We start from the raw sequence: 72,089 nt of genomic DNA, 5'->3' as shown, positions 1-72,089 counted from the left end.
AGTACAATGTATAAAGTATATTAAGAATAAATAGAATTTTAAGTAATTGGAGATAATTTTTAAATTATGCAGGTAATTAATTAATTACCGGGTAACAGGACATTACCCAGTTAATTAATAAGTGGATAAAAATTTATAAAATATACTCATCTAAAATGTGGAAAAAAGCCACCATGACAAAAAATGACTCATTAGTCATTATTCCATGTGGTTATGTAAGAGCTCATTGGATATATAACAATATAAGACTTGTAATTAGGATAAGAGATTGATAACTCATTCCAAACTCTCTGCCCGGCGACTCAAAGCATCGACCACCACATTGGCCTTCCGGGATGGTACAAAATGGTGATATCATAATCCTTAAGCAGACTCTAACCACCTCCACTGATGCAAGTTAAGATCCTTCTGCTTGAACAGATGCTGCAAACTCCAATGATCGGTGTAGATCTCACAAGGGACACCGTAAAAATAGTGCCTCCAAATTTTCAAGGCATGAACAATTGCTGCTAACTCAAGGTTGCGGACAAGATAGTTCTTCTCAAGCACCTTTAGTTGTCTGGACGCATTGGCAATCAGCTTACGGTCCTGCATCAACATCGCAGCGAGACCAACCCGCGACACATCACAATAAATAGTATAAGACCTCGAACCTGAAGGCAATACCAATACCGGGGTTGTAGTCAAAGCTATCTTGAGCTTCTGAAAGCTCTCCTCACACTCCTCTTTACATCTGAATGGAACACACTTCTAGGTCAGCCTGGTCATAGGTGCTGCAATAGATGAGAATGCCTCAACAAACCGACGGTAATACCCCGCCAAACCAAGAAAACTCCAGATCTCCGTAGCTGAGGACGGTCTGGTCCAACTCTGCACTTCCTCCACCTTCTTCGGATCCAATTTGATCCCATCACTCGATACTATATGACCCAAGAATGCCACTGAGTCTAGCCAAAACTCACGCTTCAAATTTTTTGCATATAACTTCCTTTCCCTCAAAGTTTGGAGCACAACCCTCAGGTGCTGCTCATGATCCTCCCGAGTCCGGGAATACACCAGAATGTTATCAATGAATACGCTAATGAAAGAGTGAAGATAGGGCAGGAACACACTATGCATCAGGTGCATAAAAGCTGTTGGGGCATTAGTTAATCCAAATGACATCACAAGGAACTCGTAGTGGCCATACCGAGTCCTGAAAGTAGTCTTCGGGATATCTAGCTCCCGAATTTTCAACATATGATAGCCTGAACGCAAGTCAATCTTGGAGAACACCCTGACACCCTGTAATTGATCAAATAGGTTATCAATACGAGGCAATGGATACCTGTTTTTCACTGTAACTCTGTTCAACTAGCGATAATCAATGCACATACGCACAGAACCATCCTTCTTCTTCACAAACAAGACCGGAGCACCCCAAGGTGACACACTGGGCCGGATATGCCCTTATCAAGCAACTCCTATAATTGCTCCTTCAACTCCTTCAACTTAGGAGGAGCCATACGGTATGCAGGAATATAGATGGGCTGGGTGCCCGACAACAAATCAATGCCAAAGTCAATATCTCTGTCGGGAAGCATGCCCCGAAGATCAGCTGGAAACACATCTGGAAAGTCCCTCACTACTGGAACTGATACAACTATAGGGGTATCAATATTGACATCTCTCACATAAGCTAGATATGCGTCACACCCTTTCTTAACCATTCGTTGAGCTTTATGAAATGAAATAACTCTGCTGGAAGTGTAATCTAAGGTACCCTTCCACTCTAATCGCGGTAAACCTGGCATAGCCAGTGTCACGGTCTTGGCATGACAATCAAGAATAGCATAAAGGGGCGACAACCAGTCCATGCCCAAGATAACATAAAAGTCTACCATGTTGAGGAATAATAAATTGGCTCGGGTCTCAAAACCACTAAGAGCAATCAAACACGACCGATACACGCAGTACATAACAAGAGAATCTCCCATATAAGTAGACACATAAACATGGGAACTCAAAGAATCTCGAGATTTGCCCAAATATGGGACAAAATAAGATGACACATAGGAATAAGTGAAGCCTAGATCGAATAGAACTGACGCATCTCTATGACAGACAGGGACAATACCTATAATGACAAAATCGGAAGCAATTGCCTCAGTATGAGCCGGAAGAGCATAATATCTGGTCTGGCCTCCCCCTCTAGGGCAACCTCGACCTCCCCGACCTCCACCTCGAGCTGACTAAGCAGGTGCAGTGGTAGTTGGTGCTATAACCATAGCCTAAGGATCCGGTGGAGCACGCTATGGCTGAGAAGTCTATGGAGGTTCACCCCTCCTAAGTCTAGGGCAATCCCTCACCATATGGCCAGTGCCACCACAATCAAAACAATCTCTGGGAGGGCGTGGTTACTGTGGCTGGCTCGGGCCAGGTCTGCTTGACTGACCACTGGAAACACCCCGTGTAGGAGGCACACTAGATGCTAGCGGTGTATAATAAGCCTCCTGGGCTATGCTAATTCTGATATAACCCTACCATGGCGAGCTGTTGGGGCACGAACACCACCATATGTGCCAGACTCTCAAGACCTCTTGGCCTCCCTCTCCTATCTGTTCCGAGCAAGCATTCCCTCCAATCTCCTAGTAATACTCACAACCTACTGATAAGAAATATCAATCTCCAACTCCCCGGCCATGCTAATCCTGATACTGGGGTGGAGTCCCTCAATAAATAGACAAACCCTCTCTCGAACTGTGGAAACAAAGGGTAGTGCATGTTGGGACAAATCACTAAAGCGAACTGCATACTCTGACACAGTCATAGTATCCTGGTGCAACTGCTCATACTCCGCGCGCCATGCATCTCTAAGGCTCTGATGGACATACTCTCTCAAAAATATGTCCAAGAACTGAGTCCATATAAGTGAAGCTACCTCAGTCGGACTACTAAACTCATAAGCACGCCACCACTGATGGGCTGCTCCTCTAAGCTGGAATGTAGTAAAAGAGACTCCACTCGACTCCGCTACACCCATGGTGCGGAGGATATGGTGACATCTCCTCCAGAAAACCCTGATCATCATATATTGCCAATCCGCTGAAGGTAGGAGGGTGGTAATTCTTGAACCTTTCCACTTTGAGTTGCTCCACCTCAGAAGCTGTTGTACTAGCCTCGGGTCGGACTGGAGCTACCGGCTGTATCAGTATAATCTCTAGAACCTGGTTGAATGGAGCCCGCGGCTCTGGGGTACGGTGGAGTCTATGTTCCTCCCCTGGCCTGAGATGTGGCAGGACCAAGTGGAATCAATCCAGCCTAAGCTAAGGTGCTGAACATGCTAAAAAACTGGGCTAAAGTCTCTTGGAGGCTGGTGAAACAACAGGTACCTCAGGTGTCTACCCTCCAACTGGAGCTACTAGGGGCTCCTCTGTAGCAGATCGTGCGGGTGCTCTGGTTGCACTGCATGGACATCCCCGGCCTCTACCCCAGCCACGGCCCCGACCTTTGGCGGCTCTAGTAGGGGACACAAGTGTCTGGTCATCAGATCCTCCAGTACGAGTCCTCACTATCTATGAGAAAGAATGGAATACAGAAGTTTAGAATTTTGATGTCAACAAATTTTGCATGACAAGTAGTCAAAGAAGTATAAGTTTTCCTAACAGTTTCATAGCCTCCAAAAGATAAGTATAGACGTCTCCGTACCAATCCGGGAGACTCTAATAAACCGGCTTATGACTCACAACACCTATGAACCTATAGCTCTGATACCAACTTGTCACGACCCAATCTTCCCTCCGTGAGAGGTCGCGATGACTCCTAGTCTCTACGACTAGGTAATCCTAAAATAATTGCGGAATAACAACGAAAAATGAGAACATAAATCTAACCACTAGCATCACAATAATGAAACAAATGATAGAAGTGTTGCTCGGCATATACAAAAGCAAATCTCAAAAATACATACAGAATTTTCCCAAGAACCGGAACATTATAAGTCACAAGCTTCTAATAATTTACTAACTATTCTATACATCAGTATTTAGAAGTGGTAGAAGAAGAAGTACACAAAAGATATAGGGGGACTTCTAGGTCTGCGGACGCGGTAGATGTACCTTGAAGTCTCCGTAATAGCAGCAGGTGCACTACTAATAGTGAGGCTGGAATGATGTACCTGGATCTGCACATGAAAACCTGTACAGAAAAGTAACATGAGTACTCCATAATGGTACCCAGTAAGTGTAGAGCCTAACCTCGGTCTAGTAGTGACGAGGTCAGGTCAGGCCCACTAGTTTATAATAAATAAAGCAGGAAAATGTACAATATAATAAAAGACTATAATGAAACAAAGGAAAACACAACAATGATAGCAATACAATACACAGGGATAAACAGCAGGGGATCTCCTGAGATACCATCTCGTAGTCCCAAAATAAATGTGCAAAGAGATCTCCCGAGGTACTGCCTCGTAGTCTCAAAAGTAAATATATAGGGAGAACACTAAGGGATCACCTCGTAGTCTCATAGTAAATGTGCAAGGAGAATTCCCGTGGTACCACCTCATAGTCTCAAAAGTAAATGTGTAGGGGGATCTCCCGGGATACCGTCCCGTAGTCCCAAAGAAAATATACAGCTCAAACAAAATGAAGATAACAGTTACAACAAGAAAACCGACAATTTAGACTAAGTACATGTCAATAAGGAAGAAGGATCCACTAAACATGCTGCAAAGAATTCGGATAAACAATTATGACACGTAGACATGCTATTCTAGGCTAACAAGATAACTACAGATGCTAGTATACTTAGATAAGATGAAAACATGCTATTGCTCAGTGAAAATCAGGTTTTTCAATAATAGCCCGTGTACGTACTCATCACATCGCGTACACGGCGCTCACATATCATAACAACACCAAATCCTAAGGGGATTTCCCTCACACAAGGTTAGGCAAGCCACTTACCTCGAACCAAACTTAAATCAATCCGTAACAATGCTTTTTCCACGAATATCCGACTCTGAATGGCCAAATCTAGCTAAAATCAATTACATATCATAAATACAACTATAAGAAACTAATCTAGTCAATGAAATAAAAGCTAAAGCAAAAAATTAGGAAATCACCCTAAAAAGTCTCCCAGGGCCCACGTCTCGAAATCGGGTAAAAGTTACAAAATATGAACACACATTCACTCACGAGTTCACTCGTACCAAAATTATCCAAATCCGAAGTCGAAATCTCAATCAAAACCCAAAATCTTAGTTAAAGAACTTCTTCCCAGTTTCCTAAATTTTCAACCCAAATCCGAAAAATGATGAAATCAACCATAGATTAGTGGAATATAACCATAAAGGAGTAAAGAATAGTTACCCAAAAGCTTTCTCTAAAAATCCCTCAAATAATCGCCCAATCCATGCTCTCAAAGTCCCAAAATTGAAAATGGGATAAAACCCTCGAACTTGGCCCTTTTCTGCCTAGCGATTTCGCACCTGCAGGCTCTTAGTCTCATTTGTGATGCTGCACCTGCAGAATTTCCATAACAGGTGCAGATTCCACTTATGGCCAGGGATTTTGCTTCGGCGGACCAGGGACCGCACCTACAATCCCGCTTCTGCGGAGACCCTTTCGTTTATGCGATCCCAAGCCTCTCCGCTTCTATGCTCAAGCTTCCGCATCTGTGGTTGCGCAGATGCGGCTCCCTTCTTGCACCTGCGCCCACAGACCAATCTTCTCCATCCACACGTGCGTCCATTGGCTCGCTTCTGTGAGCTCGCACCTGTAATCAATCTTGCGCAGGTGCAATTACACTAGGTGCAACAACTTTAGCCATTCTCCAAAACCAATTTTGCTCTGTTAACTATACGGAATCCACCCGAGGCCCCCAGGCCCTCACCCAAATACACCAATAAGTCCTAAAACACCATACGAACTTAATCTAGCCCTTAATCACTATGACAACCCAAAGGGGTATCACCGTAGTTCTTCCTTGTTCCACGCTTTCGAGGCCTTGAAAACCTCACTTTTAGTTGCCTCGATTTGCGTGCGCAGTTCGGGCGCATAGCCGGAAAGTTTTTATGTTAGAATATGTGAATTTTGTGAAAACAATTTGATGGATTTTGATATTAATATGCATAATATTGACTTCGGTCAACATTTTGGGTAAACGGACCCGGACCTGTGATTCCACGGTTCCGGAGGGTCCGTAGAAAAATATGGGACTTGGGCGTATGCCCGGAATTAAATTCCGAGGTCCCAAGCCCAAGGAATGAATTTTTGTGTGAAATTGTTTTCTAAAATTAATTAAGGAAAATGAAGAAGAAAATTGATCAGAAAACTGTGGTATCAGGCTCGTATTTTGGTTCTGACGCCCGGTACGAGTCTTAAATATGTTTTAAGCACTATCTGTAAAGTTTGGCTAAAAATGGACGTCATATGACGTGTTTCGAACATAAAATGGGGAATTTGAGTTTTTATGAAAGTTGAAAGAAAATCATGTATAATGAGGCTTGATCCTATGTATATGATGTTATTTTGGCGATTTGATCGCACGAGTAAGTCCGTAAAGTGTTTTCGAGATCATATGAATGTTTGGTTTGGAGCCTCGAGGGCTCAGGTGAGTTTTGAGTAGGGCCCGGGAGGTCTTAGACTTAGAAAAATATACAGGTTCAGATGTTGCAGGCCCAGCGCGGCCGCGGCCATTTTCGCGCGGTCCGCGCTGGCAGCCACGCCGTCGCGGTGCTTTTCTGTGCGGTCCGCGTGGTGGGGTTCAGAGGGTCGACCAGCGCGGCCGCGCACCAAATTAGTGCGGTCCGCGCTGGGTGGGTTCAGAGAGAGCCCACTTCTCCCCTCCCTCGGCGCGGTCGCGGCGCATTTCTGTGCGGTCCGCGCCAGCCCCCAGAAAAATGTATAAATTCGGGATTTTTAGTCATTTTTCCACTTTTCAAAAACCCAAAACCTAAAAGGCGATTTTCCAAACAACTTTTCTTCTTCAAAACGATTGGTGAGTGATTCTAACTCATTTTCTTCACTTCTTAACATCTTTTAACATGATTTCAACTTCAAAACAAAGATTTTCATGGGGGAAATTGAGTGTTTTGGGTAGAACCTAGGTTTTCTACAAATTGAGGAGTTGGACCTCAATTTGAGGTCTGATTTCAAAACAAATCATATATTTGGACTCGTGGGAGAATGGGTAACCGGGTTTTGGTCCGAACCTCGAGTTTTGACCACGTGGGTCCGGGGGTGTTTTTGACCATTTTGGGAAAAACCTTGTAAAATTTATTTTCATGCATGGGGAGTGATTCATTTAGTAATTATTAATGTGATTAAGTAACTTATGACTAGATTCGAGCGGATTGGTGGTGGAATCAAGAGGTAAAGCTATACTAGAAGCGTGAGTTGAGTTTGGAGCATTCGAGGTAAGTGTTTGTTCTAACTTTGGCTTGAGGGATTAGGATTTGGATGTTATTTGCTACGTGTTAACTGTGGAGTACGGTGTATAGGCATGGTGACGGTTATCTATGCACCGGAGTCTAGCATGACCGTGAGTCGTAGTTGCTTTTAAATTCGAAAGATGTGAAACAGTTGAGCTAATTACTTGCTAATATAATTATGAAGTGATAGTTGAGAAGCAGATGAGTTAAAGAAGGAAGTGTGGTATTTTTCCCTTGCCGGGACCTATTGTTGATTTGTTCTCCCTTGCCGGGATGTTTAATCTTGTTGTATATTCCCTTTCCCCGATTGGTTGTGACTGATGATTGGGTGAGGAAGAGCGATTATGCACGAAGGGTCTTTCCGTGCCATGTTTTGATAATTATGCACGAAGGGTCTTTCCGTGCCATGTCTCTAATTATTTGAGCACGAAGGGTCATTCCGTGCCTTGATGTGAGAGTTATGTGAGGAAAAGCACGAAGGGTGATGCCGTGCACTATATTTGACAGTTTTGGTGAGAATTGAGAGTAAAAGCACGAAGGTTGGTGCCGTGCAGTTGTTGATTCACTTGCTCTCTTTCATAGATGTTAATTATTCAGTTTCCATCTCTCTGTTCGTTGGTCTTATATCTAAATTGTTACACCCCACAGCATGTCCCCTCCCTATTATCTATTTAAATTCTGTATAACTTTCTGTTGTTGCACATATATCTGTACAGGTTAATTGTGGTAGGTCCGTTCTAGCCTCGTCACTACCTCGCCGGGGTTAGGCCAGTCACTTACCAGCACATGGGGTCAGTTGTGCTGATGCTACACTTTTGTGCCCTTTTTGTGCACAGATTCGGGAGTAGCTTACGGACCGCAGTAGCAGTAGATTGGGAGCGTGCCTTCAGTCCAGAGACTCCTAGGTAGTTCGCTGGCGTGCGTGGGCCCTGAGTCTCATCTATTTCATTTCTGTTTGTTTTCATTGTATCGAAGCAGACTCCTTATGTATTTTCTTTCAAACTCTTATTTGTAGTATCTTATAGTAGTCCGTGAGTATTGTGACACTAAATCTTGGGTAGAGGATGATGTTAATTTTTCCGCATTTTCGTTCATTTAATATTAAATTAAGACTTCCGCTTGAATTTATTGTTTTTATTATTATCTTGTTGAAAATTAGTTGAAAAGGTATGTTAAGGTTGACTTGCCTAGCTCCGACAGTAGGCGCCATCACGACTCCCGATGATGGGGAATTCAGGTCGTGACAATCACATCAAACAACGCTAAAATCACGAATCTCCCTCCAATTCAAACTTAAAGACTTGAAACTTCAAACTTCTATAACCGATGCCGAAACCAATCAAACCACGTCCGATTGACCCCAAATTTTGCAAACAAGTCATATTCAATATTACGGACCTACTCCAACTTTTGGAATCAGAAACCGACCCCGATATCAAAATGTCCACTACCGGTCAAAATTTTTAAAAATTTGACTTTCGCCATTTCAAGCCTAAATAAGCCATAGACCTCCAAAACACAAACCAGACACGCCCCTAAGTCCAAAATTACCCAACGGAGCTAACGGAACTGACGAAACTCCATTCCGGAATCGACTTCACATAGTTCCGATTAATGTCAAAATCCTAAGGTTTAAGCTTCCGTTTAGGGACTAAGTGTCCCAAAACACTCCAAAACCAAATACAAGAGCTCCCTGCAAGTCACATAAGCAGGAAGAGATGCGGGGGAAGCAGTAAATAGGGGATCTGGGCTATAACTCTCAAAACGACCGGCCAAGTCATTATAAATGGCCGTGAGGACGACAGGTCATCTTGCCACACAATACCCGAAACCTCCTCGGATGGACCACCAGCTCCGACATCAGCATCAATTAAGGGCACGCTCTCTACGGCTTCCATTGATAGCGGAACTTCAGACGGAAGATTTTCATCATCTTCAAGTACAGCGGTGGCCGGCTCGTGATCATTTCTTGTAGAATCTATGGCTCGGTTTGTCCCATCGCCGACATCTACCGACCTTCTTTTACAAGGAACCAAATCCTCCTCGCTCGGTGATGACTCCTCATCTATTAAATGAATCAAGGGAGAGGCAGGAGTGTCTGGTATTGAGGCCGTCTATTATCGAGTCGATCTAGCCAAAACAGGAGGCTAAATGGAAGTGGATGTCCGGGCAGGACTGGCCACAATCACAACAGGGGTAGACTCCGTTATAGTGTTCCTCTAGCGAAGCGCGGGAGCAGGGGCCCTCGGCCTCCTCGAGGATCCCCGGGCTAATATCAAAAAAGAGAAGAAAGAAAGAAGATTAAGAGGTCAGTCCCTACAAAACAATAAGAAGCAATCAACCAGAAGGCCATGAAAATAAAGATTCAAAATGGGTAAACTCACTTGTCACAGAAGGCGCAGGCCCGGACTTCTTGAGAAAGGTCGGCCATTCATGAATCCCCACTATATGAGGGAGGACTCGGCTAACCCAATCGTGAATATCTTCGACTAAAGGAGGGGGTGCGGTCTCGGCTACACAGAGAGAAGACAAAATGTCAATACAATTGAAATTAGCTGAATCAACGCATAATACAAAAGAAAATAGAGAGAAAGGGGGAGAGAGATGCTTACGGGCGTAGTTCTAAACCTCAGGGAACCTGCTTGCATTGATCACCACATCGTCAGTTTTGACATAGAAATGATTGACCCATAACTGGCGGTTTGCCTTGTTGTCCATCTTCACCACTAGACATTTGCTGCCCTAGTGGCGAAGATGTTGCACTGTCCCCTATGAAAGCTAGGGGGAAGAGGTGCATTAGGTGGCAAAGCGTCACCTCGACCCTAGATAACTCCGCATATGTCAGGATCATTCGGATGAGTTTGTAGATTTATGGAGAAAGTTGGGCCGGGCAGACATGGTAATTGTGGCAGAACTCCTCAGCCAAGGGAAGGATAGGAAAAGAATAACCGACATGGAAAGGGCACGCATAGAAAGCGTAGTACCTGAAATCCTCAAAAAGAGCCAAGAAAGTTGCGGTCCGCATCACCCAGTTCAAGTCATCAAACTGGGTTAAACCCACAAAGCTTGAATCAGTGTTTGCAACCACCAATTCTAAATTAAATCATAAAATCAACCCAAATAACAAACACCCATAGTCAATCTAACCCTAGATGGCAACACCCATCAATTACCCACACTAGGGTTGAGCCACAACCCTAGCTAATGGGTTTAGCTACACATAATTAAAGAAGAAACTGAAGAAATAGATGAAGAACTACACATATTAATTAATTACTAAGAAGAAACTACAATAATCTATTGTTAATAGGAAGCAAATATGCCAAAAATGGCTACAACACCAAGCACAGCTGTTCTTCTGTTCTCAGATCTGGCCGCCTAATCGTTTAGAACGGGTATAGGCTTGTAGCATTGGTTCTTGAAAGAAAAAGGTTTAAGGCTCAAAAGGGTTAACTAGGGATTATTTCATTGGAAGGCTATGAAATTGTTCAACTTAGCATTTGGATCAAGGAGAGCCTATAATCATTTCTCAAGTCAAATTTCACCTAGGATTTCGCCTCAACAGACATTCAGGGCAAGTTCTAGACCATTGGCTCGGGACTTGGACTCAAATTTCAATTCCTCACCACACACGCTAGGGATTTGCTAAAGACATCAAGTCGAGGGCCCACAACGACTTTAGTTATGATTTAAACACACAATAGTCCAAAAAGACCACATGATGATCGTTTGGTCAACGCAAGAGTCTCAAAGCCACGACTTTCACCATCCTGAACACAACATTATGTCTTAGACCATGGGATGGCTAGGCAGTAAATACAACTCCACTACTAGCTCCATGTGGTAATTCAATCCCGGGCCTCTAATCGGGTAAAAGCTATTGCAATCCGCTCTTCCTACCATAGTGTAGTCGAGTCGGCAGCGATTAACTTTTTAGCGCCGTTGCCGGGGATTTCACTTCTTCACAAGGGGTTAGAGAGACACATTGCCACTCTTTCTTATACAATTCAAAATATTTCTCCTTTTTCTACTTTCTCCACACCTTTTTCACTTTTGTTTTCCTTGAATCCCTTTTTATTCTTGTTCACATGGGACTTTCTTTTTGTCCTTTTTCTTTTTCTTGCTTTTTCATTGCCTTCTTTTCTTTATTTTGTACCTTACTACTTTGCTTCCTTTCTTGTCTCTCCCCCAAACTTAGATTTTTGTCATTACTCAAGGGAAGATTTGGGTGCCGAGAGAGGGTAATCATTTAGAACAGGTATAGGCTTGTAGCATTGGTTCTTGAAAGAAAAAGGTTTAAGGCTCAAAAGGGTTAACTAGAGATTATTTCATTGGAAGGCTATGAAATTGTTCAACTTAGCATTTGGATCAAGGAGAGCCTATAATCATTTCTTAAGTCAAATTTCAGTACCCAGGGTGGTGTATTTGCACCACGTCACGCCCTACTGGAATTAGGTCTATACAGGCAGGAATCTTGAATTTATCCCTAAATTCGGCAAGGCCCACCTCTTTCATCAATGACTACGATATCTCATGGTCGTCCTCAAGCATTTTTGAAAAGTCAGATCTAGCCTTCTCACTACGTGGGACTATTTCCTCCACCATAGGAAAGCTCTCATCCTCAGCAATAATCGCAACCCCATCGTCATGGGGAGGCATACGCACTGCCAAGGGAACAGGGTCAGGTACCCTCCCCCCTCCAGAACTGGAAGATACGTTAACCATCTTTGTTTATGTATAAAGAAGATATAAGAACAGAATAATCAAGAGTAGCAGAAGCCACCAGAATCAGGAAAAGCAAAAATACGGAAGTAAGATCAAGAGGGAAAGAACTCTGAATGAAGAAAAAAAAAGAAGGTATGGAGATTCAATATTTAGATTACAAAGAATAAGGCAAAGGATTTTGTATCCCTATTTATAAGAATTCAGGCACCAATATCAAGAAAGCAAACCGTCGTTACCCAGCTCAAATATCGAAGAGGCATAGGCATAGGAAACAACGCAAAGTATCGGGAAAAGGCATAATAATGATGCATGATGACATGATGTCACTCTGAATCGACATGACCCTAGGTTGCAGCGCACGGAAGTCCACGTTGCCACCTCGTTTGAAATGCTACTACTCGACCTGCTCGCCTAAACTTCTCAACCATAACTAACAGAGTCCACTTATCGAGGTCGTCCAGGGTCGACCTCAATAAGCGGAGGGACTAACTGTATAGGTCAAAATCTTCCCCAAGGGAATTTAGCATAAAGTGGCATTATGAAAAATGATGTGGCCGAGGTCGACTAGTAAATAGTGGGGCTCGTAGTCGGGCAGTCAATAATTGTCGAGGTAAAGTATGAAGAACGGAGCACTAACGGCTTGTTTTTGTAATAGGATATTTGAGAGAATATTCTCTGCACTTGTACTATTAGGGTTGATTGGGGATATGTCTCATATAAATAGAAAAAGAGATAAGGGGATGGGGCATGTAATATTCATTTGATAAAAACACTTTTTGAGAAGAAGACTCTCTCTAGAAAAGATACAAACACTACCTTTTTACTAAGATTCTACCATCCATTATTCCATACTTTGCCATCAGATCCGAGAATACTTCCAATACTCTAGGATTTGTCTATCATTCATCACTATCAGAAAGAAGAATCATCCACCTCATTTAATATTGGGTGAATCATTCTCCTTATTTACACTAATATTATTTATTGCTATTTATTGCTTGATGTTCCTCTATTACTGCTCAAGTCTTTTGGAATATTAAATGTGCACTATATTTAATTCCCCACCAGTAATATCTTATATTACCTGTGTTAACTAGTTCTAAATCTAGAAATATTATCATTAACTAGGTTTAACCTCTCATTACACAAAATTAATTAGTTTAACTGAAGGTTTACTATCACGACCCAAAGTCAACCATCGTGATGGCGCCTATCCTTGGAACTAGGCCAGCCTCAACTCAACCACCCAACACAATAAAATAACCTTAAAATAATGATGGAAGCAGTTAACATAAAAGAAACCTTTTAAAACATAATAAATCCCAAAATGCGTTACAATCCAACCCAAAACTAGGGTGTCACTGAGTACATGAGCGTCTACTCGAAATATAATCTACTACAGTGTCTAAAGGAAACAACTGAAAATCATCAAATGATAAAGAAGGAGAGTCATGACCCTCGAACGCTGTGCAACTACCTTGATAGTCTCCAAACTCTAGGGCCTCAATCAGCAAGCGCCGCCATGAATAGAGTCGCCTGGATCTGCACACGAAATGCGGGGATTAACATGAGTACACTAACTTAGTAAGTAACAAGTCCAAATATTGGACTAAAAGGTAGTGATGAACTCAACCGCAATAGATATAATAGAAGTAAATGTGCAGAAATGTAGGCATGCTTTCAAGTTAAGTAGACAACTCAAAGCAATAAAGTAAATGCAGATCTGAAATGTAAGGTAAATGACTCAACTATCTCTACATGCCAATGCACATAATGTATGAAATGCACCATGTGCTCCCACTCTAAAGTTCTCAACCACTCGGTATTGTATATGGCCACCTGGCCTAGGGAAGATCCATCCCGGAACATATACAATACAGACTATAAGTCACCAGTACCAAGGAAAAAGGGCAATCCAATCCGGTGGAGAAGATCCATCTCCAGGTATCAAGTACTTCAGACAAGATATATGTCTAGGGAAATCTATCCCTCAATAATATCATCCGCGCTCACTAGTGGCACGTTACAGACTTCGGAGGGGCTCCTACAGCCCAAGCGCAATCATAATCATCAATATAACTGTTACGGCGTGCAGCCCGATCCCATAATTGTCACTCATAAACAGGCTCTCGGCCTCACTCAGTCATCAATCTCTCCAGTCTCACCCACGGGCTCACAATGTCATAAAAGCAAACCCAAAACAATGATATGATGAATCAATAAATATCTGAGACTGAGATACGATATAAAAATGCACGAACATGACTGAGTACAAAATATCAATGGAAATAGTGAGATGACAGCAATAAACGACCACTAAGGGTCCCAACAATACCGGTACGTCAAGCCCTAAACCTGGGGGGCGAGATCGGCACCCGGTGCCTCACCTAACCTTGCGTACCAACTTATGACTAAGGGACTCTAAACATAAAATGTCATACTTAGGCCGACAAGGCCGTCATAACTACTACAGCTGACAAACCAACAAAATATACAAACAAGGCCTACAAGCCCAACATACTGCACTAACTAACAAGATATGTCTACAAGCCTCTACTGATGGATGTACTATGATCGGAACAGGGCCCCAACCTACCCATAACACATATACATATACACATAAGATGTACACAAAACTCTAGACCCGGCAACTCCGAAGGACATGAAGCTTACCGATCAGGCTAAACTCGGGCAACACCTACTGAGGAGGTCTACCCGTCTGTCTGTCTGAACCTACACGCATGAAATGCAGCGCCCCCAAAAAAGGAACGTCAGTACGAAATAATGTACCGAGTATGTAAGGCAATAAAATAACTGAAAGCTGAAACTGAACTGATAATATGATAACTGAAAGTAACTGGGAGTCAAAGATGATCTGGAGATATACTTACCTGCTGATACTGACTCAACTCTCTCAATATAGTAAGTAAAATAAATTCTCGACCCTATAAGGCTCGGAACGTGTAATCTCTCCACCGTAGTAGGCTCGCTCATAAGCGCTCGGCCATACTAGGCTCTATATCTTGACGATTCTGGGCTCGCTCACAAGAACTCTCCCACGGTAGGCTCGGTCTATAACTTACCATCTAATCACAGGTTGCCCAATAGGGGCCTGCCCATCGATTAGATCTCGATGGTGTTGAAAAATTTGTAATAATATATATATATATATACACACACACACACACACACACACACACCCTCTACTCTCTTGACGGGAAGAAGACAATACTTAACTGAATATAAAGTTCCAATAAAGAGGAATACTGTAACTTATGAAACTAGGATAATGTACATAAGTTCAATAATACGAACTTCTCTTTATGCCTCGTTATCAAACTCACGTAGTTACGGGATCATGCCAAATTAAAGGAAAGGTTTAGCCTTAACATACCTTATCACCATCTTTCCAATAACCAAGTTGAACTTTCCTCTTCGCACCTTAATCTACAACAACGATAATAATACTATCATTAAGTTACGAAAGGTACAACTATCGCACAACGAGCGATAAGCTTATTTTCTCTAAAACGGGCAGCATTTCTCCTATAATCCTTACTTCCTCCAAATTTGAGATAACACCAAAAACACAAGAACACAACAATATCAACATATATACATTATTTTCCAACCTTATATACACCACAAAATACTACAAAACAACCCAACACACCCCAATCTCTTCATACACAAAACGACCATCGTAGTAGTGTCAAACAGCCCGAAAATGTTACGACGAACGACCAGCCCTCCACCCTGCATTTATGTGGTGTTTATCCACACCCTTCCTCCTCCAAAATTCCATAAAACAGTAATAAAACACGTAGCCCAACAGCAACACAAAACATTCCATAAAATAGTCTGCTACAAGTGAATAACTCGAACTCACGGCTTCCGATCACCGTCCCGTGAGTTCTTACAACTACAGAACGACTTACAATGAATTGAAAACAGAAAAAATGGATGAAAAAGAGCAGTAAACTTACCTTATTTGTTGGATAACTCATCTTCTATCTTGGTTCTTCAAACTCTAGGCTATACCTCCAATTAGAACATGAAAGGAAGAGAAAATCAATTAGGGTTTGTGGGAAATTTTTTGGAGGAAGTTTCCAAGGGTTTAGGTCTGATTATTTGTCATATATAATGAGGGTTATATTGCAGTAGATAAGATCTTAAATGGGTTCTTTGGCTAACTCGAAATAGCCTCTTTTGGGCTCTCATTTAACCAAGTAGGTTACACACCTACTTGTCACCTAGCAGCCTGTGCAGTCTCGCAAAAATGCATATATCTCTATACTCCAATATCGTATTGACAAACGGTTTAATGTGTTAGAAAATAGACTCATAGAGATCAATTTGATGGGTGGAACAAACCATAACTCTAAGTATATTGGGAGAAAACCGCAGTTACATTTGACCCAAATTTTCAGTAAAACTTATGAATGCAACTTGTGATGATTTTCGTCGACTTTTGTTCCACAACTCGCTTGACTTATAAACATAACACACGACTATCCTACTACTAACATAACTCATAACATAACCTTCTTATCATGTTAAAAACCCTAGCTCATACCAAAAGTACATGTTATAACATTCCAAACTTGTCGACTTTCGACGAAACATTGTTTTCTTCAATTCCTTAGCTTCTAAACCTTCCAACCCTCTTTGTAATTGTTGTTGATGATCTTCAATATATGTAACATTCGGGATACCATGATAAATTACTATATATACGTCCAAAGATGATCTTATTTTTTTGCCTTACATTAGTTTACTTACGACACACTTTTACGTATGAAAATATGGGGTGCAACATCTTTCCCGTCTTAGGAACATTCGTCCTCGAATTTTTGCTCTTAGAGACTTGGGAAAATTTTTGCCAGAGTCTCCTCCGTACACTAGACTAAAACCAACCTGCACATAGCCAGAAAACATACTATGCATGTCACACATGGCCAATGTCTATAAATAGCAACACTTTGCCTCACACAACCGTAAATCATAAATATTGAAAGTCAAAAATAAGAGCTTACCTGATGACCTACTAGCCTGAATAGAGATGTATTGTAGCCTGAATTGAGCTTACCTTATTTGTTGGATAACTCAGCTTCTATCTTGATTTTTCAAACTCTAGGTTATACCTCCAATTAGAACTTGAAAGGGAGAGATAATCAATTAGGGTTTGTGGGTAATTTTTGGGAGGAAGTTTGCAGAGGTTTAGGTCTGGTTATTTGTGATATATAATGAGGGTTATAATGTAGGATATAAACTCTTAAATGAGCTTTTTGGCTAACTCGAAATAGCCTCTTTTGGGATCTCATTTAGCCAAGTAGGTGACACACCTACTTGTCACCTAGCAGCCTGCGCAGTCTCGGTAAAATGCATATATCTCTATACTCCAATATCGTATTGGCAAAAGGTTTAATGTGTTAGAAAATAGACTCATAGAGATAAATTTTATGGGTGTAACAAACCATAACTCTAAGTATATTGGTAGAAAACCACAGTTACATTTGACCCAAATTTTCAGTAAAACTTATGAATGCAACTTGTGATGACTTTCGTCGACTTTTGTTCCACAACTCGCTTGACTTAGAAATATAACACACGACTATCATCCTACTAACATAACTCATAACATAACCTCCTTATCATGTTAATAACCCTAGCTCACCCCAAAAGTACATGTTATAACATTCCAAACTTGTCGACTTTCGACGAAACATTGTTTTCTTCAATTCCTTAGCTTCTAAACCTTACAACCCTCTTTGTACTTGTTGTTCATGATCTTCAATATGTGTAACATCCGAGATACCACGATAAATTACTTTATATACTTCCAAAGATGATCTCATTTTTGGTCTTACATTAGTTTACTTACGACACACTTTTACATATGAAAATATGGGGTGTAACATCTTTCCCGCCTTAGGAACATTCGGCCTCGAATTATTGCTCTTAGAGACTTGGAAAAATTTTCGCTAGAGTCTCCTCCGTACACTAGACTAAAACCAACCTGCACATTGCCAGAAAACATACTATGCATGCCACACATGGCCAATGTCTATAAATAGCAACACTTTGCCTCACATGACCGTAAATCATAAATACTGAAAGTCAAAAATAAGAGCTTACCTGATGACCTACTAGCCTGAATAGAGCTGTGCTGTAGCATCCCATCTCGAGCCATATCTTCAGTTTGAAATAGGTGGGGGTATTTAGACTTCATTTCTTCCTCCACTTCCCACGTCATCTCTTCCACATTCTTGCTTCTCCATAAAACCTTCACGGAGGCTACCTTCTTATTTTGTAGCGTGCGCATTTGTCGGTCTAGGATGGCAACTGGAATTTACTCGTATGACAAGTCCTTCGTAATCTATACATCATCGGTGGGCACCACTCGGGTAGGATCTCCAATGCATTTCCGTAGCATAGATACATGAAAAACCGGATGGAAAAAATCCAATTCTGAGGGTAATTCTAACTCATATGCTGCTTGACCCACTCTCCGAATGATCCTATAAGGCCCAATATACCGTGGGCTAATCTTGCCTTTCTTGCCAAACCTCATCACACCCTTCATAGGTGGTACCTTTAAGAATACCCAATCATTAACCCCGAACTCTAAGTCTTGTTGCCGCATGTCAGAATATGACTTTTGATGACTCTGAGCTCACTCCCGGATAAGCTTTAATTTCTCTATAGCCTGTTTAACCAGTTCTGGCCCATGTAACCTAGATTCTACAACATCAAACCACCCTATAGGATATCTGCACTTACGCCCATACAAAGCCTCAAACAGAGCCATCTAGATACTGGAGTGGTAACTGTTATTATATGCAAACTCATTAAGAGGTAGATGTTCATCCCAACTTCTTTTACAAAATAACACACATACTCGTTGTCGCGCGCCCCTTTTTCCTCGCAGAGTCTGGGTTTCGACATTCATTGGGAACAACTCATTTCCTTTCGGGAATTGGGTATTTGAATTTGAAGAGTCGCCACCTAACGGATTAAGGTGCGTTAGGGTACCTAAATCAAGTAAGTCATAAACCGGTTTGCATTACCAGAGATTGGGTAAGGGCTCTACCAGTAGCAGAGAGGCCCATGGCATTGGATGTTCAAGCTTTAGCCAGCCAGTTTGTGAGATTAGATATTTTTTAGACGAGTCGGATATTGGCTTGTGTGGTCTCTCGGTCTTCTCTTTATGATTGTATTAGGGAGCGTTAATATGATGACCCCCATCTGCTTGTCCTTAAGGACACGGTCTAGCACGGTGATGCAAAGGAGGTCACTATTGGGATTGATGGTGCATTGAGGATTCAAGGCAGGCTATATGTGCCTAATGTGGTTAGTTTGTGTGAGTTGATTCTCCATAAGGCTCATAGTTCATCGTACTCCATTCATCTGGGTGTTGCAAAGATGTATTAGGACTTGAGGCAGCATTATTGGTGGAGTATGTGGCTCGGTGTCGAAATTTCCAGCAGGTGAAGTATGAGCATCAACGACCAGGTGGGTTGCTTCAGAAGTTAGAGATTTCGGAATGGAAATGGGAGCTGATCACTATGGATTTTGTTGTTGGACTCCCACAGACTCAGAAGAAGTTTGATGCAGTTTGGGTGATTGTGGATAGGCTGACCAAGTCAGCTCATTTCATTCTTGTGATGACTGCATATTCTTCCGAACAGTTGGCCGAGTTTATATCCGCGATATTGTCAAGCTTCATGGTGTACCGATATTTATCATCTCTGACTAGGGTACGTAGTTTACATCACGATTCTGAAGGGTCGTACAGCATGAGTTAGGTACTCGAGTGGAGCTGAGCACAGTGTTTCACCCTCAAACGGATGGACAGTCTGAGTGCACTATTCAGATACTAGAGTGATAGAGTTTGGAGTTTCTTGGGATCAGTTCTTGCTGCTTGCAGAGTTTGCTTGCAACAATAGTTATCAGTTGAGCATCCAGATGACACCGTATGAGGCCCTGTATGGTGAGCGGTGTCGGTTTCCATTAGGTTGGTTTGAGCCGGGCGAGGCTAGATTATTGGGTACAGACTTAGTTCAGGATGCCTTGAAGAAGGTTAAGGTGATTCAGGATCGACTTTGCATAGCCCAGTCCAGATAGAAGAGTTATACAGACCGGAAGGTTCACGATGTAGCATTCATGGTTGGAGAGTGGGTCTTGCTACGGGTTTTGCCTATGAAGGGCGTTATGAGGTTCAAAAAGAAGGGAAAGCTCAGCCCAATGTGTATTGGCCCCTTTGAGGTGTTGTGGCAAGTTGGGGAGGTTGCTTATGAGCTTGCCTTACCTTCCAGCCTAGCAGGAGTTCATTTGGTATTTCATGTTTCTATGCTCTTGAAGTATCACGACGATCGGTCTCTGTGTTGGATTTCAGCTCAGTCCAGTTGGACAAGGATCTATCCTATGTTGAGGATCCAGTGGCTATTGTGGACAGGCAGGTTCGAAAGTTGAGGTCAAAGAACATTGCATCAGTGAAGGTTCAGTGGAGGGGTCAGCCGGTCGAGGAGGCAACTTGGGAGACCCAGCAGGATATGCGCAACCGTTATCCTCATCATTTCACCACTTTTAGGTATGTCTCTATACTCGTTTGAGGATGAACATTTGTTTTAATAGGGGAGGATGTAACGAACCAGCTGGTCGTTTTGAGAGTTATAGCCTCGATCCCCTGTTTATTGCTTCCCCCATATCTCTTCCTGCTTATGTGACTTGCTGGGATGTTTTTTATTTGGTTTTGGTGTGTTTTGGGACACTTAGTCCCTAAATGGAAGCTTAAGCCTTAGTGTTTTAACTGTAGTCGGAACTATGTGAAGACAACTCTAGAATGGAGTTTTGTCGGTTCCGTTAGCCCCGTTAGGTGAATTTGGACTTAGGGCTAGGCCAGTGCATACTGATAGAATCTGAGCCAAGGCCTCCTGAGGACCCGGAATCACAATGGGCACAGCTGGTGCGTGAGCTGGTGCTGCTGGAGCATCCATAACTGGGACCTGATCCTAAACTGGGGCGGCTGGTGGATCTGCAGGTGCTGCCCTAGCTGCTGTGCGGGCCACACCCCTGCCCCTACCATGACCGCATCATCAGCCTCTGGTGGCCACAGCTAGTGGTACTGGTGGTCGTCCATCCTGACCGGTAGCACGTGTCATCACCATCTAGTGAGAGAATAGATAACAAAAGTTTAGTACTCTGATCAACAAATTCGCACGACAAGAATTTCAAGAATACGAAGTTTTTCCTAAGGGTTTTGCAGCCTCTCGAGGATAAATATAGATGTCTCTATACCGATCCGCGAGACTCTACTAAACCTGCTCATGACTCGTGAGACCTATGTAATCTAGGCTCTGATACCAACTTGTCACGACCCTAAACTCGAACCCGGTCATGATGGTGCCTCTCGTGGAGACAAGGCCAGCCGACACACATACCCAATTCATTTTAAGCAATTAAAATAATACAAATTAAGTCTTTACCATAATAATAATCCCAAAATAAAAGTGAATAATACAATTTGCGAAATAGACATAGCCCGACATCAGAGTGTCACCAGTCATGAGCATCTACTAACCGATTAAAATAAGAAGAGTCTACATAGTCTATTACAGAACTAGAACAAGAGAAAACAAGATAGGAGGAGAACCACTGGGCTGTGAACGCCGAGCAGCTACCTAGTAAGTCTCCGAACCACTTGAGCTGGAAGGAATCAATAGTCGCTAGAGGGACCTGAAGCGCCTGAATCTGCACACAGGGTGCAGGGAGTAAACTGAGTACTCCAACTCAGTGAGTAATAACAATAAATGAAGACTGAGCTAGAAATCACGTAAAAACATAACAACATGCTATACAGAGGCAGAGTAAAACTAGTAAAATGCAATAAAACAGTGAAATCTCATAAAAATACCTTAGTTTAATTTAAGCTTCTTTAAAATACCTTTTTAACAGTTAAACAAGTAAATGACAGGCCGCTAGAAAAGATAAACACATAAAAATCGCCCCTCGGGCACAATACCAATAGAATCACGTGGCGTACAATCTCAGGCCCTCGGCCTCATAATCATAATCAGTGTATCACTGCTGCGGCGTACAGCCCGACCCAAAGTAACCTCACAACACAAGCCCTAGGCCTTACTCAGTCAGAATTTCATAAGCCACTCGAGCAACAGTAAAACATGATGCTCAGCCTAAAATATCATTTAATGAGTTAAAATAGAGTAAACATGGTTGAGTTATGGAAACAGTAGAATAAAGCATGACTGAGTACAAGTATAACGTCAAAACAATGAGGAAATAGCAGTAAAAATCCTCTAAGGGTCCAAATTGCTGGCATGAGGCCCAAATTCAGCCCAAACCATGATGATAGCAAATAGTTTTCAATCAAATACGCGGTAAAACAGTCATTCGGGATAGACTAAGTCACAATCCCCAACGGTGCACGACCCCACAATCGTCATCTAGCATGTGTGTCACCTTAATATAGCACAACGATGTGTAATCTGGGGTTTCATACCCTTAGGACAATATTTACAATCATTACTCACCTCAATCCGGTCCAAACTCTAGCCTGTGATGCCTTTGACCCTTGAATCGGCCTTAACTCGCGTCGAATCTATCCAAAATCAGAATCACGACGTCAAAATATGCTAAGGGAACGAAGCTCATGCGAAAGTAATTAATGTACAACATAAATCCCGAAATTAACCGAAACCCGACCCCCGGGACCACGTCTCAGAATTCGATAAAAGTTACATCAATAGATTCCTTATCTCCCCACGAGTTCATACATATCAAAAGTCCCAAAATCCGACCACAAATGGCCCCTCAAATCCTCAAGTCAAGGTTTCCAATACCAAGCCCTAGTTTCCCAATTTTCAACCCTTAAATTTCCATAATTACAGCTCTAATCCATGAAATAATACCATAGAAACGAGTTTTAGGTTCAACAATCTTACCTCAACGAAGCTCCCTCGAATTCCCTCTTCAAAATCTCCCAAAAAGCTCCAAAACCAACTTAGAAATGGTAGAATAACCCAAAAAATTCGCGAAGGAAATAATTTATACCTTCTGGCCTAGGCTTTTCGCATCTGCGGACCATATCTTGCTCCTGCGCAACCGCTTCTGCGGTCCGAGCACCGCTTCTGCGGTCATCACTTAAGTGGCCAAAAATCGCATCTGCGATGCACTGCCGCACCTGCGCTATCGCAGGTGTGCTCCCCTTACCGCTTCTGCGGTTCCAGCTGGTCCTTCTCTTGACCGCATCTGTGACTCCCTCTACGCTTCTACGAGCCCGCACCTGCGGTCCCCTAGACGCAGGTGCGGTTATGACAGCAGACTACAACTTCAGCTGTCATTTCCAATTTCCATTCTTTCCATCAACCACCCGAAATCACCCTGAGGCCCCCGGGACCTCAACCAAAAGCACAAACAAGTCACATACCACCATACAAACTTATACCAATCTTCAAAATAGTTCAAACAACATCAAATCAACTAAAACACATCGGATTCAAGCCTAAGTTTCCAAAATCTTCCAAATTACGCTTTTGATCAAAAAGTCTATCAAACAACGTCCGAATGACCTAAAATTTTGCACACACATCCCAAATAATACGACGGACCTACTGCAACTCCCGAAATTCCATTCCGACCCCTATATCAAAATCTCACCTATCAACCGGAAAACGCCAAAATTCCAATTTCGCCAATTCAAGCCTAAATCTACTCCGAACCTCCAAAACTCATTCTGATCACGCTCCTAAGTCTAAAATCACCTCCCGAAGCTATCCGGGCCATCAGAAATCATATTCGAGCCCTCTAACACATAAGTCAACATCCGATTGACTTTTTCAATTTAAGTTTTCCTCAAAAAGAGACTAAGTGTCTCAAACCTTACCAAAACCTCTCCTGTCACGACCCTAAACCCGGGCCCGATCGTGATGGCGCCTCTCGTAATAATAAGTAGCAGATAATATCATAAATATGCGGAAGGACTAACCAACACAGCCCGATACAGGGGTGTCACTAGTCATGAGCAACTATAAAACCTAATACAAGTCTGAAAAGTTTACAAACTATTACAAATGTCTGATAAGAGATAGAAATGGTAAAGAGGGAGAAACACGGGACTGCGAACGTCAACAGCTACCTCGTGGACTCTGATATATGCCGGGAGCTCTCAACTCGCACTGGCAGGATCCACAACGCCTGAATCTGCACACGGGGTACAGGGAATAAAGTGAGTACTCCAACTCAGTAAGTAACAAATGTAAATAAAGACTGAAAGAAAGAAATCACATAAAGCACAAAGCATTCTATAATGAAGCAGTAAAACCATTTAAAAATCAGTGAATCAGTGAATCAGTGAAAGATAGGCAAAAATCCTTTATAGCAAATGTAATTTCATGAAAAGTCTTTTTCAACAATTAAGTAGGTAATGGACAGTTAATTAAGAAAATAAACACATAAAGGTTCGCCCCTCGGGCACAGTATCCACAACTCCGCCCCTCGGGCAATATCTCAGAACAATACAAGCCCCTCAGGCTCAATCTCACATCACAATGGGTACCCGCGCTCACTGGGGGTGTATAGACTCCTGGAGGGGCCCCTTACGGCCCAAGCGCAATATCAAGTCACCTCGTAGCGTCATCACTAGGCCCTCGGCCTCATATCAATCAAGTCACATCGTGACGTACATATCTCAGGCCCTCGGCCTCATAATCAGTATCAAATGTTTTCTCACAACATAGACCATCGGCCTTACTCAATCAAAAATCCTCACAAGCTACTCGGGCAATAGTAAAACAATGTTTCTCAGCCCAAACATCATTTAAAATATCATTTAAGTATTAAAACTGAGTAAACATAGTTGAGTATGAAAACGGTGGAAAATAACATGACTAAGTTCAAGTATAAAGTCAAAACAGCGATCAATAAAAATCCCCGAAGGGTTTCAAATAGTTAGCACGAAGCCCAAATATGGCATTCAGCCCAAATAATGATGATAGCAAATAGATTTCAGTCAAATACGCGGTAAAACCATCACTTGGGACGCACCAAGTAACAATCCCCAATAGTGCACGACCCCACGCTCATCATCAAGTGTGTGCCTCACCTCAATATAGCACTACGATGTGCAATCCGAGGTTTCAAACCCTCGGAACATCATTTACAATCATTACTCACCTCGAACCGGTCAAAGCTCTAGCTCGCGATGCCTTTGCCCCTCGAATCGGCCTCCACTCGCATCGAATCTATCCAAAATCAGAACGAGGACGTCATAATATGCTAAGAGAATGAAGCTCAAGCAAAACTAATCAAAATATAACAAAAATCCCGAAATTACCAAAACCCGACCCACGGGACCACGTCTCGGAATTCAATAATTTTTATATCAATAGATTCCTTATCTCCCCACGAGTTTATACATATCTAAAGTTCTGAAATCCGACCTCAAATGGTCCACCAAATCCTCAATCAAGGGCCTAAGTTCCCAAGCCCTAGTTTCCCCAATTTTAGCCCTTAAATTCCCTTAATCATAGCTCTAATCTGTAAAATAATAGCATAAGAACGAGTTTTAGGTCCAAATTCCTTACCTCAATGAAGTTCCCTTGAAATTTCTCTTTCAAATCGTCCAAAAAGCTCCAAAGCCGAAGTCAAAAAAGGTGAAATAGCTCAAATTTCGCGAAGGCCATAATTTATACTTTCTGCCCAGTCATTTTCGCATATGCGGCCAAATTACCGCTTCTGCGGTACCGCATATGCGGCCAACTATCCGCTTCTATGGTTCCTCACTTAACGGCTAAAACCGCTTCTGCGATCAACCCTCCGCACCTGCGACTTTGCAAGTGCGGTCCCACAACCGCATCTGCGGTCCCTGACAATCCCTCATGATTCAACTTCTGCGGCCACTCTTCCGCTTAAGCGGCGCCGCACCTGCGGTCCCCAACCCGCAGGTGCGAAAATACCAGAAGCAGCAAATTTAGCAGCTACAACAAAGTCCAAACTTCTCCGTCAACCATCCGAAATCACCCCGAGGCCCCCGGGACCTCAACCAAAAGCACAAACATTTCCTAATACCTTATTCAAACTTGTATCAATCTTCAAAACACCTCAAACAATATCAAATCAACCAAAACACCTCGGATTCAAGCCAAACTTTCTAAAATCTTCTCAATTCCGCTTTTGAACAAAAACCCAACCAAACCACATCCGAATGACCTGAAATTTTGCACACACATCCCAAATGACACCCACTTTTAATTATTAGGAATTTGTCCTAATTTTCTTACCTTATTTGGGTTTATTCTTTTACTTGAAGGAATGGTAGAATATTAGCCATAATTGTTTTACTTTTTTTAAACGGAAAGAATAGATTCTCTTCCATATTTGACATATTCCTTTCTTGTATGAAAAGGTTGTGGACCTATATAAATTGAGGATCCTCCATTCACAGAAAAATACAACATAATAGCTCCACAATGTAGTTCTTATGTAACGACCAGGTCGGTCATTTTGAGAGTTATAGCCCTGATCCCCTATTAACTATTTCCCCCGTATCTGTTTCTGCTTATGTGATTTGTCGGGAGGTTTAGTTTTGGTTTTTGGAGTGTTTTGGAACACTTAATCCCTAAAAGGAGGCTTAAGTCTTATGATTTGGACCGTAGTTGGAACTGTGTGAAGACGACCCCGGAAAGAGTTTCGTTGATTCTGGTACTAGTGAACTCGTAAGTGAATGAGTGTTCATATTTTGTGACTTTTACCCGATTCCGAGACGTGGGCCCGGGGAGGCTTTTTGGGCAATTTTCTAATTTCTTGCTTTAGCTTTGATTTCATTAGCTAGATTAGCTTCTTGTAGTTATATTTATGATATGTAATTGATTTTGGATCGATTCGGTCCATTCGGAGCCGGATATTCGTGGGAAAAGCATTGTTACAAATTGATTTGAGCTTGTTCGAGGTAAGTGAATTGCCTAACCTTGTGTAAGGGAACTCCCATTAGGATTTGGTACTGTTTTTGATATGTGAACGTCGTGTACGTGAGGTGACAAGTACGTACAAGGGCTAATTATTGTAAAACCCGATTTCTGCTAAGTAATAACCTATTTTCCTTCTTATTTGAGTTATATCAGCATGTGTTGTATCCTGTTAGCTTAGAATAGCATGTCTACTTGCCTTATATATATATATATATATATACCAGTAGGGCCCTGACTCGATCGAGGTTAGGCTTGGCACTTACTAGGTACCATTATGGTCTACTCATGCCTCTTCTGCACATATTTTTTATGTGCAGATCTAGGTACCTCCTACCAGCCTCGAGTTTAGTTGCGCGGTTGCTGCTTTCAGGAGACTTCAAGGTACATTTGTCCTCGTCCGTAGACCTCAGAGTCCTTCTCTATCCCCTTATGTTAATTCTTCCCTTATTTCTATAGACACTGATGTATAGAACAATTAGAATTTCGTAGAAACTTGTGACTTATGGTGTTCCGGATCTTGGGAGTGTTATATATATTTTGAGAGTTGATTACTGTATAAGCCGAGTGGCATCTCTTTTGCTTATTTAAAAATATCTGCTAATGTTACTTGTTGATTTTCATTTTCTTCATTTCATTTCATTTCCGCAAAGTATTAGGCTTACCTGGTCGTAGAGACTAGGTACCGTCACGACAATTTATAGAGGGAGAATTTGGGTTGTGACAAGTTTGTATCAGAGCTCTAGGTTCATAGGTATCGTGGGTCACAAGACGATTTATTAGAGTCTCGCAGATCGGTACGGAAATGTCTGTACTTATCTTCGGGAGGCTATGAAACTGTTAGGAAAAATTTCACTTCTCTGGATTCCTTGTCTTGCGAAATTTTTGACTCTGAAATTCTAAACTTCTGTCTTTTATTCTCTCACAAATGGTGAGGACATGTGCAACCAAAGATGACCAGGCACCCGCGCCCCTACTAGAGCCGCCAGAGGCCGGGGCGGGGGTAGAGGCCGAGGAAGCCCACACTGTGCAACCAGAGCACCTGCACGAGCTACTATAGAGGAGCCACTAGTAGCTCCAATCGGCGCGCAGGCACCTGAGACGCCTACTACTACACCAACTCTTTAGGAGACCCTTGCCCAGTTCCTGAGCATGTTCAGTACTCTAGCCTAGGCATGGTTTCAGGTTGATCAGATTCCAGAAGTTATACCGATGCCACTGGTAGCCCCAGTTCAGCTCGAGGGTAGGGCAGCAGTTTCAGAGGAGGAGCAGAGTAGGCTCGAGAGGTACAAGAAGTACGATCCTCCTACATTTAGTGGCCTAGCTTCAGAGGATGCTCTGGGATTTCGAGAGGAGTGCTACCGTATCCTCCGTACCTTAGGCATAGCAGAGTCGAGTAGGGTTTCTTTCATTACGTTTTAGCTTAGAGGAGAAACCTATTAGTGGTGGCGTGCTTATGAGTTGGACAGTCCAGCTGAGGCAGCTTCCTTTACATGGACTCAATTCTCGGCTTTTTGAGAGAGTATGTCCCTCAGAGCCTTAGGGACGTATGGCACCACGAGTTAAAGCAGTTGCGCCAAAGGGCTATGAATATTTCAGAGTATGCAGTTCATTTCAATGATTTGGCTCGATATGCATCAGCCTTGGTTTCTACAGTTCGAGGGAGGGTCTAGGGGGTTTATTGAGGGGCTCCATCCCAACATCAGGACTAGCATAGCCCGGGAGTTAGAGATGGATATCTCATATCAGCAGGTTGTGAGTATTGCTAGGAGAGTGGAGGGCATGCTTTCTCGGGAGAGAGAGGAGAGAGAGACCAAGAGGTCTCGAGAGTTTGGCCATTATTCTAGTGCCCGTGCCTCAGCTGTAGTTCGACATGATAGGGGCTATATGAGTCGCCCCGTTCATTCAGCTCTTCTAGCTGCCAGTGGTATTATAGCTCCTCCTAGACCCAAGCCTTATTATGCACTGCCAGTATCTAGCGTGCCTCCTGCATGGGATGCTTTCAGTGGTTAGTCTAGCAGACCTAGCCCGAGTCATCCACAACAGCCACGCCCTCCCAGAGCTTGTTTTGAGTGTTGCGACACTCACCATATTGTGAGGGATTGCCCTAGACTTAGGAGGGGTGTACCTCCATAGACTTCTCAGACACAGCACATGCCATAGGGTCCTCAGGCTATGATTACAGCACCAACTACCACTCCATCTACTCAGCCAGCTCGAGGTGGAGGTTGGGGAGGTAGAGGTCGCCCTAGAGAGGGAGATCAAGCCAGATACTATGCCCTTCCTGCTTGTACAAAGGAAATTGCTTCCGACTCTGTCATTACAGGTATTGTTCCGATTTGTTATAGAGATGCATCGGTTCTATTCGATCTAGAATCCACTTATTCCTATGTGTCATCTTATTTTGCCCCGCATTTGGGCGTATCTCGGGATTCTTTGAGTTCCCCTGTCTATATATCTACTCATGTGGGAGATTCTCTTGTTGTGGACCGCATATATCGGTCATGTTTGATTGTTATTAGTGGTTTTGAGACCAGAGCCGATTTATTATTGCTCAGCATGGTAAACTTTGATGTTATCTTGGGCCTGAACTGGTTTTTGCCCTATTATGCTATTCTTGATTGTCATGCCAAGACTGTGACACTGGCTATGCCAGGATTACCGCGATTAGAGTGGATGGGTACCTTAAATTACACTCCCAGTAGAGTTATTTCATTTCTTAAAGCTCAACGAATGGTTGAGAAAAGGTGTGACGTGTATATAGCTTATGTGAGAGATGTCAGTATTGATACCCCTACAGTTGAGTCAGTCCTAGTAGTGAGGGATTTCCCTGATCTATTTCCAGCTGATCTTCTGGGCATGCCACCCGATAGAAATATTAGTTTTGGCATTTATTTGTTGTCGGGTACTCAGCCTATCTCTATTCCTCCATATCGTATGGCCCCTCCTAAGCTGAAGGAGTTGAAGGAACAGTTACAAGAATTGCTTGATAAGGGCTTCATTCGGCCTAGTGTGTCACCTTGAGGTGCTCCTGTCTTGTTTGTGAAGAAAAAGGATGGTTTATGCGTATGTGCATTGATTATCGCCAGTCGAACAAAGTCATAGTGATGAACCGGTATCCTTTGCCTCGTATTAATGACCTATTTGATCAGTTACAGGGTGCCAGAGTGTTTTCCAAGATTGACTTGCGTTCAGGTTATCAACAATTGAAGATTCGTGAGCCAGATATCCCGAAGACTGCTTTTAGGACTCGGTATGGTCATTACGAGTTCCTTGTGATGTCATTTGGGCTGACCAATGCCCCATCAACATTTATGCATTTGATGCACAATGTATTTCAGCCTCATATTGACTCATTCCTCATCATCTTTATTGATAACATTCTGGTGTACTCCCGGAGTCGGGAGGATCATGAGCAACACCTGAGGATAGTGCTTCAGACCTTAAGAGAAAAGAAGTTATATGCAAAGTTGTCAAAATGTGAGTTCTGGTTAGATTCCGTGGCATTTTTGGGTCACGTAGTGTCGAGTGAAGGGATCAAGGTGAATCCAAAGAAGGTGGAAGTAGTTTAGAATTGGCCTAGACCGTCCTCAGCTACAGAGATCCGGAGCTTCCTTGGTTTGGCGGGGTATTACCGCCGGTTTGTTGAGGGATTCTCATATATTGCAGCGCCTATGACCAGGCTGACCCATAAGTGTGCTCCGTTTAGGTGGATGGAGAAGTGTAAGGAGAGCTTCCAAACGTTTAAGACAGCTTTGACTACAGCCCCAATATTGGTATTGCCTACAGGTTCGGGATCTTATATTGTTTATTGTGATGCGTCGCAGATTGGTCTCAGCGCGGTGTTGATGCAGGACCATAAGGTGATTGCATATGCGTCCAAACAACTGAAGGTGCATGAAAAGAACTATCATGTCCACGACCTTGAGTTAGCAACTATTGTCCATGCCTTGAAAATTTGGAGGCACTATTTGTATAGTGTCCCTTGTGAGATCTACACTGATCACCGGAGTTTGTAGCATCTGTTCAAGTAGAAGGATCTCAACTTGCGTCAGCGAAGATGGTTAGAGCTGCTTAAGGATTATGATATCACTATTTTATACCAACCCAAGAAGGCCAATGTGGTGGCCGATGCCTTGAGTCGCAGTGCGGAGAGTTTGGGGAGCTTAACATATCTACCAGCAGTAGAGAGGCCTTTGGCACTAGATGTTCAGGCCTTAGCCAACCAGTTTGTTAGACTGGATATTTCTGAGCCGAGTCGAGTTTTGACTTGTGTGGTCTCCCAGTCTTCTCTTTATGATTGTATTAGGGAGCGTCAATATGATGACCCCCACATGATTGTCCTTAAGGACAAGGTTTAACACAGTGATGCTAAGGAGGTCACTATTGGAGATGATAGTGCATTGAGGATGCAGGGCAGGCTATATGTGCCCAATATGGACGGATTGCGTGAGTTGATTCTTTAGGAGGCTCGCAGATTGCGGTACTCCATTCATCCGGGTGCTATGAAGATGTATTAGGACTTAAGTCAGCATTATTGGTGGCGTAGAACGAAGAAGGACATAGTGGAATATGTAGCCCGGTGTCTAAATTGCTAGCAGGTGAAGTATGAGCATCAACAGCCGGGAGGATTGCTTCAGAAGTTAGAGATACTGGAGTGGAAATAGGAGCGTATCACTATGGATTTCATTATTTGACTCCCACAGACTAAGCAAAAGTTTGATGAAGTTTGGATGATTATGGATAGACTGACCAAGTCGGCTCATTATATTCCTGTAATGACTACCTATTCTTCTGAGCAACTGGCCCGAGTTTATATTTGCGAGATTGTCAGACTTCATGGTATGCTGGTATCTATCATCTCTGACCGGGGTACACAGTTTACATCACGGTTTTGTAGGCCGTACAATAGGAGTTAAGTATTCGAGTGAAGTTGAGCACAATATTTCACCCTCAAACGGAAGGACAGTCCGAGCGCACTATTCAGATTCTAAAGGATATGCTCCGTGTGTGTGTGATGGAGTTTGGAGGTTCTCAGGATCAGTTCTTGCCCCTTGTGGAGATTGCCTACAATAACAATTATTAGTCCAGCATTCAGATGGCACCGTATGAGGCTTTATATGGTAGGCAGTGTCGGTTCCTAGTGGGTTGGTTCAAACCGGGCGAGGCCATATTATTGGGTACGGATTTAGTTCAGGATGCCTTGGAGAAGGTTAAGGTAATTCAGGATAGACTTCACACAGCCCAGTCCAAACAGAAGAGTTATACAGACCGGAAGGTTTGGGATATGGCATTCATGGTTGGAGAATGGGTCTTGCTCCGGGTTTCGCCTATGAAGGGCGTTATAAGGTTTGGAAAAAAAGGCAAGTTGAGCCCAAGGTTTATTGGTCCTTTTGAGGTGTTATGGCAAGTTGGGGAGGTTGTTTATGAGCTTGCCTTACCTCCCAGCCTAGAAGGAGTTCATCCGGTATTTCATGTTTCGATGCTCCGGAAGTATCACGTCGATCCATCTCATGTGTTGGATTTCAGCTCAGTCTAATTGAACAAGGATCTATATTATGTTGAGGAGCCAGTGGCTATTTTGGACAGGCAGGTTCGAAAGCTGAGGTCAAAGAATATTGCTTCGGTGAAGGTTCTGTAGAGGGGTCAGCCGGTCGAGGAGGCGACTTGGGAGATCGAGCAGGATATGCGTAGCTGTTATCCTCATCTTTTCACCACTTGAGGTATGTCTCTATGCTGATTTGAGGACGAACGACTATTTTAAGAGGGGGAGGATGTAATGACCCGGTCGGTCGTTTTGATAGTTATAACCTCGATCCCCTATTAACTGTCTCCCCCGTATCTCTTTCTGCTTATGTGACTTGCCGGGAGGTTGCGTTTTGATTTTTGGAGTGTTTTGGGACACCTAATCCCTAAATGGAGGCTTAAGTCTTAGGATTTGGACCGTAGTTGGAACTGTGTGAAGACGACTCCGAAATAGAGTTCTATCGATTCCATTAGCTCCTTGGGTAATTTTGGACTTAGGGGCGTGTCTGGATTGTGTTTTGGAGGTCTGTAGCTCATGTCAGCCTGAAATGGCGAAAGTCGAATTTTTGGAGATTTTGACCGGTAGTGGACTTTTTGATATCGGGGTCGGATTCTGATTATGGAAGTTGGAGTAGTTCCGTAATATTGAATATGACTTGTGTGCAAAATTTGAGGTCATTCAAACGTGGTTTGATAGGTTTCGGCATCAGTTGTAGAAATTTGAAGTTTCAAGTTTAAGTTTGAATTGGAGGGTGATTCATGATTTTACCGTTGTTTGGTGTGATTTGAAGGCTCGACTAAGTTCGTATGGTATTTTAGGACTTGTTGGTATGTTTGGTTAAGGTCCCAGAGGCCTTGGGTTGATTTCAGATGGTTAACAGACCTTTTCAACTTAAGAAAAGATAGCGTATTTCTGGTGTTTTTGTTGCAGACATTTCTTCATCGCATTCGCGAGAGAGGTCATGCGATCACATCGAGGGGGCCTTGGTCGATTTCAGATGGTTAACAGACCTTTTCAACTTAAGAAAAGATAGCAGATTTATGGTGTTTTTGTTGCAGACATTTCTAGGAAGCCATCTCAAGTTTGTTCTTCGCATTAGCGTAAAGGAGCCTGCGTTCGCAAATGTATGGTCAGTAGAAGCAACGCGAGCGCGAAGAATGGAACGCGTTCGCATAGAGGAAGTGAGGCAGCTGGACCCCAACCATTTGGTCTACGCGTTCACGTAGAGGGTGTCACATTTGCGAAGGACCAAGAAGTGAAAGGTACGTTTTCGGACTGGTCCCTCGCGTTCCCGAAGGAGGAAATTTGGTCAGTGGAATTTTTGTTATATGCGAACGCGAGAGAGTGGCCGTGTTCACGAAGAAGAGAACACCTAGGAAGATTTAAAAGTTCAAAATATATGGTTTATGTCAATTTTCACCATTTCTCATTGAACGCTCGGAATTAGGCGATTTTTGGAGGGATTTTCACGTAGGCATTTAGGGTAAGTGATTCTTACCTAGTTTTGGTTAATTCCAATGATTATGTCTTTAATGTTACCATTAAATTAGTGATTTGGGGTGAAAATTTTGAGAAAAGTTCTTAGGCCGAATTTTGGGATTTTGATCGAGATTTTGGTATCGGATTTGAGTAATTTTGGTACGACTGAACTCGTGAGTTAATGGATCAATTTTCTAATTTCTTGCTTTAGTTTTGATTTCATTAGCTAGATTAGCTTCTTGTAGTTATATTTATGATATGTAATTGATTTTGAATAGATTCGGGCTATTCAGAGCTGAATATTCGTGGAAAAAGCATTGTTACAGATTGATTTGAACTTGGTTCGAGGTAAGTGACTTGCCTAACCTTGTGGGGGGGAGGGAACTCCCTTTAGGATTTGGTACTATTTTTGATATGTGAGCACTGTGTACGTGAGGTGACGAGTACGTACACGGGCTAATTCCCGATTTATGCTAAGTAATACCTTGTTTTCCTTCTTATTTGAGTTATATCAGCATGTGTTGTATCCTGTTAGCTTAGAATAGCATGTCTACTTGCCTTAATTGTTTATCTGAACTCTGTGTAGCATGCTTAGTGAAATCCATGTTTTTCCTTGATTTGAACTTAGTCTAAACTGTAGGCTTTCTTGCTGTAATTATTTCCGTTGTTTGAGCTGCATATTTACTTTGGGACTACAGAACGGTATTCCGGGAGATCCCCCTGCATATTTACTTTGGAACTACGGAACGATATTCCGGGGGATCTCCCTGTCTTGCATATTTACTTTGGGACTATGGAACAGTATTCTGGGAGATCCCCTGTACATTTATGTTTGGGACTACGAGACGGTATCTCGAGAGATTCTTTGTTGTTATCTCTGTGTATTAAGCTGTTACTTTTCTATGAGTTCATTCTTGTTAAATTCGAGTCTTTATTTTACTGCGATATTTGTGTTCTGCCTTATTATATATATATTAGTAGGGCCCTGACTTGACTTCATCACTACTCGACCGAGGTTAAACTTGGCACTTACTGAGTACCGTTGTAGTGTACTCACGCCTCTTCTGTATATATTTTTCGTGTGCAGATCCAGGTACCTCCTACCAGCCTCGAGTTTAGTTGCGCAATTGCTGCTTTTAGGAGACTTAAGGTACATCTGCCCCCGTCTGCAAACCTCGGAGTCCCCCTCTATCCTCTTATGTTAATTCTTCCCTTATTTCTATAGACACTGATGTATAGAATAATTAAAATTTCATAGAAGCTTGTGACTTACGGTGTTCCGGGTCTTGGGAGTGTTATGTATATTTCGAGAGTTGATTACTGTATATGCCGAGCGGCATATCTTTTGCTTATTTAAAAATATCTGCTAATGTTAGTTGTTGATTTTCATGTTCTTCATTTCATTTCCGCAAAGTGTTAGGCTTACCCAGTCACAGAGACTAGGTGTCGTCACGATGGAGGGAGAATTTAGGTCATGACACCTTAAGAGAGTTTTGTTAGGGAGAGATTTTCTCTCAATAATTTTATATTTTTTTATATATATTAGTTTCTCATATGTAGGTCAATTGACCAAACCATATTAGAATGTTATGTCTCTTTTAATATACTTCTGTATGTTGTCTAATTTATCATCGCCAATATTTGCTTTATTAGCTTCCGCATGCCTAGTATCAGTAAAAGATTAATCCATCTACAATTAGACAAGCTTTTAACTCAAATGGTCCCTTAAGTTATGGGTGTAGTTTTATTTTTTGCCTTCATATATAACATTTCATCCTTAAACTTTACAAGCTCGAGCACTTTTAGTCCACCTTAACAGAAAAAATTGATGAAACACCCCGTTAAACATAAGAAAGAACTACGTTGCAATCAATCATTAATTGTTTAACGGTACGGGCTAGTCTTAAACTAAGGACTTTCGTTGGCCTTGCTCACAAAGTATTCACTATTCTTTATTTTTCACATCATATTTTAAAAAGATAGCTTTGAAAATTTGAAGAACACAAGCTTATAGATTCAATTAAACATCCATAATTTATGCACTTCACGATTGAATGGAGAAGATGAGTAGCGGAGGAGCTCCCAAAGTCATTGCTACCACTTTTGCCATAGCCACCGTGTCCTACTCTAGTTCTCCATAGCGAAATTACCCCCTTATTTTTATGGTAATAGAATAATTTTGAATTTTTGAGCAATTAAATATATTTGAGATTCGATTTAACCCTTTAGATTAAATGGCTATCATGATATGATTGTTAACTTCATAGAAAATAAAAACATAAAATAATTAAAATAACAGGGAAGATAAAAAAAATGGCTAGACTAGATGAGGCTCAATTAGGAATTTGGGATGATAATGAGCAACCAAGATCCTGTATAAACGGAAAGAGCAAGATTAATTCATGAGAGCCTAAAAACACAACCTCTATGAGAATTCGAAAGAAATATAACTCAAAAACAACAAACAAAAGGAAGATTCAAGGTCCTTATAATAAATAAAAAGTAAATTACCACACTATTTAAAAGTCACATTTCATGAAAGATTGACATCAAAAGATGACTGGCGAGAGGGACTGACAAGTTAAACAAAACCAGTTTGTATTTTATTGGAGCCTAAAGCTATAGAAGAGCGTCAATTCTTAATGGAAGCTATATGGTTATGTTAGAGTGGACCATAAGTGCTCACATTTGCATATATAAAGGGACTGTTATTGCTCAGTGCCATATAAGGAGGATAGAAATAAAGCGACCCAAATTTAAGGGACATTTGAGTTAAATACATACATTAAAAAACTAGAAAATATCGAGTCCGGAACCAAAATGTGATTTTTTGGACTCAAAATAAACAAATAGGTGGTTAAAAAATGACCTTTTTATATATAGCGCCATAATACCTGGCGCTATATACTAACAGTAACGACACCGTTAAGGTATAGCGCCAGGTATTGTGGCGCTATACTGTAAAAGCTGACATGGCCAGGTATAGCGCCACAATACCTGGCACTATATATACATCATTAATGTATAGCGCCAGGTATAGTGGCGCTATACATAGATATTTTATACCCCTCCGTCTTCCACTCGATTCATCCTTCATTTTTAAACCCCCATCTTTCTTGGTCCCCCGCCAAATACCCCGTTTCTGCCATTTTTTATAAATAAAAAATAAAAAAATTGGGTCCCCCCGACACATAAAACTCGAAGAAAAAGGGTCCCACATTCGAGTGGAGTTTCGTGATATTGTTGATTCACAATTCCGATGTCAAAATTTCAATCTTTTTGCTTTGCCAAAATTCTAAATCGAGGTATTTCGATTTATTTTAAGTTGAAACATTTATAACAATGTATATTATTTGATTTGTATGTGTTCTATTTCGGTTTGTATTTTTTTCCGAAACTAGCATGTTAAATTTATTCGGATTTAATATTAGTGTTTTCTAAAAAAATATAAATTAGTAAAATAAATTTGTCTGTTAATATCCTGATTTATATATATGTGTTTTCATGTTGTTTTATATTTTATTTGTAATTAAATTTATTTGTTATTTATGGTTAGTTTAGATTATTTTTTAGAGTAGTAAAATCCAGACATTTTTAGCGTAGTAAAACGTAGACCCTTATAGCGAAGTAAAATTTAGAGCATTGTAGCGTAGTAATGTGTAGTATTTTAGCTTAGAATTCCTATTGTTTAAGTATCTTATACTGGTAGTTGAAAATGCAAACTTTATACAATTAAGTTAATAATTGTATCAACACACATAATTAGTAATTTGTACAATTAAGTTATTTAAAAATATGAATTTAAATTATAATAAAAACATATATATATATATATATATATATATATATATATAATTTGTACAATTAAGTTATTAAAAAATAATAATTTAAATTATAATAAAAACACATAATTATATATATATATATATATATATATATATAATTTGTACAATTAAGTTATTAAAAAATATGAATTTAAATTAAAATAAAAACACATAATTATTAATGATAGTTTAGTGTCACTGGTCCTCAAAATATCAAGCCCTGAACCCATAAATATATATATAATTTGTACAATTAAGTTATTAAAAAATTTGAGCGAATGGCATGACATTCCATTCATATTTCCCAAATGGAACATTAAAAACAGTTCTATAAGTATGCTCCTTAAAAATTTGAATTTGCCAATATCCAGATTTTAAATCGAATTTTGAAAATATATTGGCGTCATATAATCCAGATAGCAAGTCCCTTTTATTGGGGATAGGATATCTAATCCATTTTAGATGTTTATTCAATGGTTTATAATTTATAACTAATTTAGGAATACCACGTTCCTTTTCTGCAGCATTATTAACATAAAAGGCAGAACATGACCAAGGAGATTTTGAGGGTTTTATCAAACCCTTTTGTAACAAACTGTCAATCTCGTTTTTGCAGAATTCGACCAATTCAGCATTCATCTGGCAAGGTCGAGACTTAGTAGGGATATCATCTTTGGAGAAATTTTGTGACGACCCGAAGGGTCATCACCGTAGTTTTTCCTTGTTCCGCGCTTTCGAGGCCTTGAAAACCTCGCTTTTAGTTGTCTCGATTGGCGTGCGCAGTTCAGGCGCGTAGCCGAAAAGTTTTTATGTTAGAATATGTGAATTATGTGAAATATTTGATGAATTTTGGTATTAATATGCATAATGTTGACTTCGGTCAACATTTTGGGTAAACGGACCCGGACTTGTGATTCGACGGTCCCGTAGGAAAATATGGGACTTGGGCGTGTGCCCGGAATTAAATTCCGAGGTCCCAAGCCCGAGAAATGAATTTTTGTGTGAAATGGTTTTCTGAAATTAATTTAGGAAAATGAAGAAGAAAATTGATCAGAAAACTGTGGTATCGGGCTCGTATTTTGGTTCCGACGCCCGGTACGAGTCTTAAATATGTTTTAAGCACTATCTGTAAAGTTTGGCTAAAAACGGACGTCATATGACGTGTTTCGGACTTAAAATGGGGAAGTTGAGTTTTTGTGAAAGTTGAAAGAAAATCATGTGTTTGAGGCTTGATCCTATGTATAAGATGTTATCTTGGCGATTTGATCGCACGAGTGAGTCCGTAAGATGTTTTAAGGTTGTATGCATGTTTGGTTTGGAGCCCCGAGGGCTCGGGTGAGTTTCGAGTGGGGCCCGGGAGGTCTTAACTTAAAAAAAATGCAAGTTCAGGTGTTGCAGGTCCGACGCGGCCGCGGCCATTTCCGCGCGGTTCGCACTGGCAGTCACGCGGCCGCGACACTTTTCTGTGCGGTCCGCGTGGTGGGGTTCAGAGGGTCGACCAGCGCGGCCGCGCACCAAATCAGTGCGGTCCGCGCTGGGTGGGTTCAGAGAGAGCCCACTTCTCCCCTCCCTCGGCGCGGCCGCGGTGCATTTCTGTGCGGTCCGCGCCAGCCCCCAGCATATATATAAATTCGGGATTTTCAGTCATTTTTTCCACTTTTCAAAAACCCAAAACCTAAGAGGCGATTTTCCAAACAACTTTTCTTCTTCAAAACGATTGGTAAGTGATTTCTAACTCATTTTCTTCACTTCTTAACATCTTTTAACATGATTTCAACTTCAAAACAAAGATTTTCATGGGGGAAATTGGGTGTTTTGGGTAGAACCTAGGTTTTCTACAAATTGAGGAGTTGGACCTCAATTTGGGGTCCGATTTCAAAACAAATCATATATTTGGATTCATGGGGGAATGGGTAACCGGGTTTTGGTCCGAACCTCGAGTTTCGACCACGTGGGTCCGGGGGTATTTTTGACCTTTTTGGGAAAAACCTTGAAAAATCTATTTTCATGCATTGGGGATGATTCATTTAGTAATTATTAATGTGATTAAGTAACTTATGACTAGATTCGAGCGGATTGGTGGTGGAATCAAGAGGTAAAGCTATACTAGAAGCGTGAGTTGAGTTTGGAGCATTCGAGGTAAGTGTTTGTTCTAACTTTGGCTTGAGGGAATAGGATTAGGATGATATTTGCTACTTGCTAATGTGGAGTACGGTGTATAGGCATGGTGACGGTTATCTATGCACCAGAGTCTAGCATGACCGTGAGCCTTGATTGCTTTTAATTCGAATAATGTAACACAAGCTCCTTGTTTATTTGTTAAGTTTCATATAATGTAAATGGTTGAGGAAGAATGATTTAAAAGGAGAATGTGTTGTGAACACTCCCTTGCCGGGATGTGTAGACTGATATATATATATATTCTCCCTTGTCGGGATATTTTGGGTTGTTAGATGTACCCTTGCCGGGTTAAAGGTATTGAGTTGTTATTCTTCCCTGAAGGGGTCTACTATATTGAGTCAGATATTATATATGATATTATGGGATCGTGTGGCACGCCGTCCACTTATATATATATATATGATATTATGCGATCGTGTGGCACGCCGTCCACTTGGTTATTGGCCTCTGTTGCCGATGACATATTGTGCACTGTGATAAAGATGAATTGGGATCGTGTGGCACGCAGTCCACTTATATATATGATATTATGGGATCGTGTGGCACGCCGCCCACTTGGTTATTGGCCTCTGTTGCCGGTGACATATTGTGCACTGTGATAAAGATGAATTGGGATCGTGTGGCACGCCGTCCACTTATATATGATATTATGGGATCGTGTGGCACGCCATCCACTTATATATATATATATGATATTATGGGATCGTGTGGCACGTCGTCCACTTATATATGATATTATGGGATCGTGTGGCACACCGTCCACTTATATATATGATATTATGGGATCGTGTGGCACGCCGTCCACTTATATATATATGATATTATGGGATCGTGTGACACGCCGTCCACTTATATATATATATATACATCATGGGAACCGGAGTCTCTTATGCTTATTTCCGATATTTCATTTTTATCTGTTACTCCCCGATAGCATGTCCCCTCCCAGTTTTACTTTGTATTATCTTGTTATTGTTTTCTTGCACTTGTTGTATATATATCTGTATAGGTTAAATGTGGTAGGTACTGTCTAGCCTCGTCACTACTTCGCCGGGGTTAGGCCAGGCACTTACCAGCACATGGGGTCGGTTGTGCTGATGCTACACTCTGTGCATTTTTGGTGCACAGATCAGGGAGCAGCTTACGGACCGCAGCAGTAGGACTTCTGGGAGCTATCTTCAGTCCAGGGACTCTCGAGGTAGCCTAGCTGGCGTTCGCAGGCCGAAGTCCCTTTCCATGTTTTTCTTTGTTTGTTTATCTTGTATCAGACAAACATGATGTATTTTCCCTTCAGACATTGATTGTAGTATTCTGTAGTAGTCCGTGAGCTAGTGACACCAGACCTTGGGTAGTGATGTGTATTAAACTTCTGCACTTTTGGTTTTCAGTTGCTTTAGATTTAAAGTCTTCCGCTTAGATTTTGTCTCGTTTATTATATTGTTTGAAAGAATGCAGGAAAGGTGTTTTACATATTTGGCTTGCCTAGCTCCGATAGTAGGCGCCATCACGACACCCGATGGTGGGAAATCCGGGTCGTGACAAGTTTTCTTCATAAGGAAGAGTTACAAAATGCCTTTTTCGATTCCAAAAGGCACTAGGGTGATCGTCGCAGACATCAACAGCCATCTGTTCAACAATCAATTTAATCTTTTGCTGAACCTTAGCAGATTGTAAAGTATCGAATATATTCATGCTTAATATTTCGCATTGTAATGAATTAACATGCCTTTGTTTCATATTAATCAAGGCGTTAATATCTCTAGTTACGGGATCTTTAACAAAAGAATAACTTATCTCTCTATCTTGATAAGTAGCTGAAAAACCCTGTGCATCTATGTTATTAAAAGGGTAAATAGCATTAATAAAAGGGGTTCCGAGTATAATCGGAGGGTATAACTGGTTTTTTACCAAAGAGAAGAAATGAGGAATACAAACTCTATTTTGGCAAATACGAGTATTTGATAATTTATACTCTATATCTAAAGCATGACCAGAAGCAGATTTGACCAAATGAGTGGTCTTTTGAAAATATTTAGTAGGAACAAGACCCTATTGAATACAACTTACATCTGATCCACTATCAATCATTGCTACATCAGTTAGAGAGAAAGTATTATCAATCAAGATAGTACATTTAATGTACCACTTATGAGCCGTAACAACCTGCATCATTCCTAAAAACATATCAGAATTTTCATTAATCGAATCAATCTGATCAGAAATTTCTTTTCCCTTTTCATTTGACGATTCAGAAATTCCTTTAGCCGAAAAATCAGTTGGAAAATCAGTTAGAGAATTATTTTTCTCAATTTGAGTAATCTGGTGATCACAAATCATTTGATTTTGTTTAAGAAACTTAATATCTTTTCTCAAATTCTCAATTTCGATTTTCAAATCATCAAAAGAAGCATCTCTGCTAGGTGTACTTGACTTATGAAGTCGTTTATTAATTTCAGACAAAGAATAAGGCGCAAAATGTGCAAATTCGTTCTTATATTTTTCAAAAGGTTTTGAACTACTAGAACTAGAACTTGCAGCTCGATTAATAATTTTTTCACGAAGTTTTTCATCGGTAACTTCCTTTAAAAGTTCTATTACATTTTCAGATGTAATAATTTTCATATTTAAATCATGAAATTGTGATTGCAATTTATCACATACTCCTAGTCACCGCTTGGCCTGGAAAGAATCAACGCTCAGGAGCGAACTCAGCTCTGCCTGTATCAGACCAGGCGGTGACTAGGAGTAACGAGGTAGTTGTTGACGTCCGCAGCCCCGTTTTCTCCCTTATCTTTGTTATTTATGATAATTCCAGACTTTGTAAAATATTAGTAAACTCTGTAGTAGCTCATGACTTGTGACACCCCGATTTCGGGCTGAGTTGGGATGGTTTTCCTTATTCTATCACGTTTATTTCGCATTTAAGATTATATTGCCCATGATTTAGACTTATTCCTGCTAAGTAATTATAAAGAGATGTACTGTTTTGTTCATTGGCTGGCCTTGTCCTCACGAGAGGCGCCATCACGACCGGGTTGGGATTTTGGGTCGTGATAAGTTGTTATCAGAGCGAATACATCACAATATGCTAAGGGAACAATACCCAATCGAAAATACTCGAAAAACACTAAAAATCACAAAGTTGGCAAAGCCCGAGCACCGAGCTCACTTCTCGAAAAATTACGAAAGTCACATCACCGGATTCCTCATCTCTCCACGAGTCCGTACATATAAAATTTACCAAAATCGGAGTTCAAATGACCCCTCAAATCTTCAATTCTTATTTTCAAATCCCTACCTCAAAAACATGTAATCTAGTCGGATTATTCGATGATAATTCAATATTATGGAGTAGAAATAATCACAAGTGACTTACCTCAAGATTTCTCATGATTTCTTGCTCAAAAATCGCCCCAAACCGTGTTATTTCGCAAGAAAATAGGTAAAAAAACGAGCAGAAATGCAGCAGCTTTTAATAAGCAAATCTGGTCGCTAAAGACCCAAATCTGGTCGCTAAAGGTGCTAATCTGGTCGCTAAAAGTGCCACACCAGACCTGATGCACCAGCACTCTTTAATTTCACTAAAAAGGCACTAACTCCTTCATACGAACTCGGAATTAGACGATTCTTGTTCCTATGAGTCTCAAATAATAATACGAACACAACCCTTCAATCGAAACACCATTCGGAGCTCATTTGCCCAGTGCGATATCCATTTCGTTCGTTAAACAATTACTCATGTTTCGCGTCAAAAACCCAATCGCAACTTGATGAAATTAGACCAAAATTTCCAGATCAGTCCTATAATTCATTATCAAAATTTTGGAAGTCTCGGAATCAAATTTGGATCTCTAGAACTAAAAATGAACCTTTAGATCATTACATTTATGCTCAAAACGGCAAAAATCTTCCAAAAACTCTTCCAAAATTTGTCCGAGCCTCATGGGATCCCAACAAAGTATACTAACAAGTCCCATAATATGACACAAACTTAGTTGTTTCTTCGAATCACCAAAAACAACGCAAAAATACTAAATTCACCTCGGATTCAAGCCTATGAACTTTGAAACTTCTAATTTTCACATCCGATGTCGAAACACGTCAAAACTAGTCCGAATGATCTCAAATTTTGCAGATAAGTCCAAAATGACATAACGAAGCTACAGAAACTCTCGAAATTCCATTCCGAGCCTCGGATCAAAATCTCACCCATCAACCGGAATTCGCCAAAATACTAACTTTGCCGATTCAAGCTTAATTCTACACCGGTCATCACAAAAATATTCCGGACACACTCCTAAGTCCCAAATCACCTAACAAAGCTATCCGAACCATAAAATTTGCATTTCAAGCGCTCTAACACATAAGTCAATATCTGATTGACTTTTCCAACTTAAGCTTCCTTAAAAGAGACTAAGTGTCTCAAACCTTACCAAAATCATTCAGGAATGACTTCAAATTTTGCACACAAGTCACATTCGACATTACGGACTTGCCCCAACTTTCGGAATCGCATTCCGACCCCGATATCAAAATTTCCACTTCTGGTCGAATTTTCTCAAAAACCTTCAAATTTCTATATTTAGCCAAACGGCTCCAAAATGACCTACGGACCTCCGAATTCACTTCCGATCACGCTCCCAAATCCAGAATCACCATACGGAGCTACTCCCAGTCTCGGAATTCCAAACGGACATCAATAACACTGAAATGCATTTTAAGCCAAACTGATGCAATTTCTTCTAAAATGCTATCTTCCACAATAGGCGCCAAAACGCTCCCGGGTTATCCAAAACCCGATCCGGGCATACGCCCAAGTCCGAAATTATCATACGAACCTGCTGGAACCTTTGGATCCCAATTCCGAGGACGTTTACTCAAAATTGCAATCCTAGTTCATTTCTTCAATTTTAAGCTTTCAAAATGAGAATTTTCATTTAGATTTGACTCCAAACTTCCTGAATTTTAATTCTGACCATACACACAAGTCAATATACCTGAGATGAAGCTGCTCATGGCCTCAAACTGCTGAATGACGCGCCGGAGCTCAAAACGACCGATTGGGTCGTTACAAAAACCATGTGCATCTATGTTATTAAAAGGGTAAATAGCATTAATAAAAGGGGTTCCGAGTATAATCGGAGGGTATAACTGGTTTTTTACCAAAAAGAAGAAATGAGGAATACAAACTCTATTTTGGCAAATACGAGTATTTGGTAATTTATACTTTATATCTAAAGCATGACCAGAAGCAGATTTGACCAAATGAGTGGTCTTTTGAAAATATTTAGTAGGAACAAGACCTTCTTGAATACAACTTACATCTGCTCCACTATCAATCATTGCTACATCAGTTAGAGAGAAAGTATTATCAATCAAGATATTACATTTAATGTACCACTTATGAGCCGTAACAACCTGCATCATTCCTAAAAACATATCAGAATTTTCATTAATCGAATCAATATGATCAGAATTTTTTTCCCCTTTTCATTTGACGATTTGGAAATTCCTTTAGCCGAAAAATCAGTTGGAAAATCAGTTAGAGAATTATTCTTCTCAATTTGAGTAATTCGGTGATCACAAATCATTTGATTTTATTTAAGAGACTTAATATCTTTTTTCAAATTCTAAATTTCGATTTTCAAATCATCAAAAGAAGCATCTCTGCTAGGTGTACTGGACTAATGAAGTCGTTTATTAATTTCAGACAAAGAATAAGACGCAAAATGTTCAAATTCGTTCTTATATTTTTCAAAAGGTTTTGAACTACTAGAACTAGAACTTGCAGCTAGATTAATAATTTTTTCACGAAGTTTTTCATCGGTAACTTCCTTTAAAAGTTCTATTACATTTTCAGATGTAATAGTTTTCATATTTAAATCTTGAAATTGTGATTGCAATTTATAAAATTCGTCATCATCACAAGTACAAATATCACATTTGCAAGCAGTGCAAGAAGTATCAACATTTTTATCACTATCAGATAAATCAATTAAATCAACTTCATCTTCATATTCAGTTTCAGAGTAATAGTCAGATTCTGATCCTGAAGTGTATAACAAGCCATAAACCTTATCGCGTAACTCATCATCGAGTTCTAAGGTTTTCAGATTTTAAAGCTTGCAATTTGGAGAAATATGACCAAAATTTCCACACTTATAACACTTAATATCAACGAGATCTCTCTTTGATTTATTCTTCGTAAATCGAGTAGATTTCTGATGAGCTTTTCTAGTATCACGCTCTTCCTTAGACCTATATCTAGACCTCTTTTTCTTATACGGGATATCCGGGTTAGGATACCTATGATATCTGTTTTTCTTCTTCTTCCTACTTTGAGTAGAGGTTCCGGGTAAACCGAACTGGGTACAAAAGTCACCTAATTGGGATTTCTCTTTAAGCTTATCAATCTTAAGCTGTCTAGAAAGCTTTAGCTCATTACACAAGTTTAATCCTTCTTGTGTACACACTCCTATAAGTTTACCATAGGTATAATTACCATACTAAATTTCACCGTAACTACCCCTTAATACTTTCCTTACCCTTTCAGAAAATAAGGAAGGGAGGCCGTTTATAAACTTAGCTTTCCAATGCTCATATTTATTCTCGGGTAGTTCCATAACCCTACTCATAAAAGTATCTCTACCCTTAACTAGAGCCATACCTATATTATCAACACCTTCGTCGACGGTTGTAGCCTTAATAACAAAAGCCTTTTCTTCAACAGATAAATAATTATCCCACCAGCCACGAAGTTGGCCAGTAAAGCCTGCAATAATCATTTTGCAAATAGTTCTATCCGTATTTTTAACACTTTTGCAGATAGTCGAATACATAAGCATTCTATGTACGAGAATGGTTAATTGTCTATCAGTTAAACCATCAAGATTCCATTCATAAATTTCGGAACAGCTATAAGACGTATTAGTCTGATTCCAATCGCGTTCCTCAATCAACACATCTTGAGGAGTAGGACGGAGATAATAATAAGTTTGCATCCTTGGTTTGTCAGCATACCTACTATTGGGTTTAACTATACCTTTGAGTTTATTAAACTCTGACCATGTCTCAGTTTTATAATCAGAAACGGTCTCAATTCTATCAGCAAATTTTTTAGATAAATCAATTGGTCTAACATTCAAACCAGAAAGCTTTTTATCGAGAAGTTGTGCTAAGTCATCAAGAGATTTAAATTTAAAATCCTGAATCTCAGGAGGTCTTTGAATATGAGTAAGAATAGCTTGATCAACTATTTTACTACCTGAAGTGGAGGCAATATCAGTTGGTCCTTTCTTAGTATTCATTTCTTTTATTAAAATAGTCAAATCATCAAGTTTTTTATCAAGAGAACCGATATGTTCGCCTAAAATCTTTACATATAAACCCAAATAATTGTTTTGAGAAACCAATTTATTAATTTCTGCGATACTAATAGCTGCAACGTTATCATCAATAAATTTTTGAAAGGCAGTGAATGTAATACCAGTATTATTAGGTAAAATAAAGGGGGTCTGAGGAGGATAAATGGCTTTAGTAATATTACCTTACCATCTACACCAGGATCAGGGTAGGCGGGCGGTAGTCCGCACGGCCATCCAGATCTAGCTGTTTCAGTACCTCTGATACCTCATCTACACCAGGATCAGGGTAGGCGGGCGGTAGTCCGCACGGCCATCCAGATCTAGCTGTTTCAGTACCTCTGATACCATCTACACCAGGATCAGGGTAGGCGGGCGGTAGTCCACACGGCCATCCAGATCTAGCTGTTTCAGTACCTTTGAAGGTTGGCGGTAGTCCGCGCGACCAGTAAAGATTCAAAATATACAGGAATTTTATTATAGTTTTAATGACTGTATGGAAGGATCTATCCTTTTACCCAAGCAAGGGGCCTGTCTAGGTCCGATACATACTCTTATTGAGCCCATGTGTCTAGCAGTTCTAACTGTGAAAGGGATAGCTACATTTGACGATTCAGAATTTTCATTAATCGAATCAATATGATCAGAATTTTTTTCCCCTTTTCATTTGACGATTTGGAAATTCCTTTAGCCGAAAAATCAGTTGGAAAATCAGTTAGAGAATTATTCTTCTCAATTTGAGTAATTCGGTGATCACAAATCATTTGATTTTATTTAAGAGACTTAATATCTTTTTTCAAATTCTAAATTTCGATTTTCAAATCATCAAAAGAAGCATCTCTGCTAGGTGTACTGGACTAATGAAGTCGTTTATTAATTTCAGACAAAGAATAAGACGCAAAATGTTCAAATTCGTTCTTATATTTTTCAAAAGGTTTTGAACTACTAGAACTAGAACTTGCAGCTAGATTAATAATTTTTTCACGAAGTTTTTCATCGGTAACTTCCTTTAAAAGTTCTATTACATTTTCAGATGTAATAGTTTTCATATTTAAATCTTGAAATTGTGATTGCAATTTATAAAATTCGTCATCATCACAAGTACAAATATCACATTTGCAAGCAGTGCAAGAAGTATCAACATTTTTATCACTATCAGATAAATCAATTAAATCAACTTCATCTTCATATTCAGTTTCAGAGTAATAGTCAGATTCTGATCCTGAAGTGTATAACAAGCCATAAACCTTATCGCGTAACTCATCATCGAGTTCTAAGGTTTTCAGATTTTAAAGCTTGCAATTTGGAGAAATATGACCAAAATTTCCACACTTATAACACTTAATATCAACGAGATCTCTCTTTGATTTATTCTTCGTAAATCGAGTAGATTTCTGATGAGCTTTTCTAGTATCACGCTCTTCCTTAGACCTATATCTAGACCTCTTTTTCTTATACGGGATATCCGGGTTAGGATACCTATGATATCTGTTTTTCTTCTTCTTCCTACTTTGAGTAGAGGTTCCGGGTAAACCGAACTGGGTACAAAAGTCACCTAATTGGGATTTCTCTTTAAGCTTATCAATCTTAAGCTGTCTAGAAAGCTTTAGCTCATTACACAAGTTTAATCCTTCTTGTGTACACACTCCTATAAGTTTACCATAGGTATAATTACCATACTAAATTTCACCGTAACTACCCCTTAATACTTTCCTTACCCTTTCAGAAAATAAGGAAGGGAGGCCGTTTATAAACTTAGCTTTCCAATGCTCATATTTATTCTCGGGTAGTTCCATAACCCTACTCATAAAAGTATCTCTACCCTTAACTAGAGCCATACCTATATTATCAACACCTTCGTCGACGGTTGTAGCCTTAATAACAAAAGCCTTTTCTTCAACAGATAAATAATTATCCCACCAGCCACGAAGTTGGCCAGTAAAGCCTGCAATAATCATTTTGCAAATAGTTCTATCCGTATTTTTAACACTTTTGCAGATAGTCGAATACATAAGCATTCTATGTACGAGAATGGTTAATTGTCTATCAGTTAAACCATCAAGATTCCATTCATAAATTTCGGAACAGCTATAAGACGTATTAGTCTGATTCCAATCGCGTTCCTCAATCAACACATCTTGAGGAGTAGGACGGAGATAATAATAAGTTTGCATCCTTGGTTTGTCAGCATACCTACTATTGGGTTTAACTATACCTTTGAGTTTATTAAACTCTGACCATGTCTCAGTTTTATAATCAGAAACGGTCTCAATTCTATCAGCAAATTTTTTAGATAAATCAATTGGTCTAACATTCAAACCAGAAAGCTTTTTATCGAGAAGTTGTGCTAAGTCATCAAGAGATTTAAATTTAAAATCCTGAATCTCAGGAGGTCTTTGAATATGAGTAAGAATAGCTTGATCAACTATTTTACTACCTGAAGTGGAGGCAATATCAGTTGGTCCTTTCTTAGTATTCATTTCTTTTATTAAAATAGTCAAATCATCAAGTTTTTTATCAAGAGAACCGATATGTTCGCCTAAAATCTTTACATATAAACCCAAATAATTGTTTTGAGAAACCAATTTATTAATTTCTGCGATACTAATAGCTGCAACGTTATCATCAATAAATTTTTGAAAGGCAGTGAATGTAATACCAGTATTATTAGGTAAAATAAAGGGGGTCTGAGGAGGATAAATGGCTTTAGTAATATTACCTTACCATCTACACCAGGATCAGGGTAGGCGGGCGGTAGTCCGCACGGCCATCCAGATCTAGCTGTTTCAGTACCTCTGATACCTCATCTACACCAGGATCAGGGTAGGCGGGCGGTAGTCCGCACGGCCATCCAGATCTAGCTGTTTCAGTACCTCTGATACCATCTACACCAGGATCAGGGTAGGCGGGCGGTAGTCCACACGGCCATCCAGATCTAGCTGTTTCAGTACCTTTGAAGGTTGGCGGTAGTCCGCGCGACCAGTAAAGATTCAAAATATACAGGAATTTTATTATAGTTTTAATGACTGTATGGAAGGATCTATCCTTTTACCCAAGCAAGGGGCCTGTCTAGGTCCGATACATACTCTTATTGAGCCCATGTGTCTAGCAGTTCTAACTGTGAAAGGGATAGCCCTTTTGACAACTTCAGCGGGCTTTAATGTCACAACTGGCTAGACGTAGCCACTAAGGCAAAGCCAATAAGAGTAGTACCAGAGTCGACTGTACCACAATCTTGGAACCAAGCCAAGAAACTATATTAAAATTCCTTTATATTTTGAAAGATTCTGGATTCTTCATGGTTAATATGCAAGAGAAATTAGTTTTTCAACATAGATATGAAAAAAAAAACATAAAGAATCTTTAAATAGTAGATTGGGTCCCACATCTGGGTCACTATACAGTTTTTCTACTGTTGGGAATAGCGTATCTGGGTCCCTTATACAGTGTTTCTACTGTTGGGAATAGTGTATCTACTATTGTGTGGGGTCTTCGGCGGCTTTAGTCAAAGTCTTCTTTTGTCTAAATCGTTCATTTGTTGGAGGAAATTTTCCACCTTTTCTCTCTCTTTGTCAGATAATATTATTTCTGGCTGCATCGACTATGAATCTTCTTCTGCGATATCATCACCACTTGTTTCATTGTGCATTGATGTGTTTGATCTTTAACATTGATTCAAAGTTTGAAGTAAATTTCTTTTTACTTCTTCCAGATATTTATTTACTAATTCGATTTTATCTCCGTCTTGAACAGAGACTCTTCGAGCAATATGTTTGACGGAGCTGTCATCAAATATTTTCTGCTGTGGAGTGGACGAGTATACTTGGATTTGTGTTTTAATAGAATCCAATAATTCTTGTCCATATAACATTTTTGTTTTGGGATCATTCTTCATCAATTTGTCCCAAAAATGTTGTAAAATACCCTGTATAAGCAAGGGATTTGTTCCTCCGTAAAACCTAATTCAGGAGTCCATTTATGAATCCATGGGATAGAGAATTCAATAAAGAAACAAATTTGATCAATTTTTTCTAGGCAACATATATGATCTTCGTGATATAACTCGGTTAGGAATGGTGAAAATTTTGCCCATTCTTTGTATAACTTAAGGAATGGCTCAGGCAGGATTTTCGTTGTGGGACCGTGGTATGACCACCAATTTAAGAACCAGTTGGGGATAGGTCCTGTAAATATTTTTGCACATACTTTAATAAACCAAGTATGTTTATGCCTCTCATTGTTATAATAAAGCACTCTATCAAATGCTTGGATATAATCCCAATAAGTAAAATTCATGGGTGATTTATTAAGGCTTATCTGCCTTTCTTTCATTGTTGAAATCCCCCATTCTTCAACAGATATAATCTGTTTGATAATGATTTTTGAGAAGTTATAAACGTTCTCATTTGTGTTATAACCCGAAAAGTGCTGGAATTCTGCACTACCTGTACTGATTAGAATAGTCTCATAATAAGTGCGGGTTTTATATGATTCACCCGGGTAGTATAATCCATTAATCAGATATCTCTGGAATATCTTCTATGGTTCATCTTTTCGCTGAATCTCAGAGTTTTCTAGGAGAAATATTATTTATTTCTTTGGTAATTTTTCGTAAGACTTAATATCATCATTGTCTTCTTCTCTAGCGATTGAAGCAAATGTATTACTTTACTTTTTGGAAGCCAAATATGCCTGTAGATGATCATATAATGGATCATCTTCTGGAATATCATCCAGATGTATAGATGAACCTGATGAAGAATCTCCTTTATGAAAAATCTTTGAGTTTATTAAACTCTTTTTTCCTGCTTGTATCACTTGAGAATTTGATGAGGATCCGTATGACGATCCTTGAGAATATGATCTACTAGGGGAAGATCTTCCCCTACCTCTGCCTCTGGTGGCCCATGAAGGGTCCATTCAGCACAAATAACAAGTCAATTTAGAAGTAATAATCCAGTATATCATCCCTAATAATTTTAGTATAGGTATGAATTCCTAACAATTTCATCATGATTATGATTTTCAATCAGGTTATCAACGATATCTTCAATTATCAAATCAATTATGAGACTTTGTAGATCTCGATTTAATCTAACCACTTTCAGGATAGTAATTAACAATTCTTCCTCTAAAAAAGTTGTATAGAAATTCATAATTAATCAAGGTATTCTCGGGATAAGAAATCCGGAAGGGAATTATCAATTCCTTTTTTGTATTGAATTTCAAAATCAAAAGGCGCCAGTTGAGCTTGCCATCTAGCAAATATTAATTTCATGATTTTCGATATTTCTCGAGTCTTTTCGATTGGGTTATATTCCCTTAGCATATTGTAATATATTCCTTGTGGTTTTGGCAAGATTCGACATGCGAGGAGGTCGATTCGAAAGGAAAGGGCATCGCGGAGTAGACTTTTGGCCATCTTGAGGTGAGTAATAGATGTAAATGCTGTTCTAAGGGTTTGAAACCCCGGACTTTCACATCGTAACACTATATTAAGGCATGACATGCACTCCATGGCGAGTGCAGGGTCGGATACTATTGGGGATTGTGACTTGGTCCATCCCGTGTGATGTTTATACTATACTGGTGATTGATACACATACTTCATTGATATTACTGGGCTTGATGCCATGTTTGGGGCCTTGTGCCGATTTGTAAAATCCTTCGAGGATTGATATTACTGCTTAGCATGATTTGCATATCATTTAATTTCAGTCCAAGGTTTTAAATGCTGTTTTGCAAACTCAGCCATAATTCTAAGTGTTGAAAACTTAAATGATATTTTTAAATGTATTCCGGGCTGGGAACTTCTGTTTTGTAAATGCCCAAGGGGCTTATTATATTATTTTCTGGACTGATTATAAAGTGACTTGAAACAGTGGTAACAATGACACTGTGTGATATACTTGAAACAGTGGTAACAATGACACTGTGTGATATACTTGAAATAGTGGTAACAATGACACTGGATGATATACTTGAACAGTGGTAACAATGGCACTGTATGATATAAATTGGTCAGGTAACAATGGCTGACCGGTCAGGTAACAATGACTGACCAAGATATTGCGCTTGGGCTGTAGGAGCCCCTCCGGAGTCTGTACACACCCCCAGTGAGCGTCGTCGACGATAAATAAATATGGATGGCTCGGGCTGCACGCCGCAGTGGGTACTGGAATGTACCATCATATGCATTGCATTGCATTCATGTATTTGTATTTATACTGGTGTTTAGCTGCTCAGTTCCATATGTTGTTGTATATTCGGATTGTAGCTTACTTTGTGTATTTACTGGATTTTCTTATCTTCGGACTGTAGTTACTTTTATTGCTCACTCGGTCGGAGTACTCACTTTACTCCTTGCACCTTGTGTGCAGATCCAGGGAAGTCTCAGGCTTAATAGATCCAGTTGATCAGCAGATCCAGCCTCTGGGAGTATCGAGGTAGCTGCACGGCGTTCGCAGCCATTGATCTTCTCCCTCCTATCCTATCTCTTTATTTCCGCATTATCGGACTTTGGATATACCGTGTATTAGGATGATATTCTGTATTCTAGAGGCTCAGATTCGTGACACCGGGTCCTAGTGAGATTATATTGTGTATTTTGTTAAAATCTTCAGTACTTTAATCTTGCTTAATTGATATTTCTTTCCGCTATTTTTGATAAATTGGGTTAAGTGTTGAATAATGGTCGGGCTTGCCTAGTAGTGTGCTGGGCGCCATCACGACCGGGATTTGGGTCGCGACTAGTTGGTATCAGAGCCTAGGTTACTTGGTCTCGCGAGTCATGAGCCAGTTTAGTAGAGTCTCGCGGATCGGTACGGAGACGTCTGTACTTATCCTCGAGAGGCTGCCGAACCTTTAGGAAAACTTCTCATTCTTGAATTCTTATCGTGCGTCCTTGATTCAGCTTGAAAAGAAACTTTTGAAATTCCTTCCGCATGATCGTATGCACCAACGGGCGCTCAGTATTAGATGTGTCTCGATGGCTTTTGATTCCTCGATCGAGGGGCGAGGTGTAATCTCTGTGAGTTTGAAGTTAGACCAGTCTGGAGGACTTGAGGCCAAATCTTTGCCAATGGCTTGAGCACCGAGGTGCTGATTTTGTGAGCAAGTGTTTTGAACTCATATGTTCATTATTGTCCTTGTTAGCCGGAATGGCGGTTGGATATCCACGTGATGAGTATGTTAGTGTTGCGAGGTGTATTTGTACGACTTGGTAGTGGCGAAGAAGCCTACTGGATAGTAGATGAACTGTTAAGTGATTCGTTTCTTATTGTGATTTGTTGAGTAGCCCGAGTTATGGGCGCGTGAAGAATATTTTTCGTGTCTCCTAGTTAGATAAGTCTGGGAGCTGAGATCGCTTCCGTAAATGTATTATGACGAAATCGTTGAGTCAAGGAGACCACCTTGAAGGTCGAAAATATTAAAGGAAGAATATGTTCCTACTTGGTTGAATAGCCCAATAATGGAGGGTTGAAGGGTATTTTCTATGTGTTATGATTCAAATAGGTGCAACGCATGTCCATGTATCAATTTAGATTTATGTAATTGATATGCATTGTGATGCTTTGTCAAGTTGTGGATGTGTTGTTAGGATGGTTTTGGTGATTCTCTGGCAGGTGGATAGGACCAATTACAAAGGAGGCTCTGCCGAAATTTTTGAAAAATTTAGGACTTAGAAAAAAATTGGTCGTCTAGAGAGTGGCTTAACTGTTGTGTAAGTAAATGCAAGAATTGCAGAAGAGTTAAAATTCCAGATGATTCGTGTTTCCACGAGCTTATGATGGAGTGAGTTTAATCTCACCATGATATTACGACAGCAATAGAGTATATGTGTTGTGATCTATGGCTTCGAGCCAAGTTGGGGAGCTTGCTGTTGATTAGCTGATTGCACGGTTTATTACCTGCGTGAATTCTGGTTATTGGCGTATTGGTGGGTTATTGCAGCTACGGAAAAGGACCATGAGTGGTAATTTGAGTAAATGAATTGTTGGATGCATGCTATGGTTAGCCTTATTGGCTCATGTTCAGACTTGAGGGAAGATTCATGATTTATGCCTCGTATAGGTGCAGGCTTCGAGGGAAGTGATCCCTCTAGGTGCTTTATCGAGAGGGTATTCATATGTTATAAAATTCAGTAGAGTTGGTTGCATTCGGGGCCAAGTCAGAGCTGGGTGGCTCTCAATAGCGGTCCTAGTTAATTCAAGAGGTAAAGTGTGGTGCCTAATGATTTTGAGTCTATAAGTACGGTTAAGAGTCAAGCTTTTGAAGCAGCTTATGAAGAAAGGCACAGAATGTTCTATGATGTTTTGACTTGCGGTGTAGCATTTGAGAGACATGAAATGGTCATGGTATTTGAGACAGCATGGTCTCGTGATTTAAGGTCACTCGGGGTGAGTTTGGTTGAAATAAGTTAGGTGTTAAAGGGAGATATTATTATTTCTAAGGCAATCAAGGATAAATTGGAAGGAAGTAGATTGATTAGCCATAGTTGAGTTGGTATACTGGTGTCAGTGATCGGTTCGTTCAGCGTGATCGAGTTATGCATGTGAGGCTTGTCGGCCGCAGTGATTGATGTTATTCTGAAGCATTCTTTTGTTAGGGCCTATTATGAGTAGGCGGATCCCAGAAAGTGTTATGGTGGCTTGGACAACTACTTAGAGATTGGCATATTCGACGATTATGAGGATTCGCCTGTATGCTGCTATAGTTCTCCTGAAGTGAGTTAAATGGAAAGTCTTATGTGATGAAGTATTAGCCTATCGGCGGTTCCAGAGTTGTGATGGAAATCGCGTCTATCGTATATTGGCACGTGAGGTGCAGTGAGTGGTATGGAATTTGAAGTAAGGACCAAGGTTGCAGTTTGGTCAATGACTGTGATGTCACGATCTCGGATGAGCAGTATATGAGTTTCAGTGTTTTGAGTAAGATGGGTATTGACGTCAGTATCACCTGAGGTCGGTGTTCTGTGAGAAAGGCTTTGCATCCTGGTTAGGGATTCTTGATCGCTTTTCAGCGTTAGTGCAGCCGGTGGTTTGGATGTGCAGACCCGTTAATTATTTCGGAAGATGGTGGGAGCTTGTCCCACAGGAATATTGTATAAGTGTGACATGTAGTCACTTGATTAATTAGAAATTTAAACCAAGTATGAGGATTTTGGTAATATCATCCATTTGAGAATTTATGCCTGGAGGGCACTCTGTTTATTGGGTTATGGACCTGTGAAAGATTATTAGCCTAGCTTTGCACGATCAGGATCGACTTGAGGTCGGTGGATAAATTTAAATGTGGAAGTGAGCCTTACGTCAGGCCAGTTGTGTTTATTTCAGCAATGCGCTCTTTATGGAAGGATTGTCGCGGTCTTATTTCATGGTCAGTTAATTCATGTAAAGATATATTGCACCGTATGAGTTGTGAGATGGCTTGGTAAATTCCTTATGTGTTGAGGTTCCACTCAGCGGTGATGTTATATGAGCAGGATGAGACTTAGATCATGTATCGCACCTCAGTTGTGCTTGAGTTTGTAGCCTATAGCGCTATATGTTTCCTTGGGAATGATATTATGCACCTTAGTGTGTTTATGACCGATATTCGGTATTTTGATGTGATGAGCTATTCAGCTCGACGTATATCTCCTTATGTGAGTTCTATATGTGGATCGGGTGGCACACCGCCATGGGTATGTTGTTTGGATCGGGTTGCACGCCGCAATAGTGTGATGTTCAGTTCAGTGCCCATATTTACTTTTGTGTGTTCTGTTTCCCTGTTTTCTGAGGAAGTCTATGTTAGTGTGTGAGTTGAGTAGTTCCTTCTAGAGTTCGCCTTCCTTTTGTATCGCGTTCGAATTGATAGCATACTGGCACATTGTGGCATCTTGTGGGATTTTTGATTATGTCTGAGGTGGCTTATTGCCTGAGCAGTTCGTACTGGGTGAGACGAGGTTACTAGATTTGGGGTCAGTATAAACTGATTATATGAAGTATATTATAGAGCAAAGATCATTCTTTGGTTTGGGACAAGGTAATGGAACTTGTCAGGAGTATAGATCTAATAAATTGTTGATTCAGCAGTTGGTTGTGAATTTCGTCACATCTCTTCAGTCGTATCGGTGTTGGAAAAAAAACTAGAGCAAGACCTGTGTAGATCATGAGATGCAATGGGAGCATCAGATTCGTGGAATTTTGACTATTATGTTTAAAGAATGTTATTGTGGTTCTATGAGTAAAGTGATGCAAAGTGTGAATTCAGCAAAGTTATGCAGTCATGTTTGGGTACAGCGTATGGAGATTGATATGGTGGTCGTATGATGGAAACAGGCTTGGCAGGGAAATTCAGGATGTTGGAATTGGGCCTAATGGCTTATTTGCTTGAATAAATAAGTATATCTACAGAATTATCGAGCTAATGTGCTCAACGGAGTAGTGGTAGCATGGGAAGGTGCATGATGTGTTAAACAAGTGATTTCAGACTACTTCAGTGTAGTTCTCAGCACGTTCGAGGACGAACGTATGTTTAAGTGGGGGAGATTGTAACGACCCGACCAGTCGTTTTTAGCTCTGGCGCATCATTCAGCAGTTTGAGGCCATGAGCGGCTTCATCTCAGGTATATTGACTTGTGTGTATGGTCAGAATTAAAATTCAGGAAGTTTGGAGTCAAATCTAAATGGAAATTCTCATTTTGAAAGCTTAAAATTGAAGAAATGAACTAGGATTGGAATTTTGAGTAAACGACCTTGGAATTGGGATTCGAAGGTTCCAACAGGTTCGTATGATGATTTCGGACTTGGGAGTATGCCCGGATCGTATTTTGGATAACCTGGGAGCGTTTTGGCGCCTATTGTGGAAGATAGCATTTTAGAAGAAATTGCATTAGTTTGGTTTAAAATGCATTTCAGTGTTATTGATGTCAGTTTAGGATTCCGAGACTGGGAGTAGCTCTGTATGGTGATTCTGGATTTGGTAGCGCGATCGGAAGTGAATTCGGAGGTTCGTATGTCATTTTGGAGCCGTTCGGCTAAAGATGGAAAATTGAAGGTTTTTGAGAAAATTTGGCCGGAAGTGGAAATTTTGATATCGGATTCGAAATGCGAATTTTATGGTTTGGATAGCTTCGTTAGGTTATTTGGGACTTAGGAGTGTGTCCGGAATATCTTTGTGTTGAAATATATTAATTATGGGAAAATTTTGAAAACTTTTGATATTTAATATTGTTAAAGTTGACTTTGGTCAACATTTTTGGTAAACGGATCCGGACCCGTGATTTTTCGGTCTCGAAAGGTCCATAGAAAAATATGGGAGTTGAACGTGTTTCCGGAATCGAATTCCGAGGTCCCAGGCCCGAGAAATGAATTTTTTCGTGAAATTATTTTCTGGAAATGTTTAAGGAAAATAAAAATGAAATTTGATCAGAAAGTAATGGTATCGGGCTCGTATTTTGGTTCCGATGCCCGGTACAGGTCATATATGTTGGTTAAGCGCTTCCAGTAATGTTTGGTTACAAAACGGACGTTGTTTGACGGGTTTCGGCCTTAAATTGGAAAATTTGAAAGTTTATGAAATTTGAAAGAATTCTTGGATTTAAGGCTCAAATCATTGATTTTGATGTTATTTGGCGATTTGATCGCTCGAGCAAGTTCGTATGATGTTTTAGAGTCTGTTCATATTTGGTTTGGAGCCCCGAGGGATCGGGAGTGTTTCGGAGGTGTCTCGGAGTGATTTCGGACTTGGGAAAAATTGCAGAAAATTGTAGAAAATTCTGTTGTGCCCAGAAAATTTTAGGTGCGAGTAGTCCAGTTTGGAAGTTCATATCTTGTAATCTATAAGAAATCAGAAAAAGTGCAAAACACAAAAGTTGTAGCCCATACATTCTAGTTTTCGAAAGTTAAACCATTCGTGATTTGGATATCATCTCAGAAAGTTACGATGGATCGAAAAGGGCTGCTGGAGCAATTTCGGCAGAATTTACGGTGCATTTTAGAAGCTCATATCTCAGGATATATAAAGAGTTATATGGTGTACAACCTATCAAATTAAATATCTTTGAGTCTAGTTTCTAAATCTTCAAACCGTTTGTCATTTGGATATTTATACAAGACGTTATGGGTGTTTAAACAGAAGGTGTCCGACAAGGAACAATTTTAATAGGATGTACAACTTGTATAGCACAAGTGCAAGGTACAACTCGACGAAGCACAGGCAGATTCTTTTATACACGGATTTAGCTCACTTTTCTTCATTTCTTCAAAGTATGGACGATTTTTGGGGAGCTTCAAGAGGGGATTTTCATCATCAATGTGAAGGTAAGTTATCCCCACCTATTTTGAGTTAAGTACATCAATTATGTATGGATTTGAGCATGAAAATTGTAGAAAAATTGAGGATTTAGGCCTAGGGATTTGAAAATAAGATTTGGTGATTTGAGGGGTCAAATGAACTTCGATTTTGGTAAATTTTATATGTACGGACTCGTGGTGAGACGAGGAATCCGGTGATATGACTTTCGTAATTTTTTGAGAAGTGGGCCCAGGGCTCGGGTTTTGCGAATTTCGTGATTTTCGATATTTTTCGAGTCTTTTCGATTGGGTTATATTCCCTTAGCCTATTGTAATATATTACTTGTGGTTTTGGAAAGATTCGACGCGTGAGGAGGTCGATTCGAAAGGAAAGGGCATCACGGAGTAGACTTTTGGCCATCTTGAGGTGAGTAATAGATGTAACTGTTGTTATGAGGGTTTGAAACCCCGGACTTTCACATCGTAACGCTATATTGAGGCGTGACACGCACTCCATGGCGAGTGCGGGATCGGATATGGTGATTGTGACTTGGTCCATCCCGTGTGATGTTTGTACTATACTGGTGATTGATACACATAATTCATTGATATTACTGGGCTTGATGCCATGTTTGGGGCCTTGTGCCGATTTGTAAAATCCTTCGAGGATTGATATTACTGCTTAGCATGATTTGCATATCATTTAATTTCAGTCCAAGGTTTTAAATGCTGTTTTGCAAACTCAGCCATAATTCTAAGTGTTGAAAACTTAAATGATATTTTTAAATGTATTCCGGGCTGGGAACTTCTGTTTTGTAAATGCCCAAGGGGCTTATTATATTATTTTCTGGACTGATTATAAAGTGACTTGAAACAGTGGTAACAATGACACTGTGTGATATACTTGAAACAGTGGTAACAATGACACTGTGTGATATACTTGAAACAGTGGTAACAATGACACTGTGTGATATACTTGAAATAGTGGTAACAATGACACTGGATGATATACTTGAACAGTGGTAACAATGGCACTGTATGATATAAATTGGTCAGGTAACAATGGCTGACCGGTCAGGTAACAATGACTGACCAAGATATTGCGCTTGGGCTGTAGGAGCCCCTCCGGAGTCTGTACACACCCCCAGTGAGCGTCGTCGACGATAAATAAATATGGATGGCTCGGGCTGCACGCCGCAGTGGGTACTGGAATGTACCATCATATGCATTGCATTGCATTCATGTATTTGTATTTATACTGGTGTTTAGCTGCTCAGTTCCATATGTTGTTGTATATTCGGATTGTAGCTTACTTTGTGTATTTACTGGATTTTCTTATCTTCGGACTGTAGTTACTTTTATTACTCACTGGGTCGGAGTACTCACTTTACTCCCTGCACCTTGTGTGCAGATCCAGGGCAGTCTCAGGCTCAGTAGATCCAGTTGATCAGCAGATCCAGCCTCTGGGAGTATCGAGGTAGCTGCACGGCGTTCGCAGCCATTGATCTTCTCCCTCCTATCCTATCTCTTTATTTCCGCATTATCGGACTTTGGATATACCGTGTATTAGGATGATATTCTGTATTCTAGAGGCTCAGATTCGTGACACCGGGTCCTAGTGAGATTATATTGTGTATTTTGTTAAAATCTTCAGTACTTTAATCTTGCTTAATTGATATTTCTTTCCGCTATTTTTGATAAATTGGGTTAAGTGTTGAATAATGGTCGGGCTTGCCTAGTAGTGTGCTAGGAGGTCTTTGAATATGAGTAAGAATAGCTTGATCAACTGTTTTACTACCTGAAGTGGAGGCAATATCAGTTGGTCCTTTCTTAGTACTCATTTCTTTTATTAAAATAGTCAAATCATCAAGTTTTTTATCAAGAGAACCGATATGTTCTCCTAAAATCTTTACATATAAACCCAAATAATTGTTTTGAGAAATCAATTTATTAATTTCTGCGATACTAATAGCTGCAACGTTATCATCAATAAATTTTTGAAAGACAGTGAATGTAATACTAGTATTATTAGGTAAAATAAAGGGGGCCTGAGGAGGATAAATGGCTTTAGTAATATTACCACTCTCATCTTTATAAGATCTTTCTAGTACCTTAATAAAAAGAGGCAAATAAGTTGTTATAAACCAAGGAACAAAATACATAATTTGATTATGCAAAGCACAAGTTTCATAAAATTCTTGAGAAATACTATTCAAATCATCTTTGCTATAAGCATAAAAAACCACGTTTTAAACTTGCTCCATTTATCATTAAAAATTTCCTTTTGAATATATTTTCGTGCCCGAGAACCGGGGCTAAAATCAATTTCATCATGATTATCCAGTATGAATTTGGTGGATTTCATCATGATTATCCAGTATGAATTTCATCATGATTATCCAGTGCCCGAAAACCAAAGGCCCTACCTCTGCCTTTGGTGGCCCATGAAGGGTCCATTCTGCACAAATAACAAGTCAATTTAGAAGTAATAATCCAGTATATCATCCCTAATAATTTTAGTATAGGTATGAATTCCTAACAATTTCATTATGATTATGATTTTCAATCAAGTTATCAACGATATCTTCAATTATCAAATCAACTATGAGACTTTGTAGATCTCGATTTAATCTAACCACTTTCAAGATAGTAATTAACAATTCTTCCTCTAAAAAAATTGTATAGAAATTCATAATTAATCAAGGTATTCTCGAGATAAGAAATCCGGAAGGGAATTATCAATTCCTTTTTTGTATTGAATTTCAAAATCAAAAGGCGCCAGTTGAGCTTGCCATCTAGCAAATATTGAAGAGGTAGATATACCTCAAAACCTTGATTTATTAAATAAATGGACAATTCCTAAAATTTCTATAAAAACCATTTATGATTATGGTTGGTTTGATAAACTTTCTTCTAAACAATTGATAAAAATGACTGAATAGTCTTTGGCATTAAATTCGTCTGAACAGACTATTCGTTTGTTAAACAAACACGATATAGATTTATATAAACATCATTATCATTATCTGCATATTGGTATGGTTCAAATTGCGTTTAAACCGTTAACCCTTAAAGGATTACTTGAGACTTTTTTAGCAGCTCTTAGAGATGCTAGAAATCTGAACTTCAGACAGTCTCTGATGGGTTCGATTGAATCTACTGTGGCCTATGGTCCATTATACTTTAATACTCAACCCAATCTGCAACAATCTCTTTCTGATGTTAATATTCTTGATGTCTTGACTTTAAATGTGAAAACGCATGGTTATAATTATGCTCCTGGTTCTGAACTTATATGTCTGTCTTATAGGATTTATTTTAAATTATTATCAACTTTGAATCCTAGATGTAAGTTATATGATACATCAGATCAGACCATACTGGTAGAAACCAACTTTGCAAGGTCCAAGGTCACCACTAGGAGACCTATTAGGTGGGAAGAAATTAATTTCCCAACTACTTGGACTTTAAATTCGGTTATATCCCCAAGTCAGATTACTAACAACTTGTCGAATACTGAATTTTCGCATGTTACTCAAAATTCGGATGGTAGGATTTGTATTCAATTTGATGATAAGTCTACTATTTATAATAGACATTCGTTTTCTAATCATAGACTTCTACCTGCTATTCAACATATTTCTCCTGTTGAACCAGTCTACGGTCCAGCTCGCAATCGTGCAGCCTCTTTACACACTATTACAAGTAAAGTTAGTAATAAACCCGTCGAAAGGGTTGAAAGGGTTAAAGTTAACCCTCAAACAAATATTGTTCAGGACAATGACAATATTTCAGATAAGGATATTCCTTCTGTATCCGAGATGGATTTCGACACCAATAGTACTTAATGATTCCACACCAAATTGATTTTAGCCTCGGTTCTCGGGCACAAAAATATATTCAAAAGGAATTTTTTAATGATAAATGGAGCAAGTTTAAAACGTGGTTTTTTATGCTTATAGCAAAGATGATTTGAATAGTATTTCTCAAGAATTTTATGAAACTTGTGCTTTGCATAATCAAATTATGTATTTTGTTCCTTGGTTTATAACAACTTATTTGCCTCTTTTTATTAAGGTACTAGAAAGATCTTATAAAGATGAGAGTGGTAATATTACTAAAGCCATTTATCCTCCTCATGCCCCCTTTATTTTACCTAATAATACTGGTATTACATTCACTGCCTTTCAAAAATTTATTGATGATAACGTTGCAGCTATTAGTATCGCAGAAATTAATAAATTGATTTCTCAAAACAATTATTTGGGTTTATATGTAAAGATTTTAGGAGAACATATTGGTTCTCTTGATAAAAAACTTGATGATTTGACTATTTTAATAAAAGAAATGAGTACTAAGAAAGGACCAACTAATATTGCCTCCACTTCAGGTAGTAAAACAGTTGATCAAGCTATTCTTACTCATATTCAAAGACCTCCTGAGATTCAGGATTTTAAATTTAAATCTCTTGATGACTTAGCACAACTCCTCGATAAAAAGCTTTCTGGTTTGAATGTTAGACCAATTGATTTATCTAAAAAATTTGCTGATAGAATTGAGACCGTTTCTGATTATAAAACTGAGACATGGTCAGAGTTTAATAAACTCAAAGGTATAGTTAAACCCAATAGTAGGTATGCTGACAAACCAAGGATGCAAACTTATTATTATCCCCATCCTACTCCTCAAGATGTGTTGATTGAGAAACGCGATTGGAATCAGACTAATACGTCTTATAGCGGTTCCAAAATTTATGAATGGAATCTTGATGGTTTAACTGATAGACAATTAACCATTCTCGTACATAGAATGCTTATGTATTCGACTATCTGCAAAAGTGTTAAAAGTACGGATAGAACTATTTGCAAAATGATTAATGCAGGCTTTACTGGCCAACTTCGTGGCTGGTGGGGTAATTATTTATCTGTTGAAGAAAAGGCTTTCGTTATTAATGCTACAGCCGTAGACGAAGGTGTTGATAATATAGGTATGGCTCTAGTTAAGGGTAGAGAAGATGCAGTGTATACCCTTATCCTTACAATTTTAGAGCATTTCAATGGTAGATTTACCTCAAATCATGAGACCATCAGAACCTTACTTAATGGGCTTAGATGTAAGACCCTTAGTGAATTTAGATGGTATAAAGATACTTTTATGAGTAGGGTTATGGAACTACCCGAGAATAAATATGAGCATTGGAAAGCTAAGTTTATAGACGGCCTCCCTTCCTTATTTGCTGAAAGGGTAAGGAAAGTATTAAGGGGTAGTTACGGTGAAATTCAGTATGGTAATTATACCTATGGTAAACTTATACGAGTGTGTACACAAGAAGGATTAAACTTGTGTAATGAGCTAAAGCTTTCTAGACAGCTTAAGATTGATAAGCTTAAAGAGAAATCCCAATTAGGTGACTTTTGTACCCAGTTCGGTTTACCCGGAACCTATACTCAAAGTAGGAAGAAGAAGAAAAACAGATATCATAGGTATCCTAACCCGGATAGCCCGTATAAGAAAAAGAGGTCTAGATATAGGTCTAAGGAAGAGCATGATACTAGAAAAGCGCATCGGAATTCTACTCGATTTACGAAGAATAGATCAAAGAGAGATCTCGCTGATATTAAGTGTTATAAGTGTGGAAAGTTTGGTCATATTTCTCCAAATTGCAAGCTTCAAAAGCTGAAAACCTTAGAACTTGATGATGAGTTACGCGATAAGGTTTATGGCTTGTTATACACTTCAGGATCAGAATCTGACTATTACTCTGAAACTGAATCTGAAGATGAAGTTGATTTAATCGATTTATCTGATAGTGATAAAAATGTTGATACTTCTTGCACTGCTTGCAATGGTGATATTTGTACTTGTGATGATGACGAAATTTATAAATTGCAATCACAATTTCATAATTTAAATATGAAAACTATTACATCTGAAAATGTAATAGAACTTTTAAAGGAAGTTACCGATGAAAAACTTCGTGAAAAAATTATTAATTTAGCTGCAAGTTCTAGTTCTAGTAGTTCAGAACCTTTTGAAAAATATAAGAACGAATTTGAACATTTTGCGCCTTATTCTTTGTCTGAAATTAATAAACGACTTCATAAGTCCAGTACACCTTGCAGAGATGCTTCTTTTGATGATTTGAAAATCGAAATTGAGAATTTGAAAAAAGATATTAAGTCTCTTAAACAAAATCAAATGATTTGTGATCACCGGATTACTCAAATTGAGAAAAATAATTCTCTAACTGATTTTCCAACTGATTTTTCGGCTAAAGGAATTTCCGAATCGTCAAATGAAAAGGGAAAAGAAATTTCTGATCAGATTGATTCGATTAATGAAAATTCTGATATGTTTTTAGGAATGATGCAGGTTGTTACGACTCATAAGTGGTACATTAAATGTACTATCTTGATTGATAATACTTTCTCTCTAACTGATGTAGCAATGATTGATAGTGGAGTAGATGTAAGTTGTATTCAAGAGGGTCTTGTTCCTATTAAATATTTTCAAAAGACCACTCATTTGGTCAAATCTGCTTCTGGTCATGCTTTAGATATAGAGTATAAATTACCAAATACTCGTATTTGCCAAAATAGAGTTTGTATTCCTCATTTCTTCTTTTTGGTAAAAACCAGTTATACCCTCCGATTATACTCGGAACCCTTTTTATTAATGCTATTTACCCTTTTAATAACATAGATGCACAGGGTTTTTCTGCTACTTATCAAGATAGAGAGATAAGTTATTCTTTTGTTACAGATCCCGTAACTAGAGATATTAACGCCTTGATTAATATGAAACAAAGGCATGTTAATTCATTACAATCAGAAATATTAAGCATGAATATATTCGATACTTTACAATCTGCTAAGGTTCAGCAAAAGATTAAATTGATTGCTGAACAGATGGTTGTTGATGTATGCGCCGATCACCCTAGTGCCTTTTGGAATCGAAAAAGGCATATTGTAACTCTTCCTTATGAAGAAAACTTCTCCGAAGATGATATCCCTACTAAGTCTCGACCTTGCCAGATGAATGCTGAATTGGTCGAATTCTGCAAAAACGAGATTGACAGCTTGTTACAAAAGGGTTTGATAAAACCCTCAAAATCTCCTTGGTCATGTTCTGCCTTTTATGTTAATAATGCTACAGAAAAGGAACGTGGTATTCCTAGATTAGTTATAAATTATAAACCATTTAATAAACATCTAAAATGGATTAGATATCCTATCCCCAATAAAAGGGACTTGCTATCTAGATTATATGACGCCAATATATTATCAAAATTCGATTTAAAATCTGGATATTGGCAAATTCAAATTTTTAAGGAGAATACTTATAGAACTGCTTTTAATGTTCCATTTGGGCAATATGAATGGAATGTCATGCCATTTGGTTTAAAAAATGCCCCTTCTAAATTTCAGAAAATTATGAATGATATTTTTAACCCTTATCTAGATTTTATCATCATTTATATTGACGACATATTAGTATTTTCTAAAACATTAGAGATGCATATTAAGCATCTTGATATTTTTAAGAAAATTGTAATACAAAACGGTTTAGTAATTTCTAAACCAAAAATGAGTCTATTCCAAACAAATGTTCGATTTTTAGGTCATAATATTTGCCAAGGAAAAATTACCCCGATACAAAGATCGATTGATTTTGCCTCAAAATTTCCTGATGTTATTACTGACAGGACTCAATTACAAAGATTTTTGGGAAGTTTGAATTATATATATCCTTTCTATAAAAGTTTAACTCGTGATCTAGCCCCTCTATACGACAGGCTGAAAAAGGATCATAAAAAGCCTTGGACTGACCAGCATACTATGTTAGTCAAAAATATTAAACTGCTGTTAAGTCTTTACCTTGCTTAACTCTTGCTAATCCTACATGGCAAAAAATTATTGAGACTGATGCGTCCAACATTGGCTACGGTGGGATTTTAAAACAAGTGAATCCCAACAATAAGAGTGAATACCTGATAAGATTTCACTCTGGTAAATGGACCGAAGCCCAGAAGAAATATGCTACTGTGGCTCATGAAATGTTGACTATTGTTAAATGTGTTTTAAAATTTCAAGACGATTTATATAATCAAAAGTTTTTAATAAAAACTGATGCTCAATCTGTTAAATATATGTTTGACAAAGATTTCAAACATGATGCATATAAATTAATATTTGCTAGATGGCGAGCTCAACTGGCGCCTTTTGATTTTGAAATTCAATACAAAAAAGGAATTGATAATTCCCTTCCGGATTTCTGATCCCGAGAATACCTTGATTAATTATGAATTTCTATACAACTTTTTTAGAGGAAGAATTGTTAATTACTATCCTTATCCCTTTCACAGTTAGAACTGCTAGACACATGAGCTCAATGAGAGTATGTATCGGACCTAGACAGGCCCCTTGCTTGGGTAAAAGGATAGATCCTTCCATACAGTCATTAAAACTATAATAAAATTCCCGTATATTTCGAATCTTTACTGGTCGCGCGGACTACCGCCAACCTTCAAAGGTACTGAAACAGCTAGATCTGGATGGTTGTGTGGACTACCGCCCGCCTACCCTGATCCTGGTGTAGATGGTACCTTCAAAGGTACTGAAACAGCTAGATCTGGATGGCCGTGCGGACTACCGCCCGCCTACCCTGATCCTGGTGTAGATGGTATCAGAGCCTAGGAATTTTCATGGTAAATATGTAATAGATATGAAATATTCAACATAGATATGAAGCTTTTGGAATGGATCTGAGAGAAACAAGTACTAAAAGTACTAGACTTGAAGAGGTAGATATACCTCAAAACCTTGATTTATTAAATAAATGGACACTTCCTAAAGTTTCTATAAAAACCATTTATGATTATGGTTGGTTTGATAAACTTTCTTCTAAACCATTAATAAAAACGACTGAACAGGTCACCACTAGGAGACCTATTAGGTGGGAAGAAGTTAATTTCCCAACTAATTGGACTTTAAATTCACTTATATCCCCAAGTCAGATTACTAACGACTTGTCGAATACTGAATTTTCGCATGTTACTCAAAATCCGGATGGTAGGATTTGTATTTAATTTGATGATAAGTCTACTATTTATAATAAACATTCATTTTCTAATCATAGACTTCTACCTGCTATTCAACATATTTCTCCTGTTGAACCAGTCTACGGTCCAGCTCGTAATCGTGCAACCTCTTTACACACTATTACTAGTAAAGTTAGTAATAAGCCTGTCGAAAGGGTTGAAAGGGTTAAAGTTAACCCTCAAACAAATATTGTTCAGGACAATGACAATATTTCAGATAAGGATATTCCTTCTGTATTCGAGATGGATTTCGACCCCAATAGTACTTAATGATTCCACACCAAATTGATTTTATTACTAAAGCCATTTATCCTCCCCAGGCCCCCTTTATTTTACCTAATAATACTGGTATTACATTCACTGTCTTTCAAAAATTTATTGATGATAACGTTGCAGCTATTAGTATCGCAGAAATTAATAAATTGATTTCTCAAAACAATTAGTTGGGTTTATATGTAAAGATTTTAGGAGAACATATCGGTTCTCTTGATAAAAAACTTGATGATTTGACTATTTTAATAAAAGAAATGATTACTAAGAAAGGACCAACTGATATTGCCTCCACTTCAGGTAGTAAAACAGTTGATCAAGCTATTCTTACTCATATTCAAAGACCTCCTGAGATTCAGGATTTTAAATTTAAATCTCTTGATGACTTAGCACAACTCCTCGATAAAAAGCTTTCTGGTTTGAATGTTAGACCGATTGATTTATCCAAAAATTTTGCTGATAGAATTGAGATCGTTTCTGATTATAAAACTGAGACATGGTCAGAGTTTAATAAATTCAAAGGTATAGTTAAACCCAATAGTAGGTATGCTGACAAACTAAGGATGCAAACTTATTTTTATCCCCGTCCTACTCCTCAAGATGTGTTGATTGAGGAACGCGATTGGAATAAGACTAATACGTTATATAGCGGTTCCGAAATTTATGAATGGAATCTTGATGGTTTAACTGATAGACAATTAACCATTCTCGTACATTCTGAGGAGGATAAATGGCTTTAGTAATATTACCACTCCCATCTTTATAAGATATTTCTAGTACCTTTATAAAAAGAGGCAAATAAGTTGTTATAAACCAAGGAACAAAATACATAATTTGATTATGCAAAGCACAAGTTTCATAAAATTCTTGAGAAATACGATTCAAATCATCTTTGCTATAAGCATAAAAAAACCACGTTTTAAATTGGCTCCATTTATCCCTAAAAATTCCTTTTGAATATATTTTTGTGCCCGAGAACCGGGGCTAAAATCAATTTGGTGTGGAATCATTAAGTACTATTGGGGTCGAAATCCATCTCGGATACAGAAGGAATATCCTTATCTGAAATATTGTCATTGTCCTGAACAATATTTGTTTGAGGGTTAACTTTAACCCTTTCAACCCTTTCGACAGGCTTATTACTAACTTTACTAGTAATAGTGTGTAAAGAGGATGCACGATTGCGAGCTGGACCGTAGACTGGTTCAACAGGAGAAATATGTTGAATAGAAGGTAGAAGTCTATGATTAGAAAACGAATGTCTATTATAAATAGTAGACTTATCATCAAATTGAATACAAATCCTACCATCCGGATTTTGAGTATCATGCGAAAATTCAGTATTCGACAAGTCGTTAGTAATCTGACTTGGGGATATAACCGAATTTAAAGTCCAAGTAGTTGGGAAATTAATTTCTTCCCACCTAATAGGTCTCCTAGTGGTGACCTTGGACCTTGCAAAGTTGGTTTCTACCAGTATGGTCTGATCTGATGTATCATATAACTTACATCTAGGATTCAAAGTAGATAATAATTTAAAATAAATGCTACAAGAAAGACATATAAGTTCAGAACCAGGCGCATAATTATAACCATGCGTTTTCACATTTAAAGTCAAGGCATCAAGAATATTAACATCAGAAAGAGATAGTTGCAGATTGGGTTGAGTATTAAAATATACTGGACCATAGGCCACAATAGATTCAATCGAACCCATCAGAGACTGTCTGAAGTTCAGATTTCTAGCATCTCTAAGAGCTGCTAAAAAGGTCTCTGGTAATCCTTTAAGGGTTAACGGTTTAAACGCAATTTGAACCATACCAATATGCAGATAATGATAATGATGTTTATATAAATCTATATCGTGTTTGTTTAACAAACGAATAGTCTGTTCAGACGAATTTAATGCCAAAGACTGTTCAGTCGTTTTTATCAATTGTTTAGAAGAAATTTTATCAAACCAACCATAATCATAAATGGTTTTGTAACGACCCAAACCGCCGTTTCCTGTATTTTCGTCCCGTATTCCCCGTTAAATGCTTATTCATGTTTCAATATGTGTACTTGGTGAATTTGAGTCAATTCGGATCCAGTTTGGTATGAAATGGGACAATTAGTCTCTTAAAGGAAGAATTAGTTTGGAAAAGTCAACCGAACGTTGACTTGTGAATTAGAGGGCTCGAAATTGAATTCCGATGATTCAGTTAGTTTTGGGGGATGATTTAAGGCCTAGGAGCGCAATCGGAATTAATTTTGGAGGTTCAGTGAAGAAATTAGCTCATTTTGGCGAAGTTAGTATTTTGGCGATTTCCGGTTGATAGGTGAAATTTTGATCTGACGGTCGGAATGGAATTCCGAGAATTTCTGTAGCTTCGTTATGTCATTTTGTACTTGTGTACAAAATTTGAAGTCAATCGGACGTGATTTGATAGGTTTCGGCATCGGAAATAGAAGTTGGAAATTCTAAAGTTCATAAAACTTGGATTGGAGGTTGATTCATGATTTTAGCGTTGTTTGATGTGATTTGAGGCCTCGAGCAAGTCCGTAATGTATTTTGGGACTGGTTGGTATTATTGGTCGGGGTCCCGGGGGCCTCGGGTGTCCAACGGGTTATTTTTGGAAGATTTTTGCCGTTTTGAGCATAAATGTAATGATCTAAAGGTCATTTTTAGTTCTAGAGATCCAAATTTGATTTCGAGACTTCCAGAATTTAAATCATGAATTATAGGACTGATCTGAAAATTTTGGTTTAATTTCATCAAGTCGTGATTGGGTTTTTGACGTGAAATGTGAGTTAATTGTTTAACGAGCGAAATGGGTATTGAACTGGGCAAACGAGCTCCGAATTGAGTTTTTATTAAAGGGTTGTGTTCGTATTATTATTTGTGACTCATAGGAACAAGAATCGTCTAATTCCGAGTTTGTATGATGGAGTTAGAGCCA

At 39.5% G+C, this 72,089-nt stretch overlaps 1 protein-coding gene across 1 annotated transcript; it reads left to right on the top strand.

Annotated features, from left to right (window-relative positions):
- Window positions 1-29,301: 29,301 nt before the first annotated feature.
- On the top strand, window positions 29,302-31,145 carry LOC138869442 (uncharacterized). Its single transcript, XM_070147060.1, has 3 exons — window positions 29,302-30,031; window positions 30,175-30,379; window positions 30,836-31,145. Exons 1-3 carry the CDS (start codon window positions 29,302-29,304, stop codon window positions 31,143-31,145), a joined length of 1,245 nt encoding a protein of 414 aa, XP_070003161.1.
- The last annotated feature ends 40,944 nt before the right edge of the window (window positions 31,146-72,089 follow it).

Source organism: Nicotiana sylvestris, chromosome 5 (assembly GCF_000393655.2).
Source record: "Nicotiana sylvestris chromosome 5, ASM39365v2, whole genome shotgun sequence".
Classification (NCBI taxonomy): Eukaryota; Viridiplantae; Streptophyta; class Magnoliopsida; order Solanales; family Solanaceae; genus Nicotiana; species Nicotiana sylvestris.
The sequence above is the reverse complement of the archived record's forward strand: the minus strand, read 5'-3'. Positions and strand labels throughout refer to the sequence as shown.

What these genes read in the sequence shown, in the direction of transcription:
- LOC138869442 (XM_070147060.1), top strand. Translation starts at nt 29,302, where the DNA reads ATGATTACAGCACCAACTACCACTCCATCTACTCAGCCAGCTCGAGGT. An exon ending in TGGCATTTATTTGTTGTCGG is followed by an intron (nt 30,032 to 30,174) that starts GTACTCAGCCTA and finishes TTGTTTGTGAAG; the next exon opens with AAAAAGGATGGTTTATGCGT. An exon ending in AAGACTGCTTTTAGGACTCG is followed by an intron (nt 30,380 to 30,835) that starts GTATGGTCATTA and finishes TGCTCCGTTTAG; the next exon opens with GTGGATGGAGAAGTGTAAGG.